Source organism: Rattus norvegicus, chromosome 4, assembly GCF_036323735.1.
Source record: "Rattus norvegicus strain BN/NHsdMcwi chromosome 4, GRCr8, whole genome shotgun sequence".
NCBI lineage: Eukaryota > Metazoa > Chordata > Mammalia > Rodentia > Muridae > Rattus > Rattus norvegicus.
In genome coordinates, this window is record NC_086022.1 from 4,678,608 (window position 1) to 4,750,696 (window position 72,089).

Below are 72,089 nucleotides of genomic sequence, written 5' to 3' on the forward strand. Positions count from 1 at the left end.
GAGGAAACATATATTCAGACATACCCATGCCATACTTTACAGAGAGGATAAAACCAAGGGCAAGAAATAGATGTATGTAAACTTATCTGTGGGTCCAATATAGTTTTTAATATCAAATATAATCTAGAAATAGATTAAAGATAGTTTTTACCTTAGGGCCAAGGAATATTTCTTAGGACCAAATTGGGATTATCTAAGGATCCAGCTTGCCACTATCCTTGGACATGAGGACAAAGGACCATGTCTCTTTCTAACATCCTACCTGTATAATTATGACAAATTACACATGAAATATCGTTTTTCCTTTGCCTGTTCTTATGCCAAAATATCTGAAAAAGACTACTTAACAAATAAATGGCTTATTTGAGATTAGAGTTCATGATACAGTGCACAGGAGAAGTAGTAATACACAGCTAGTAACCCACCCTCTATTGTCAGCAAGCAGAAAGAGGTGAATGCTGATGTTGCCTATACATAGGTGGAGTCTTTCCCCATTAATCGATGAAATTCAGAACCCACATTACAGATATTTCCTGAAGTTTCTCCATCTATGTTAATTGAGAGTTTTGCGGGATACAGTAACCTGGGCTGGCATTAGTGTTCTCTTAGGGTCTGTATGACAGCTGTCCAGGATCTTCTGGCCTTCATAGTTTCTGGCGCAAAGTCTGGTGTGATTCTGATAGGTCTGCCTTTATATGTTACTTGACCTTTTTCCCTTACTGCTTTTAATGTTCTTTCTTTATTTTGTGCGTTTGGTGTTTTGACAATTATGTGACGGGAGGTGTTTCTTTTCTGGTCCAATCTATTTGGAGTTCTGTAGGCTTCTTGTATGCCTATGGGTATCTCTTTTTTTAGGTTAGGGAAGTTTTCTTCTATGATTTTGTTGAAGATATTTACTGGTCCTTTGAGCTGCGAGTCTTCACTCTCTTCTATACCTATCATCCTTAGGTTTGATCTTCTCATTGAGTCCTGGATTTCCTGTATGTTTTGTACCAGTAGCTTTTTCTGCTTTACATTATCTTTAACAGTTGAGTCAATGATTTCTATGGAATCTTCTGCTCCCGAGATTCTCTCTTCCACCTCTTGTATTCTGTTGGTGAAGCTTGTATCTACAGCTCCTTGTCTCTTCTTTAGGTTTTCTATATCCAGGGTTGTTTCCATGTGTTCTTTCTTGATTGCTTCTATTTCCATTTTTAATTCCTTCAACTGTTTGATTGTGTTTTCCTGGAATTCTTTCAGGGATTTTTGCGATTCCTCTCTGTAGGCTTCTACCTGTTTATTAATGTTTTCCTGTGTTTCTCTAAAGGAGTTCTTCACGTCTTTCTTGAAGTCCTCCAGCATCATGATTAAATATGATTTTGAAACTAGATCTTGCTTTTCTGGTGTGTTTGGGTATTCCATGTTTATTTTGGTGGGAGAATTGGGCTCGGATGATGCCATGTAGTCTTGGTTTCTGTTGCTTGGGTTCCTGCGCTTGCCTCTCGCCATCAGATTATCTCCAGTGTTACTTTGTTCTGCTATTTCTGACAGTGGCTAGACTGTCCTATAAGCCTATGTGTCAGGAGTGCTGTAGACCTCTTTTCCTGTTTTCTTTCAGCCAGTTATGGGGACAGAGTGTTCTGCTTTTGGGCGTGTAGTTTTTCCTCTCTACAGGTCTTCAGCTGTTCCTGTGGGCCTGTGTCTTGAGTTCACCAGGCAGGTCACTTGCAGCAGAAAAGTTGGTCTTACCTGTGGTTGCGAGGCTCCAGTTTGTTCTCGGGGTGCTGCCCACGAGCTCTCTGCGGCGGCAGCAACCAGGAAGATCTGTGCTGCCCTTTCTGGGAGCTTTGGTGCACTAGGGTTCCAGATGGCGTTTGGTGTTTTCCTCTGGCGTCAGAGATGTGTGTGCAGAGTGCAGTCTCTTCTGGTTTCCCAGGCGCGTCTGCCTCTCTGAAGGTTTAGCTCTCCCTCCCACAGGATTTGGGTGCAGAGAACTGTTTATCCGGTCTGTTTCCTTCAGGTTCCGGCGGTGTCTCAGGCGCAGGGTTCCTGCCGCTCATGGGCCCTCCCCTACAGGAACCCAGAGGCCTTATACAGTTTCCTCTTGGGGCAGGGATGTGGGAGGGGTGGGCAGTGTTGGTGGTCTCTTCCGTTCTGCAGCCTCAGGAGTGCCCACCTGACCAGGTGGTGAGGTCTCTCTCCCACGGGGTTTGGGAGCAGAGAGCTGCTGCGGGCCGGGATCCGAGGGTGTGGGACTTCCCATAAACACAGGAAGTGCCCGGTCCTCGAGGAATTTTGCCTCTGTGTGTCCTGAGTTCACCAGGTAGGTTTCTTCCAGCAGAAAAGTTGGTCTTACCTGTGGTCCCGAGGCTCAAGTTTGCTTGTGGGGTACTGCCTAAGTCCTCTCCGCGGAGGCAGCAACCAGGAAGATCTGCGCCGCTCTTTCCGGGAGCCTTCGTGCACCAGGGTTCCAGATGGCATTTGGTGTTTTCCTCTGGCGTCTGGATGTGTGCAGAGTGCAGTCTCTTCTGGTTTCCCAGGCGTGACTGCCTCTCTGTAGGTTTAGCTCTCCCTCCCACGGGATTTGGGTGCAGAGAGCAGTAGCCTTCTTCTACTCAAAGGATAAACAGGCTGAGAAAAAAATTAAGGAAATAGCACCCTTCACAATATTCCCAAGTAATATAAAATATCTTGGTGTGACTTTAACCAAGCAAACGAAAGATCTGCATGACAAGACCTTCAAGTCTCTTAAGAAAAAAATTGAGGAAGAACTGAGAAGATGGAAAGGTCTTCCATGCTCATGGATTGGCAGGATTAATATAGTAAAGATGGCCATTTTGCCAAAAGCAATCTATAGATTCAACACAATCTCCATCAATATTCCTACTCAATTCTTTATAGAGATAAAAAGAGTAATTTGCCAAACCCAGGATAGCGCAAACTATACTAAACATGAAAAGAACTTCTGTGAGAATCACCATCCCTGACTTCAAGCAGTATTACAGAGGAATCGTCATAAAAAACTGTATGGGATTGGTACAGAGACAGACTGAAAGATCAGTGGAATAGAAGTGAAGACCCAGAAATAAACCCCCACACCTATAGTCACTTGATCTTTGATAAAGGAACTAAAACCATTCAATGGCAGAAATATAACATTTTCAACAAATTGGAGGTCAGCATGTAGAAGAATGCAAATTGATCCATTCTTATTACCATGTACAAAGCTTAAGTCCAAGTGGATCTAGGCCCTCCACATCAAACCAGATACACTCACACTAAGAGAAGAAAAAATGAGGAAGTGTCTCGAACACATGGGCACTGGGCAAAATTTCCTGAACAGAAAAACAATGGCTCATGCTCTAATATCAAGAATCGACAAATGGGACCTCATAAAGCTGTAAAGCTTTTGTAAAGCTAAAGACACTGTCAATAGGATGAAATGGCAACCAACAGATTGGGAAAACATCTTTACCAATCCTACATCTGATACAGGGTTAATATCTAAAACATACAAAGAACTCAAGAAGTTAGAATCCAGAGAGTGAAATAACCCTATTAAAAATGGGGTACAGAGCCAAACAAATCATTCTCAGCTGAGGATTATCGAATGGCCAAAAAACAGCTAAAGAAATGTTTAACATCCTTAGTCATCAGGGAAATGCAAATCAAAACAACTCTGAGATTCTATTTCACACCATTCAGAAAAGCTAAAATAAAAATCTCAGTTGACAGCAGATGCTGGGGAGGATGTGGAGAAGGAGGAACACTCTTCCATTGCTGGTGGGATTGCAAACTGGAACAACCACTTTGGAAATCAGTCTGGAGTTTCCTCAGAAAATTGGAGATTGCACTACCTGAGAACCCAGCTATACCTCTCTTAGGCATATACCCAAAAGATGTTCCAACATACAACAGAGACACATGCTCCACTATGTTCATATCAGCCTTATTTATAATAGCCAGAAGCTGGAATGAACCCATATGATTTCAAAAGAGGAATGGATTCAAAAAAGTGGTACATCTACTCAGTGGAGTACTACTCAGCTATCAAAAACAATGACTTCATGAAATTCATAGGCAAATGGAATGAACTAGAAAATATCATCCTGAGTGAGGTTACTCAATCACAGGAAAACACACTTGGTATGCACTCATTGATAAGTGGATATTTGCCAAAAAGCTAGAATTACCCAAGATGCAATCCATAGACCACAGGAAGCTCAAAAAGAAGGATGACCAAAATTTAGATGCTCCCACTCCTTAAAAGGGGATATATATATATATATATATATATATATATATATATATATATATGTAAATATATGTATATATATATGTATGTATGTATATATATATGTATACTAGATACGATTGATGAAGTAATAAAATGCATATTGAAAGGAACTGGATATAGATCTCTCCTGAGAGACACATCTAGAGCATGTTCAATAGAGAAGTCAATGCTAGCAGCAAACCACTGATCTGAGAACAAGACCCTTGGAGGGAATTAGATGAAATATTGAAAGAGGTGAAGGAGCATGCAACCCCATCAAAACAACAATGCCAACCAAACAGTGCTTCCAGGGCCTAAACCAGTACCGAAAGACTATACATGGAATAATCCAGGGCTCCAACCACATATATAGCAGAGAATAGACTTGTTGGGGCACCAAGGGAAGGGGAAGCCCCTGGTCTTGCCAAGGTTGGACCAACACTAGAGGGGAATATGGGGGGGGGGGGTAAAGTGGATGTAAAGGGAGAATACCTGTATGGGGGAGGGGATGGGAGGGAATGGGGACTTATATACAGGAAATTGGGAAGGGGAATAATGTTTGAAACATAAGTAAAGAAATATATCTAATAAAAATTTTTACAAATTAAAATTTAGGAACCAAGAAGATGCCAATGCCAGTTCTAGCTATAATGATTAGGTCCTGAGATGGAGAAGGGGAGTTAGCAAAAGTGAAGACAGTGACCACCTTTTGATTTTCAGGCAAGTGGCCACAAATAACTTGAGCCTTCTATATTTATACAATGACAATTGTGCTTACCCAAGCAGTGATATCATTGCTTACATTATTAAAAGAAATCATAATATCCACATTTCAAAAGCTCTATCTTTACACAAATCCCCCAATAGTTCCCCTTCCTCCTTCTCCCATTCCTTGGATCAGTCACCACCTAAACTTATTTTGCATTAAAAAGCACAATTTCAGCAAGACAAAAGAGATGTCTGGCCAGGCTTGTCCTGTAAACAGGAAGATATACCTGTCTGGTAGCAAACATGGTTACATAGTTATGCATGGTGAGAGGCCGAGTTAAACATTTGTTGGTAAACTATCTCTAGTTATTATCTCCTATCATAATTCTCTTTTAATTGCAGACAGACAAGTTCATTTTACAAAGCAGATCTTCTAGACATCTTTCTAATATATAGATCTTCGTAAGATGTAATCAGTCTACGAGCCATTTTCAATTCTCTATTAATCCAACATAATCTCTGCATTTTCCATGTCTCCACTGATCAGATATAGCTTCTTAAAAACAGTTATGTAAGCAGGACCTACCTCTCTCCACAACTGACACAGACTTGCTCAGTGTGAATGGGTACTTCTCTAAAGATATGATTATAAGTCTCAAATTCCCAGGATTTGTGGTAACATCTGGAGGATGGATAGACACAAAAAGAGGTGAAGAACATTTTATGCCTTGAAAGAGTTTTGAGAAAAATGTAGAATCATCCACAGTGACTTAGTCTGTGTGACTCCAGATGGCCTTGTCCATGACTGATGAAGTGCTACAGTTTTGATAATGACTTTTTGCAGTACAATGAAGGAATGGAGAGCTTGTAGGGCATGCAAACTTGGTACTAAATATTAAGGCCACCAAATTTACCTTGTCAACTGAGAAGTGGTTTCCATGGACTTGCCATAGTAGAATCCTGTCATTGAAGTACCCATATGTTATTCCTTGCAGCATCTACATGGCCACTGCCAGAAAGAGGTAGCACCTCTGCTAAATTATTTCTGATACATGCATGAGGATCTAAGTGCAGTCTCCAGAGAACATGTAAAAAGTCATGGGACTGTGTTCCAAGCTAATCATCCTGGTGCCTGTGAAATGGAGAAGAAAGAAACCCTGTGGCTTGACAGAGCCCCAGTCTACCTAAATTGGTAATTCCATGGTCAGCTTGAGACCACATCACAAAATCAATACAGTAGAGAGTGACTGAGAATGATACCCAGTATTGACCTTTGACCTCTTTATTCACACCTGTGGACATGCAACTGCAGACACATGTGCCCCCACACAAACATGTACACACAAAGTACTGTGACCTTATAAGCAGACTCGAGCCTCTTTAGAAAGTTTCATGTCATTTTTTACCCTGCAACATCTCTCATACAGCACACTGTTCCTTATTGTTTGCACTTTATCTTTTCTTAGTTTTAGATATATTATGCCCATTGTCTATCATAATGAATTTCATCTTTAAAAATAACATCAGTATCATTATATTCATTCAGCCTCCTTGTCTTTAGGCAACAGAAATCATTTTTTTAACTTATTTTTACAGGAGACTGGAGAGTTGACGGAGAAGTTAAGAACATGTACTACTTCTGAAGAAGACCCATGTTAGATTCAAAGAACAAGATGACTCATAATCACTGGTAATTTCAGTTTCAGCGACCCAATACCCTTCGTTTTCTAGCCTCCACAGGCAACCCTATGCAGGCAAATATTCACACATAATTTAAGAAAGAAACAACCACCCACACACACGTTTACAATTTACATTATTTTCTGGCCTTATTTTTTTTTACTAGGACAAAGAAGGTAAAATTATTCAATCTACTTCATATTTCTGAAGGGGAACAACATTTTGGCTTCTCAATAGGAGACAAACCCCTCCAGATTTAGAGGCATCTAAATCCAAGTTGACGAAAGTGTCCATCATAAACACTAATGTGGCTTTTGAATTGTCTTTTACTTTTCCATAATGGGTATTGCTTACAATTATGTTGCTGCAGATTTGGTTTTACTACAGGCTTCTTTGATGCTCTGAGCTGCTTTGATTTTAATTTCTGCTCCTCTCTCAATTAGCTTCTAACCCTACATTGTTATTCTATCTTATCATTCATTTTATAACATCCATGCTCCATGAATTTGAAGAAGATAACAACAATTGCTGCTTAAAGTGTACTTCTTTTCCTTATAGTCACTCTATTGAAAAACATAGATGTTTGCCTTTAATTGTTGTTTTGTTTTTTGACACAAGGTTTTTCCTTGAGTATAATAATTCTGTTTTACTCTTTTAAATTTATCCTTTCCAAGTAAGACAATAGAAAACTTGTGGGGGTGCTTTGTAAATGAATATGAGAATGATCCCTATTGTCTATATTTTGATGTCTTCTATATTTGAAAAATGAGTGCTGATTCAGCAACTAAATCCTGCACAGGCAACCACTGCGGAGAGTCCAGTGGAAGTATTCCAGGACTCCTGATGGATGTCAGATCCCCTTGGACTCATACACCTGACACTTTTAACTAGTATATTACCCTAAACCCAAGTTGTTGGAGTATTGTCTTTCATGCTCTACCTCATATCTCAGAAAGAATGAAGAATATCATATTGGAACAAGGTCACTTGATTCTATTTCACGATGTGAATAAGAAACCTGGAATCTCCTAGTCGTATTCCTGATTTGGTTATAAAGGAGAACATTTTGTTTTATTTCTCTAGTTACATACAGTACATTTCAGTGTAGATGCCTATTCCTCTACCATGCAAGGAAAGGTCCCTATAAATCTAAGTGATACAAATACAAGTGCTATTGTCTGGTCACCCTGGTTACAAAATACCACTGTGGAAAAGTCTCTGGAATCTACATGCCCCATATTTAAGTTTTTTGATTCATCAATCTGAGTAATACATGTTCATGAGTCTGAACTTTTTTTATCCAGGAGTTGTTTAGCTTATCTCTGCCAGACCAAGCTGCCTTCATATGAACTATGTATGTATTCTTTTTTTAATTCTCAATATTATGTTCTGTTGCTCTGTAATACTAGGCAGAAATTCCATGTATGTAATTTTTTTCTTGCTTCAGAAATGGGAGAAATGGAACACACATATGTACCGGGATACAGGATGACAGAATACAATTAATGGCATTCATTTCCTCCTTCCATTGTGTATGTCCCAAGGACCAAACCAAGGTTAACAGCCTTGGCAACAAATATCTTTACCTACTGAGCTATTTCACTCTTCCTAGTATATTTCATAATTTATTGTTGCAAGCCCAATTGCTACCCCATGCCAAAAAAAGGAATGTTTTCTTGCTGGTGTGTGCTATAATCTAAAGCATTTCTTTAGATTAAGTCATTGTCCTCTTTAATACCCTATTATGATACATATAATATCTGTGGGCATGCAGAAACACATGTACACACATAATTTCACTGACATACACTGTCGGTGCCCAATGCCCGCACTGACACGGTACCGAGAATCAGGCGAAAGCCTGCGGGATTAAAGAAACACACACACACACACACACACACACACACACACACACACACAAACACACACACACACACACGCACACAGACGCTCGCACACAGAGGTTATTATTAGCCATTCTTTTGTAAAATTTTATGATATCACTTCAATACACAAGCTTAGAGATATACATCCACAAACTCTCACCTACAAACTATATAGGAAGGTTTTTTATCAATGTGATATAAAACTAGAGATAACTTGGAAGAAGAAATCTTAACTGAGAAAAAATTCTTCATAAGATTCTCCTATGAAAAAGCCTGTGGGCACTTTCTTGATCAATAATTTTGTTGGAGGGCCCAACTCCCTGTAGGTTGTCCCACTCCTGGGTGTATTGTTCTAGCTTTTATAAAAACACAGGCTGAGCAAGTGATAAATATAGACCAATAAACAATCTTCTCTCCATGTCTCTCTAACATTTCCTGCCTGCTTAATCACTGGGATATCTTCCTACCTTACCTCATGCAACTAGGATTTGTTTTAGTGATTTTGTGTTTTGGACTGATGGCTGCTAATGTGATCATAAAATAAGACTTAAATTGAATCTTTCAACCTTCTAGAAAATGTGTAAAATAATTTTATTCTAATACCCTCATCTTTCAGACACAGGACATCATATATGAAAGGTCAGAAAAATTCTGCCATAAATATAGGCATCCTGAAAGGTTAATTCTTTACAAACAATAGGTCCAGGAAGGAACTAGGTAGATAAATATTAGCAAAATGGTTGTACATTGTAAGGTTAGTTTATATAAGGAAGTAGCCATGTTTGAAAGTGTCATATAATTGAGGCCCAGATAAAGTAGTAATTCAAAGAAAAAAGTGACAGAATGTATCACAGATAAAATGTGCCCAATTCACATGAGAACAGCTTAGGAATAAGAGAATGCACAAGAGTAGAGAAAGAGAGACAAAACTAAACAAAAGAAAGACAGAGAGAAGTAGAGCAAGAAAGAGAAGTTGTGGTGTGTGGCATGGGTTTACGGAAGTTTTCTGGACATGTTTTTACAGATTCAGGTTCTGAGAGAACAAACTATTCACTGGGGAAAACAGAAAAAGCTGGAGAATTAGAAGGATCCAGAAGATTGTAACACATTGTCCACGTTAATGTTAGTCCAAGCAGAACATCTCATGAAGATGCCAAGAGAAACCATATTGAATCAGTCAGCTTGGAAGGTTGGATTACATGGAGGTTAGAAGCTCCTAGTATTAGGTCTATAAATAGTAGAACAGAGGGAAAAAATACTCTGGCCAAAGCCTAAAGGACATATTTGAATAGCTTGGGTAAGACTCTTATCTCATCACTTTATCTAAGAAAAGAAAAGTGACATTCACTTAGAAAGACATACAGACAGACACACAGACAGACAGACAGACACACACATACACAGAGACACACAAACACACAAACATACAAACATAGAGTGGTGTGGGGAGGGAGGGAAGCAGAGAGGGAGGGAAGAAGGGAGAATGCTTGCAGTGAACCATTGAACTTAGAACAAGGTTCCAAAGAGAGGAGTTACAGAAAGAACTGAAGTAGTTGAAGGGGTTTGCCACCCCATAAGAAGAACAATATCAACCAACCAAACCCCTGCCCTCGATCTTCCATGGACTAAACAACCATCCCAAGAACACACAAGGATGAGCCTATGGCTCCATCTGCATATGAAGCAGAGGATGTCCTTTTCAGGCACCAATGGGAGCAAATGCCCTTGGTCCTGTCAAGGCTTGATGCCCCAGTGTAGGGAACTGTCAGAATGGGCAGGTTGGAAGGAGTGAGTGGGTGACTGAGGAACTGCCCTCATAGAACAGGAGGCATGAGGGGAAATAATAGCTGGTTTCTAGAGGACAAATCAGGAAAGGGGATAATATTTAAAATGTGAATTAAAACAATCCCCTCCCCTAATGAAAGAAAAAGAAAGAGAAATGGAGAAAGAAAAAGTAAAACAAATGGGGGTACATAACTAAACAGATGCTGACTGGGTTCGTGGTGGTGTTATTCCCATGATAGTCAAGCATCTTCTGAGAATCCAAAGTCTTTGGGTTCCGGTGGAGTATGGTTGCAAAGCTGAAACTTAAAGGAATTGACGGAAAGGCAGCACCAAGAGTGGAGCCTGCAGCTTAATTTGACTCAACACGGGAATCCTCACCCAGCCTGGACACAGACAGGATTGACAGATTGATAGGTCTTTCTTGCTTCCCTGGGTGGTGGTTCATGGCTGTTCTTAGTTGGTGGAGCGATATGTCTGGTTTATTCCTATAAGGAAGAAGACTCTGGCATGCTAACTACTTACGCGACCCCCTGAGCGGTCGGCGTCCCCCAACTTCTTAGAGGGACAAGTGGTGTTCAGCCACCTGAGATTGAACAATAACAGGTCTGTGATGCCCTTAGATGTCCTCGGCTGCATGTGCACCACACTGCCTAGCTTAGCATGTGCCTACCCTATGCCTGCAGGCAAGGGTAACCCATTGAACCGCATTCGTGATGGAGATCTGGGGTTACAATTATTCCCCATGAACGAGGAATTCCCAGTAAGTGCAGGTCATAAGCTTGCTTTGATTAAGTCCCTGTCCCTTGTACACACAGCCCTTCGCTACTGCCGATTGGATGGTTTAGTGAGGCCTCATCAGCCCATGGCCCTGTGGGAGGGCTGAGAAGATGGTGGAACTTGATTATCTAGAGGAAGTAAAAGTCTTAACAAGGTTTCTGTAGGTGAACCGGTGGAAGGATCATTAATGGAGAAGGCCGAGGGGGTGTCTGGTCCTTTCTTGGGCCTGTGTGAGTCCCTCCTCTCACCGGGAGGGGCGTCCCTGTGTCCTGGTCGCCATCGTGGCCCGTGCCACAGCCTGCAAGCCAAGTGAGCATTTCGGGAAAAGCAGGGATTGTTATGGAGCGGTTCGGGGAGGGTGTCAGGTCTGGTCCATTGAGGGATCTCCTCCATTCTCTCTCTCTCCCTCCCTCCTCTGCCTCCATCCACACCTCCGGGCGCCAGCCTCCGCCTCCGCCGCCGCCTCCAGCACCTCCCTTGCCCAATGCCGCTGGGTGCTGGGTTAGCGGCGTCCCATGTCCCTTGTTTCCCGCATTTCCGATCCCGACCCTGTCTTTTTTTTTCTTTTCACATGTATCCTTTAGTTTCCCGCTGGCCGGCCTGAGGTGGAACCGCCTCGCCATTGGCCCCTCTCTTCCGGTGCAGCAGGGGCGGGCGGGGGAGCTTGTGCCAGTGTTAGCACCCATACAAGTCCGCTCACACCCCACATAGCCATACAACTCTTAGCGGTGGATCACTTGGCTCGTGCATCGATGAAGAATGTAGCTAGCTGCGAGAATTAATGTGAATTGCAGGACACATTGATCATGGACACTTCGAATGCAGTTGCGGCCCCGGGTTCCTCCCTGGACTACACCTGTCTGAGAATCACTTGAGGATCAATTGCCGCCCTCTTGCGGTTTCGCTGCCGCTGCGGGGGGGGGGGGGGGTTGGGGGATGGGCGCATCGCGCGGCTTGGACTCTGCTCGCAGGGCCTCTCCTCTTGGCCGTCCGTCTCCCCAAGGACAGACGTGGGCATTGTCCAGCGTTCGTCCACGCCTGGTTGGGCTGAGCGGGCCTCATTCTCCCCATCCACTGGCACCGAGCACCGGCCAACCTCCTTGTGGCTCCTTCCTGCTTGCCCCACCGCTCCCACTCCCGTCCTCGCCCGCTCTCCCCACCATGTGGATGCGTTGGCATGGGTTGGTTGGGTGCCTGGACGCCAGAGGGGCTGCATCTCCGGGGTCGGTCATCGTGCCTCCGATCTGGTGGAAGGCAGCCCCTTCCCATGGGGTCGGTGCATCCACCACCACTGTGCACCCGCCAGTGCATGCAGAAAGAGTGACCTGCAAGCGTCGGATGGGGTGGGGGCCATACCTCACCCGCGGGGGCCTGTCTCAGGTACCTCTCCTCCCCCCTCCCTCTGCCGGGGGCCGACCGCTCGGGCGCCAGCCAGAGGGACACCATGGTGTCCATGCGCTGACACGACTTGCCCCCGGGATGTGGGAGCTGGCCGGGGTAGAGAGGTCACAGGCCCCGGCCTGGGACCCTGGCACCCTCTCGCTCTCCTCTCCGTCCGTCAGACCGCGGCAGCACGCGCACCCTCCTTTCCTCCTTCCCCTCTCGACAGTGACCTCAGATCAGACGTGACGACCCGCTGAATTTAAGCATATTAGTCAGCGGAGGAAGAGAAAGTAACCAGGATTCCCTCAGTAATGGTGAATGAACAAGGAAGAGCCCATCGCTGAATCCCTGCCGCGTGCCGTGGCGCGGGAAATGTGGCGTATGGAAGACCCACTCCCCGGCGCCGCTGGTGGGGGCCCAAGTCCTTCGGATCGAGGCCCAGCCCGTGGATGGTGTGAGGCCGGTAGCGGACCCAGGAGTGCCGGGCGCGGGTCTTCCCAGAGTCCGGTTGCCTGGGAATGCAGCCCAATGAGGGTGGTAAACTCCATTTAAGGCTAAATACTGGCAGGAGACTGATAGCCAACAAGTACAGTAAGGAAAAGTTGAAAAGAACTTTGAAGAAAGAGTTCAAGAGGGCGTGAAATCATTAAGAGGTAAACTGGTGGGGTCAGCGCAGTCCACCAGAGGATTCAAACCGGCTGCACATGTTCGGCTGGGCCAGTGAACCCAGTGGATCTTTCCCGCTCCCCGTTCCTCCTGACCTCTCCACCTGCGCGATTTTCTTCCCCCTCCACGCGTCCCGCTGTCGCCGTCCCCGCTCCTCCCAATGCGGTGGGGGGGGGGGGTCAGCGGGCACTCCCGGGGCGGGCGCGGGGTGCAGTGTGGTCGCCCAGGTGGGACCTGGGGTAGGGTTGGTGGGTAATGCCTCCCCCCCTCCCCCCCGTCGGTGACTGGCCACGCTGGGCGTCCTTCCACTGTGGTGGTGCGCCAAAACGGGCTAAGGGACCTCTGGGAAGGCCAGGCTGGGAAGGCACTGCGGGGAAGGTGACTTGGGAGGCGGTGTGTCAACACCCGTGGGCCCTGGACCACCCCGCCCCGAGTATTACAGCACATCCTCTCCATACAGAAGGCACAGACAGACAGACACACACACACACAGGCACTCACACACACAGAGACACACACACACACAAATACATATTTAAATATTTAAAATGATGTTTAAAAAAAACAGTCTTCCTGTTTAACAGAGGTTTAAAGGGAAGTTGGCTAACAGAATGTTTTTGTGGGTTTTTATTCTCTTTTTTACCAAACAGGAGGTAGATCTGTTGGCCCTTTTATTAAGAGCCAAAGTATTAAGTGGCGAGCCGATGTTTCAACTTTTACCATTTTGTTCTTTTCACGAAAACCAGGTAGTGTTGTTTCTTTGACTTTTCCTTTTTGAAACAAAATGGAAGGAGCTCTACCAGTTGGCCTAGTTTCCCTGTTCCTTTTAACTCTTCCACTGTATGCTCAATGAAATAAAGGAAATAAATGAAGTTTCTAGTCATTTATTTGTTTGGGAGACCCGAACTCTCTCTCAAGAGATATTTCCATCTCCACCCCCACCACCACACACACACACAGGAGGCATACTCCCTGTATGTGAGGGAAGGGGGAGGGGTGGACAGGAGGTAGCTAAGAGGGGGTGGGGTGGGGCTGGAGATATGCATGTCCCTGAAGGTCTGTCAGGGTAATACTGCTGCTACCCTAGCATGCTTTGCTTCAGTGCTGAGCCAGGCTGTGCCTCTTTGGGGGGGGAGGGGCAAGTTTTCTGCCTGAAATCAGTGAGTGATGATTTCAGTGTGAATGTCTGATCCCTCGCTGTCCTTTCAGTGCTCTGGCTCATGGCAAATGACTGAAGAAAACCTTAGTTAGACTCACACCCAGCTGTTTGGAAATGGTAATGGAATTGATAGCACACCCTCAGGGAAAGAGGAAGACTCCCTTTGCTCACTCTCAAATCCTAGCCTCGCCCTGCCAGCTCTGGATTTCTAAGTAAGGCTGAATCTGGACCATATTTGCAAGATTTGGCATTTCTGATTCATGTTTAATGTTTAGTTAAATAAAGCTTGTGAAGGGCTGGAGAGATGGCTCTGAGGTTAAGAGCACTCACTGCTCTGCTCTTCCAGAGGTCCTGAGTTTCATTCCACAGAAACCATATAGTGGCTCACAACCCTCTGCAAAGGGATATCCCGTGTACTATACTGCCATGTGTATTTGAAAAGTGCTTTAGTGTACTCATATAAATGAAAATAAATAAATAAACCTTTAAAAGAATGAAACAAAATTAAGCTTGCAAAGAAACTGAGCATCTTAAAATGCCAGGCACGTCTATCCACTCCTTTTATTTTATTTCGTGTGTGTAAAACATAACCACAGAGGTAGTTCCCCTTTTATTGACCTCGATAGCACAACTGGGACAGAAGTGCAAACTATCATCTACCTATCGTGGAGTGGAGTGTTTGGATACAAGGAGATGGAACATTTGCAGTTAGTAAAGTTGTGCTGTCGGTTTTTTTTTCCTTTCACTTTTGGATAGATATCGGGTGCTTTTTTTTTTTTAAAGAACAAATTTTGTTTTCTATGCAACATTCTGATCATAGTTTCACATCGCAAAGCTCTTTCCAGATCCTTCCTCCCCATCCTCCACCCCGTTGTACCCCAGGCCTGTTCTTATATGTAGTTGATGCATTCCCAGGTGAATCTACATTAGAGAAAGCACGATATTCCCATCTCCTATGACTTTCAATGGCAGATGACTTAAATGCCAGTGACTTTGGACTTAACTCCATTTTTCCCTTGGAGAACTGGGTTTGGATCTGTTGAACGAAGGCAGGCCCTGGGTTTTGAAACAAACAAACAAACAAACACACACACCAAAAAATATTTTAAGCAGGCAACAACTGCCTGCACGCCAAGAGACTGTTGACTCCTCTTTGGAGCTAGTATGATGTGAAACTTGTTTAATAAAGTAGAATCCACACAGCACAAAGGGAACACTTTAAAAAATTATGAGGAAGAGAGAGAAAGAGAGAGAGAGAGAGAGAGAGAGAGAGAGAGAGAGAGAGAGAGAGAGAGATCTGTTCATCTTCCTCCTCTAGTTTTTCAGACTAGAGATTTCATCTTCCTCTGTCTCTGGTGCTGGTGGCTTTACTGATGGTTGGGGGGATTGGGATAGAGATAGGAAGAAAAAAGTCTTAAGTGCTGATTTTAAAGCTCCCCCCCTCTCTCTCTAGAACGCTCTCTCTCTCTCTCCCTCTGCTCCTCTCCCTCTCCCTCTCTCTCTCGCTCTCTCTACACACACACACACACACACACACACACACACACACACACACACTTCCTAGGATGAAAGAAAAAAATGAAAAGGAAGGCACGCATAGTGATGCATGACTTTGATCTCACTTTGGTCTCAGTACTGGAGAGGAAGGTAGGAAGGCCTATCTAGATGCAATGTGAAGAAGGCCTATGTCAGATTAGTTAATGGCTAGGTAACTGTTACCTAGCTAGTCTGCCATTTTGTTGCAGTTACTAATATTATAAGGACACTTTCTCATTGGTTGTTTCTGCTGTTACTGCCGGAATTCATGACATATTCTGGTAGGTTCTTCTGTGTGATAACACACTCAGAAACCAAACACTGTAGAAGTTAGTCTACTGCTTTCTTTGTTGTCTAGTTACCTGCAATTATCTTGGACCTGAACCGAACACCCAGCAGCATTTCCCAAAACCATCCATGTATAAGCTTTTATAAGCTGGACCACCAACACTAGAGCTACAGTGCAGACAGAGACTATTTGGCACCAGACTTCCATTTTGAGTTTTTGTTTGTGTTCTTGTTTTCTTCTATTGTCCTGTCCTGTTCTGTCCCGTCCTATTCTGTCTTGTCTGTCCTGTCTGTCTGTCTGTCAGTCTCTCTGTCTTTCTGTCTGTAAATCCACACGTGTAGTTCTTTCCATGTCTTATATTTCAAAACAAATAATGCTTGTTGTGCTTCTCATTTCATTCAAGGGTACTACTCTCTAGATCAGAGGAGCCTCCTTACAATTCTCTACAGGTAGTGATGACTGGGGTGTTCAGTGCGACTAAGCAGGAATTATATGGTTGTTACCATTATGCTTGATCTTACCCAAGGTAGGGTTTCAGGGCATGGTTGCCAAGATGGCAAACAACAGACAGTGATTGAAGAGAAGGAACAATAACCTAAAATTTTCCCTCTCTGTCACTGTTTCTCTGTCACTCTCTGTCTCTCTTCCCTCCTTCCCTCCCTCCTCTCTCAGACCTGAATGAACCTTGCAACTAAAGTAAATGTGCAGTGAAAAGAAGCCAGGTGCGGTGCTGCATGTCTTTAATTGCATCACTTGAGTGGTGGAGGTGGTTAGAACCCTGTGAGCAGGCTGCAGACCTGATCCAGGTACTGATTTCCAGGGCTTATGTGCAAAGACCCCTGACTCAACTAAAGAAATGAAGAGGAAATTAAAGAAACAGATACAATTAAGTTGGAATAAACCAAACAAACTAAGGAAAGGGGAAGGCAGTATTGGGGTGGACTGGCTTACAGAGGAGGGGCAAACATTTATTTGCCAGTGCCTCCTCAGTTGAACACACACACACACACACACACACACACACACAGAGAGAGAGAGAGAGAGAGAGAGAGAGAGAGAGAGAGAGAGAGAGAGAGCAATCAATCTGTTAATCTGTTTGTCTCCCTCCCCTAGTTTTTCAGACAGGGTTTCTCTATGAATTCCTCTGTAGACTGATGGCTCAGAGGGCAAAGCTGCTGGCTGTTAAAGGTCTAGGGAAAACATGAAGGCCTAGATGCAATGTGTAGGCCTGAGGGAACTGTTAAGGCCTAGATGCCCTGTGAAGGAGGCCTACATCATGTATACATATATACACACATATTCATATATATGAATATGTATGTGAATGTGTATACACTCATTTATCCTTTATTTTATTAGCTTATTTTGAATATAATTTCCATGCTAATCAAAAAGAGGAAATTTTCTTTGGCATCGGATTCTTCTTGAACAAAAAATGGATATAAATAATCACATATTCAGATGTTATATCTAATATTGAGGAGATATTCCCAGATATGGTGTTAATCCATCATAGTCCATATGTAAACACAAAACAGACGTAGTAAGAATTTTGTCAAGTGGATTTTAACAACTTATATAGGGTTATTAAGAGCAGTGGTAACATTTTTTAACTTGATATTTTATATATTTACATTGCAAATGTTATTCCCTTGCCGAGTTACCCACTCTCCCACAACCCACCCCCTGCTTCCATGAGGATGCTTTTCCTCCCATCCACTCACTTGCACCTCAATAGCATACCATTCCCCTGCACTGGAGAAAGGAACATTCACAGGACCAAGGGCTTCCCCTCCTATTGATGCCAGACAATGCCATCCTCTGCTCCATATGCAACTGAAGCAATAGGCTTTTACATGAGTACTATTTGGTTAGTAGTTTAATCCCTGGGAGCACTGGTAAGTCTAGTTGGTTGATATTGTTGTTCTTCCTATGGGTTTGCAAACCATTTCAGCTCTTCCTTCACTCCTTCATTGGAGTACCCATGGAGTCCGATGGTTGGCTTAAAGCATGCTTGTCTATATCAGTGAGGTTCTGGCAGAGTCTCTCAGGAGACATCCACATCAAGCTTCCATCAATAAGGACTTCTTGGCATCAGCAATACTGACTAGGTTTGGTGGCTGCAGATGTGATAGATCCCCAGATGGGGCAGCATCTAGATGGCCTTTCCTTAAGTCTCTGCTCCACTGTGTCCCTATATTCCCCTCCCTCTTGAGTGTTTTTTCCCCCTTCTAGAAAGGACTGAAGTGTACACATTTTGTTCTTCCTACTTCTTGAGCATCATATGGTCTATAAATTGTATCTTGGGTATTCCAAGCTTTGGACTAGTATATACTAACTGTGTTAATTCACTCAGGATGATAATTCCTAGTTCTATCCATTTGCCTAGGAATTTCATGAAGTCATTGTTTTTAATAGCTGAGTAGTACTTCATTGTGTAAATATGCCACATTTTCTGTATCCATTCCTCTGTTGAAGGGCATCTGGATTCCAGCTTCTGGCTGGAGGGCATTTGCACTATAACTCTTCCAGTCTGATGTCTCTCTCTCTCAGTCATGCTCAAAAGTTTTTGTCCTGGGTGATTCTAGAATCCCATAAAATTACAAAAGCATTTTAATTAAATTAAAATATAGCAAAAGGTAAAACGATGAATAAACTCTGTTCAGCTTAATTTTTTCTTGATTATTATCAGTATATAAGATACATACTGGGTGACAACAGCAAATTAAGAATTACCCTGCAGTCCCTTAACCATTTTCTATGTATCTGTGGTGTTGTGTGTTGTAAGAATGTAGGTGGATGTGAGTGTGTGGTGCATGCCTGTAACTGTGTGGCTTTACCCATCTGTGCATGTGTTTTTGGAGATCTGAGAAGGATTTCAAGTGTATTCTTTAGTGCTGTTCACTGTTCTTGACATAAGTTCTCTTGTTGAACTAGAAATTCAGTGTGGAATTGGAGAACTACTCAGTGAGCCCTCAGGATTCAGAGGTAATAGTTATGTGTAGCTATCCCCTATGCCTGGCATTATGTATACATGCTGAATATTCACACCCAGGTCCATATGTTTCTACCCTCTGAGCAATTTCCCAGTCCTAGATTGATGAATGTTTGCTTAAGATTTGATAACAGACTTTAATTGTTTTTTGTTTTTGCTTTTGTTTGTAATTTTCCATAGGCAACAAGCAGGTGGATATTATAAAAGACACCTGAATAGACCAGAAAATAAAAATAGGAGTAGATGCATTACAAGCAATTCTAAAACACTGCATTTTGCATACTTACCTTGTGAAGCATACTTGATATTTCTGGGTTTGCCTGTTATATAAACAGCATAGTTTGATATAAGGACAGTTTAGACTCTTTAAAGAGAAAAGAGTAAGAGAGATACATCTCTTGAAATAGTATAGAGAATGTGATACTTTTCACATGAGAATTAAAACAGAGCCACATACCATTCAGCAGAGGAAATGAGGGAGAAGTGTGTATATACCTTTAGCAGCACCGTCTCTGGAATAAAACAAACAGGGACATTTAAATAAATATATAGCAGTATATAAGGCTTCATTTGTCTTCCAATATTTGCAATTACATAGTCAAACATTATATGTTGGAGTCATAGATCACTGTGCTATCTAGGATTGCACGATGAGGATGGCATAGTGGCAGTATAGCAAAATAACTGATAGGAAAAGCAGAGCAGTCACCCCATTAGGATTCCTATGAATTGCATTTCCTCCCTGCTGGGAACTAAGAAACAATGGGTGAAACAGTACAAGTACCTCTGTAGTAATTTGGTGTCTTGGGGTTATGTCCAGAGGATATACAGCTGGAGCACGTGGTGTTCAATTTATTTTTAGTTTGTCTGATTTAAAATGTGACTGCTGTTAGTAAACATTTTTGTTATGGTTGCTTGAAATTTATTTGCACTTTATTAGAAATTGTAGAATCATATTTATAATTTGCAGTCCTGGGGGTACTGGTGGTTGTACATGGGGAACAACTAAGTCAGCAAATGATTACGTCAGACAATGCTGACGAACAGAACATGGGATACCACAGTTACAGCTGCCTAAGAACTGATAACCACAACCTAAGGGAAGAGTCTCTTCCCTCAACCTTGACTCCTTTAAGACATTGGCTTCAGCATCAGACAGGCCTTGACAAGTTTGATCCTGGGTAAGGGCATAGAACAAGTGTTCCAGTTATTGTTTTGTCCAGGTCTTTCACACAGCCTAGGGCAGTCCTGCTTCCACATTAATAGGTACTTCATAGTATTCATAAGACTTTCCAGCTGGATGTGACTTTTGAATTTTCTTTCATAAGCAGGGAAGTGTTAGATCACAGTCCTGTCTAACTGGCTGCTTTCCTCAAACCTGCCATTCCCTTTGTAACCTCTCAATATAATTGATAAGCAACATATTCTGTGGCCTTGTATTCTCTCTGTCCCTTGCAATTATGTGACGGGAGGTGTTTCTTTTCTGTTCCAATCTATTTGGAGTTCTGTAGGCTTCTTGTATGCCTATGGGTATCTCTTTTTTTAGGTTAGGGAAGTTTTCTTCTATGATTTTGTTGAAGATATTTACTGGTCCTTTGAGCTGCGAGTCTTCACTCTCTTCTATACCTATTATCCTTAGGTTTGATCTTCTCATTGAGTCCTGGATTTCCTGTATGTTTTGTACCAGTAGCTTTTTCTGCTTTACATTATCTTTGACAGTTGAGTCAATGATTTCTATGGAATCTTCTGCTCCCGAGATTCTCTCTTCCATCTCTTGTATTCTGTTGGTGAAGCTTGTATCTACAGCTCCTTGTCTCTTCTTTAGGTTTTCTATATCCAGGGTTGTTTCCATGTGTTCTTTCTTGATTGATTCTATTTCCATTTTTAATTCCTTCAACTGTTTGATTGTGTTTTCCTGGAATTCTTTCAGGGATTTTTGTGTCTCCTCTCTATGGGCTTCTACTTGTTTATTTATGTTTTCCTGGAATTCTTTCAGGGATTTTTGCGATTCTTTCAGGCATTTTTGCGATTCCTCTCTGTAGGCTTCTACTTGTTCTCTAAGGAAGTTCTTCATGTCTTTCTTGAAGTCCTCCAGCATCATGATCAAAAATGATTTTGAAACTAGATATTGCTTTTCTGGTGTGTTTGGATATTCCATGTTTGTTTTGATGGGAGAATTGGGCTCCAATGGTGCCATGTAGTCTTGGTTTCTGTTGCTTGGGTTCGTGTGCTTGCCTCTCACCATCAGATTATCTCTAGTTTTACTTTGTTCTGCTATTTCTGACAGTGGCTAGACTGTCCTATAAGCCTGTGTGTCAGGAGTGCTGTAGACCTGTTTTCCTCTCTTTCAGTCAGTTATGGGGACAGAGTGTTCTGCTTTCCGGCGTGTAGTTTTTCCTCTCTACAGGTCTTCAGCTGTTCCTGTGGGCCTGTGTCTTGAGTTCACCAGGCACCTTTCTTGCAGCAGAAAAGTTGGTCTTACCTGTGGTCCCGAGGCTCAAGTTCTCTCGTGGGGTGCTGCCCAGGGGCTCTCTGCAGCGGCAGCAACCAGGAAGACCTGTGCCGCCCCTTCCGGGAGCTTCAGTGCACCAGGGTTCCAGATGGTCTTTGGCTTTTTCCTCTGGCGTCCGAGATGTGTGTGCAGAGGGCAGTCTCTTCTGGTTTCCCAGGCTTGTCTGCCTCTCTGAAGGTTCAGCTCTCCCTCCCACGGGATTTGGGTGCAGAGAACTGTTTATCCAGTCTGTTTCTTTCAGGTTCAGGCGGTGTCTCAGGCAGGGGTCCTGCCGCTCCTGGGCCCTCCCCCACGGGAGCCCAGAGGCCTTATACAGTTTCCTCTTGGGCCAGGGATGTGGGCAGGGGTGAGCAGTGTTGGTGGTCTCTTCCGCTCTGCAGCCTCAGGAGTGCCCACCTGACCAGGCGGTTGGGTCTCTCTCTCACAGGGTCTGGGGGCAGAGAGCTGCTGCGGGCCAGGATCCGCGGGTCGGAATTTTTTTTTTTAATGTTGTGTTTTTGTGTGTACTGGTGAACTGTCTGTTACAGAAAAGAGGAAAATGGTTTGTCCAATGGGAACATTCCCTTGGCCTATAGGCCTTGGGGGATTCCACAGGAGTCCAAAAGGTTAAGCCTTCCTGCAGATTAAAGAACAAGCATGTGCCCTGTGGCTTTAAGTGTCTGCTGCTTTACCAGGTTAGATAGGGAGTCTGCCAAAACTGATTGCAGGCTGTTTTGCAGGCTGTCAGGATTTAGACAGGGGATAAAGGGACCTTCAGCCAATTCCAGAGAGTATCTCTGGCCAGGAGCCTTCAGTTCCCCCTACAGCTTGACCTAAGCTTGAGATGGTGCTGAATGAAAACTCAGCAGGAAAAGACAGGTTGCTAGTCTCCAGAGTTGGGGGAGATGACTCACCTTCCCACACTGCAGTTTTGTTGATCATTGTTTCGAGCACTACATTGTAGGACTCTGGTGCCAGAGTGCTCTCTGCTTTGATCTCTGACCAGGCTGGATAGTTGTGTGGGTACAGGTAAAGGGAGAAAGATCTCAGGCAGGGAGGGGGAACCTTTTCTTGCCACCCCATGTGCTGGTCCTTCTCCTTATCCCCACTGCCTGCCACTTTGGTTACCTGGGCTGGGCTGAACCAGCAGGGGACTGACTAGCCAGTGAGGAGTGCAAGGGAGATTCTGGCAGTGATGATTTCCAGAGAGCAGATCTCATCTCCAAGTGGCAGAGTAACAGCTCTTATAACAGAAGCTCATAGACAATGGAATAATTTCTGAACGCCTTCATTGTACTTAAATAGTTTTGTGAATGGGTCAGTGTCTGACAGAAGGTACTTCCTATTGGTTTGTCCTGAGAGCTTGGGAAGACCTCCTCATATACTTATTTGTAGGTGTGGTCCTGCTTCCACCTCTGATCTGTCTTGAGCCTACATGACCTGTGCTGAAGGGGCTTGCAGCATTGCCCTACATGACTAGTCTGTCTCAAACCTCTGAAAGGGGTCTTTGGGGGGACCTGTTATCCTGGGAAATTGGGAAGGCACCAGCAGTCCCCTTTAAGTGTCCTGGGGATTCAACCTATCTCCAGCAGGAATCAGGGTACCTTTCACTGCCTGCCCCTCTAGTGAATTACATTGATGGATTTCCATATATTGAACCATCTCTGCATCTTTGGGATGAAATCTACTTAACCATGATGGATTATCATTTTGATGGTTGCTTGGATTTGGTTTGTAAGAATTTTATTGAGTATTTTTGCTTTGATATTCATAAGGGAAATTGCTCTGAACTTCTCTTTCTTTCTTGTTTTTTTGTGTGGTTTAGGTATAAGCATTGTTGGTATCAAGTGTTGCCTTTAGCATTAACACCGTACAGTCCCACAAGTCGTTTTGGCTCAAGTCTCACCTCCACCTGGGCATCTTTACCTCACAGTACAAATAAAAGCAGACTCCCTCCACCCTCACTCTCTTTTCTGTTCTTTCTCTGGCACCTTCCCCTTGTATTCAATAAGGGAATTATTAAATCTCACCACAAGAAACCGTGTTGGTATTGGTTTCGTGTGCTCTTTCTGGACGGGCGCAGCCAATATTTAACAGCAACAAGCATAATTATGGTTTCATAGAAGGAAATGGGTAGTGTTCCTTCTTTTTCTATTTTGTGGAATAGTTTGCACCATATTGGTATGATATCTTCTATGAAGGTCTGATAGAATTCTGCACTAAACAGACCTGGTCCTGGGCTTTATTTGATGGGGAGACTTTTAATAACTGCTTCTATTTCCTTAGTAGTTATGGGACTGTTTAGATGCTTTGTGTGATCCTGACTTAACTTTTGTACCTGGTATCTGTCTAGAAAATTATCCATTCAATACAGATTTTCCAGTATTGTTGAATATAAGCTTTTGTAGTAGGATCTTATCATTTTCTGAATTTCCTCAGATTCTCTGGTTATGTCTTACTTTTCATTTCTGATTTGTTAATTTGGATACTCTGTGCCCTCTGGTTAGCCAGGCTAAGGGTTTATTATCTATCTTGTTGATTTTCTCAAAAAACCAGATCCCACTTTTGTTGATTCTTTGTATATTCCTTTTTTTTGTTTCTACTTGGTTGATTTCAGCCCTGAGTTTAATACAATTTCCTGCCTTCTGCTCTTCTTGGGTGCATTTGCTTCTTTTAGTTCTAGAGGTTTTAGGTGTTCTGTCAAGGTGCTAATGTATGCTCTCTCCAATTTCTTTTTGAGCTGTGAGTTTTCCTCTTAGCACTGTTTTCATTCTGTTCCATAAGTTTGGGTACGTTGTACCTTTATTTTCATTAAATCCTAAAAAGTCTTTAATTTATTTCTTTATTTCTTCCATGACCAATTATCATTGAGTAGAGTGTTATTCAGCTTCCATGTATATGTAAGCTTTCTGTCACTATTGTTGTTCTTGAAAACAAGCCTTAGTCCATGGTAATCTGATAGGATGCATGCAATTATTTCAATCTTATATTTGTTGAGGTCTGTCAGTCCTGGAGAAGGTACCATGAGGTTGTAAGAAGAAGGTATATTCTTTTGTTTTAGGATGAAATGTTCTATTAATATCTGTTAAGTCTGTTTGGCTCATAACTTACGTTAGTTTCTCTATGTCTCTGTTTAATTTCTGTTTCTATGAGCTGTCCATTGATGAAAGTGGGGTGTTGAAATCTCCCACTGCTATTGTTTGACATGCAATATGTGCTTTGAGCTTTAGTAAGGTTTCTTTTATGAATGCAAGTGCCCTGGCATTTGGAGCATAGATATTCAGGACTGAGAGTTCATCTTGTTGGACTTTTCCTTCGATGAATATGAAGTGTCCTTCCTTATCTTTTCTAAAAACTTTTAGTTGAAAGTTGATTTTATTAGATATGAGAATGGCTACTCCAGCTTTTTTGTTTGGACCATTTGCTTGGGAAATTATTTTCCAGCAATTTACTCTGAGGTAATGTCTGTCATTGTCACTTATGCAGGTTTCCTGTTTGCAGCAAATACTTAGTCCTCTTTAAGTATCCACTCTGTTTGTCTATGTGTTTTTATTAGAGAAGTGAGTCCATTGATATTAAGAGATATTAAAGATTAGGATTGTTGTTTCCTGTTATTTTTTGTTGTTAGAGGTGGAATTATATTTGTGTATTTCTCTTCCTTTGGTTTTGTTGCAAGAAGATTACTTTTGTGCTTTTTCTAGGGTTAGTTTTTCTCCTTGTGTTTGAGTTTTCGGTCTATTATTCTTTGTAGGACATAAACACCTATCTTAAAGAAATACAGCACAGCACAGGTAAGGAATAGAAGCCCTTAAAAAGGAAACACAGAAATCTCCTGAAGAACTACAGGAAAGCACAAACTAACAGGTAAAGGAATTGAACAAAGTCATCCAGTAATTAAAAATGGAAATAGAGACAATAAAGAAAGCACAAAGGGTGACAACCCTGGAGATGGAAAACGAAGGAAGAAGATCAGGTGTCAGAAACACAAGTATTTTCAATCAGAAATCAAGAGATAGAGGAGAGAATCTCATCGGCAGAAGATAACAGAAAACACTGACACAACCATCAAAGATAATGTAAAATGCAAAAAGCTCCTAACCCAAAATATTGAGGAAATCCAAGACACAATGGAAAGATCAACCCTAAGGATAGTAGGTATAGAAGAGAGCTAATATTTCCAACATAAATGTCCAGTAAATATCTTCAACAAAATTGTAGAAGGAAACTTCCCTAAAGAAAAGAAAGACATGCCCATAAACATACAAGAAGTTTACAGAACTCCAAATAAGATTGACCAGAAAGGAAATCTGTCCCATCACATAATAGTCAAAACACCAAATGCACAAAACAAAGAAAGAATATTAAAAGCAGTAAGGGAAAATATCAAGTAACATACAAAGGCAGACCTATCAGAATTACACCAGACTTCTCACCAGAGACTATTAAAGCCAGAAGATCCTTGGCAGATGTCATACAGACCCTAAGAGAACACAAATCCAGGCTACTCTATCCAGCAAAACTGTCAATTAACAAAGATGGAGAAACCAATATACTCCATGACAAAACTAAATATACAAAGAACCTATGCATTTATTATGTGTATCTAACTGTGTGTCAGACAGACATCTCTATACACATGTAAATAAGTTACATATTTACTAAATTACTCAAAAACATTTTACAATATTCAAGTATTCATATGTACACACATGCCTACATATATACACATATACAATTGTGGCTGGTATATACCCACGGTATAGGTGTCTCTTTTGCACATGTGTCTTCATAACTGTGTGTGGGCTGGGTATGTGTATGTGTGTGTGTGTGTGTGTGTGTGTGTGTGTGTGTGTGTGTGTGTCTGTGTGATGTGTATATATTTATGTGTGAATGCACACCCTTTTGTATGGAAACACATGTGAAAGTCAGAGAAAAAGGTCATGTGTAGGTTCTCACCCCTTGTCCTATGCAGGCTCTATTGCTACTACCACTGAGTAGTCAAGGCTATCTTGATCAGAAGCATCCAAGACTTATCTTCTTTTCTCTTTCCACCTTACCATGTGACCTGTTGTATCTACATCAACCATGACCATACTTATTTCATAAGGATTAATTTTTGATATGCTGGCTGTTTGTGGCAAGGTCTTTTCCTTAATGAATAAAGGTTTCAGGGCACCAATCACTGGACATATACTTCCAGGTTAGACTTCCAGGTTGGAGGGAGAAAGAGAGGATGAGAAAAGGGACTTGGGATTGTTAGATTGTGGGAGAACTTGGGGTAGGTGATATAATGAACTGGAGCCTCCCACTTAGATTTCTGATCACTCAGGATCAGCCACTGAAGGATTTCATTTACTATGGCTTACTAATAAGGATGTTAGTAGTTGTACCCAGTGATTGAATTACCTGTTGATTCTAAACTAAGTTTGTGTGGTGTTTGCCATTACACAGCTTCTCAACTGATTTCCAGAGATAGGTACAGCCCCACTCCCACCCACCCCACCCCCCAGCCAGCCGATAAATTTGGATGCTCAAGTCTGAGGATTGTCATGGTAGTGACTTTCTAAGGTAACTTAGCAAATTGGGTGAAGAGATTTCAGGAGCTACAGACCAGAAAGTCTCTCAAGATGAGAACAGCCCACCAGGGCCAAATGACCCATTGGTGCCATGTGACCTGCTGGTATATGGGGTAATATGGGATGGTGCCCTCTTTGGTATTTCACGCTGCAGGTGTTCAAATTCAGTTTGAACCAAAATGCGTACTTTGGTATTAAAGCCTAAGTTTAACCAATAACAATATTCCAGCACTGACATTATATTTCTTAGCATAAAGCATCCTATGGGATCTGTACGGTTCAGAATGAGTTCTCTGTATTTGATCTTTTCACAAGATTCAACCCAACTCCCAGCTCCTTTGGAGGTCACCAACTATACTATAGGCTGTTCTCCTATGGCACCAAACCTGGGCATAAAATGTAAAATGTTATCAGGTTGATTAAACTCCCATGAATCCATTTCCTTTCAATTTCCTCTTTGTTCAGCCACTGATGGCTTTTGGTTCTCTTTTTAAGTAGCCATACACATACCACCTTTTACATTGTCTTTTACAGCGAGGCTCTATGGCTCACGTCTGGACAAACCACACCAGGCCAACAGGCTCCACGTGGAGAGGTTTATTGGAATGGTAGAGACAAAGGCCAAGGGGTGAAGAGAGGTAGGAGAGAAAGAGAGGAAAAGAAGGGAAGAGAGGAGAGAGAAGTTGAAGAGGGCAGAAAGGATCTGCCTTTTATGTGAAATGTGGTGTAACTGTAACATGAAATGTGGTGTAACCGTAACATGAAATATATGCTGGAAATAGATGACAGTTGCCTTGACAACAGATGCTCAGGTGACCAGATGACATCATTGCTGGAGGTAAAAGCAGTTCCTGATACCAACATTTGGAAATGTAGGTCACCAACTGGGGCCCTCCTTTGTACCTGTAGCATACCTGTCAAAAAAACTAGATCTAACCATGCAGGGATGGCACCTTGTGTTTGTACCTTAGCAGCTGCTGAACCCCTTATTCAAGAATAAGAAAAACTAACATTTGGGTTGCCTATAATTGTCTTCTCCTTTTATAACATGTCACAGCTCCTACCTTTCAAAGGTTTACAGAATCTACCTCCCTCCAAGGTTCTTTCTCTTCAGGTAGCTCTAATAGAAGACTCCACACTACCCTTTCAATCACACCTGCCTTTCCAATCTTCTTTTTCCACCAAATACTAACCACTCCTTATCTCACCCCTGCACTAAAACCTTAGAGGAATTATTACCTCACCCTTCACACATACAGGAGGGCAATTTGCCTCAGACCATCTATACCTGGTATACAGATGGAAGCTCCTTTCTACATGAAGGAGCCATAAGAGCCAGCTGCCCCATAGTGTCAGACACTGAGGCACAGGCCCTTCCTGCTCATACCACCAATCAACAGGCTGAAGTAGTAGTCCTTATCCATGCCTTTCAACTGGCACAGGGACAATCCCTCAACATCTACACAGATTCTAAACATGCTTTCCATATCATCCTGACCCATGCCCCTAACTGGAAGGAGCATGGGGTACTTATGACTAAAGGAGGATCAGTAACTAATGCAAACAAAATTATGGCCATGCTAAAGGCCTCCCATCTCCACACAGCTATTGGGTTTGTCCACTGCAGATCCCACCTGACGAATGACTCTATTGTCTCCAAGGGAAACAACGGAGCTGAAGAGGCAGCCAGAGCTGCAGCTCTTAGGGGCCTACACATGTTTTACCCTCCCCAGGACATTCTTACACTGCAACCCACATTCCCACTCTCACTTCCTAACACTCATGAAATTCTGTCCCATCTTGGCCACAACTTTCATCCTAACAGCAAGGCATTGTCTTATTTTGTTAAAACCCACCAGAAGCCTACTCCTAAGGACTTAAGTTTCTTAAATCCATCACTGCCTCTTCCAAAGTCTGTCAAGTGTCAGACTTCAACCTCTGGTATTGTAGCACCCCTTTTTCTACCCATCAGGCCAGAGGTTCCCTTCCTGGAACTGACTGGCAACTTGTCTTTACCCACATGCCAAATGAGCCAGTTACCTCCTAGTTTTGATTGACACATTCTCAGGGTGGGTGGAGGCTTATCCCACAACTAACAAAAGGGTTCAGACAGTTTCTGAGCTCCTCTTCCAAGAGATCATCCCAATTTGGTGTCTCAGTCTCACTTCAGTGAGACAATGGTCCCTAATTTACTTCCCAAATTTCTAAAATTCTGTCTAAGGCCCTAGACATCACCTGGCATTTTCATATTCTATACCACCCTCAATCTTCAGGTGAGGTAGAAAGAAATAACTGCTCCCTACAAGCCACTCTTGTCAAACTGTCACAGGAACTTTGATTGGGCAAAACTCCTACCTCTGGCTCATTTTATGTACAAGCTCTCCCCAAGTGACTTCTCTTTGTCTCACCTTTCAAACTCATGTATGGATGTCAGTAATAACTCCTGGTCTTTCAACTAAATGCACTCCCCTCCTAGACCACTTTCTTGCCCCATTACTTTGTCTCTCCCTTTCTCTCCTATGGAACTTTACTGACCACCACTGACTAAGGCCACACGCTGTCTACTGTCCACTACCTATCAACATTTGAGACCAAGTTCTTCTGTCCCCTTCAGATCAGCAGCTCTTAGCTGTCTCTCCTAAATGGTAGGGCCCTTCATGGACCCTGCTCTCTTAAGCTCCACAAGATGTTGAGACCACCCACCTTGTGCCCAATCCCAGAAGAATTAGACAACACTCTAGCATCTGTGCTCCACTCCACTGGTTTAGACCTGGGCTTCTCATCTGATTGTTTCCATCCATGCTATCACTTACATTTAGAGATTTGAGGTTCAAGGAATCACCACTGATAACAAACAGACTTTCCCAATAGGATCAGAAAACCACTCTATGCTGGGAGCAAATCCAAATTGCTGTCATCCCTATATCTGTCATTCCTTCTACATATTATGTTCTCTTTGTCTGTTTTCTCTTTGACCAGATGATTGCAAAAAATGGCCAGACAAATATGGGGGCTGCCCATATTGGTCGTTCCAGATACATATGTTAGGATCAAGGACCAATCACTTCTGTCAGCAATGCAAGACCCTGTTCTTCTATATACAAGACCCATGGAATCCCAGGTAGAAAACAGGAGTTGTTGGTAAGCTCTAATTTAAAAACCAAGCAGGGCCTCCACATCCAGAGTACTATCCACATCCAGAGAAATTTTGTCCAATTTCCCAAATTCTAGGTATCGGAAAAATAGGAGAAATAATCAAACAGTCCTCCAAAGTCCTTACGTCCTTGACATCCCCCCCCCACAAATGGTACTAACTTGTCATTTAGCCTTTTGATTCAGACCCTGACCTTGGTGTACGAACTCCTTATGGCACCCAACCTGGTCACTTTAAAGACTGCTAGCTACGCAGTACCCCCCATGAAACTAATTCACAATTGCCAATTACAGCCTCTCTAGTGATACTGCCCAATAACCTTACCTCAGCTTTTATCAACTGCCCTGACTCCGATGCTGCCATCGCCCCATACTTTTTTATATACCTCTTATTGGTGTGACAGTTTTAGGACATCCAGGACATGTTCTGTAGGAAAACTCAGTTCCCTAGACTGCAATAGCACCACAATCCTTGATACCCTATCTCTGCCGCAGGGCCCTGCAGCTCAAAACACGTCAATTCTGTGTGGCACTGGTATATATCATCACCTACCTGCCAGCTGGTCAGGAAGAGTTTACACACTGGTGTTCCTTCCCTGAACTAGGAGTAATACATGGCAAAGAATCTCTACCAATTCCAGTTTTTGACATATACCTGTCCAGCATAAGAGGGCACTGCAGGTTGTGCCATTCCTGGTTGCTGCAGGAGTAGCTACAGGTGCTGGCACTGGAACTGCAGGGCCGACGACTTCCCTAACCCTATACAAGAAGTTCTTATCCGAGCTTGACAACGGTTTCCAAGGAATGTATGAAACCATGCTCATCATCCAGAAAAAGATCGATTCTTTGGCAGCAGTTGTGCTTCAGAATAGACAGGGACTAGATGTCCTGACAGCTAAAGAAGGTGATCCTTGTCTGTTTCTCCAGGAAGAATGCTGTTTCTATGTCAACATATCTGGGGCAGTAAGAAATACATTCCATCAGCTGCAATCAGACATCCAGAAATGCAGGGAACAGCATGAGGCCTCCAATTCCTGGGTTTTTCAAAACCCTACATAGAAATAGGATACTGCCCTTCTTAATGCCTCTTCTTCCCATTTTCCTGGAGATACTATTTCCTCCCTGCCTCATTAATCTTGTTTCCATATTCCTTCAAAGACAAATTCAAAATTTTCTAACCAAAAAGTCAAACAGTTCCTTTTACACAACTATCAAGTGGGCCCGGATGTTGAAAGTCAGCTACATCCCAAAACTGATAATGCAGGAAGCAGTTTAAGAGGTCTAAAGCCCCTATTTCCCTTTTAGCATCGGCTTCCCCTTTTTCCCTTTTTTCTTCTCTCTATGATAAGAAAAGAGGAGGTATGTTATCATCAGAAGTGGTTTACAGCTAGCCTCTGAATCCAACAATGACATCATCCTTAGGTAACAAAGACCTGCTTGCTTCTGTTGCCATGGCAACCACCACACTCTCAAGGCACATGCCTCACTCACATTAAAAGTACAAACACACACACACACACATTCACACACACACACAAATGAGTATTTACAAACAGATAAGTAAGATAGAGTACACTATTCTTTGTATTATTTTATAGTATCATGTGTGTTTATAACTATGCTCACATAAAGAAAAACTATTATAAGTAACTAAACATCATTTACAAGGTGGTAAGAAGTAATAAGTATTTATATAAACAATGGAAATGGAGAAAAGTACACACAGTGAGAAATTATCTCTTTTTAAATAGTTTTTAATGAGTTTTTAAATAACCATACCACTAACTTTCAATTTAAGTCCCCAGGAATTAAATTCCTAAAGCATATTGTACCATAACTGACATGGATAAATCCTACCTCATATTAACTAGTACTTTTTTAAATAGGCAAAGACATATTTGTATCCATGAAAACGCATTGTTTCAGGTAGCACAATTTAAATTTTCAATCTCCTCCTTCCCCTCCAGCCTGTCAACAGCCTTATTTTCAAATGTTTTCCTATTTCCCATCCTTTCCTTTTCACTTCCTCAGTCAGGTTCTTCCAATGAAATTTAGGTCTTATACGCAGTATTCCTGCTTAGCATAATCTTCTGTGAATATGTAAGAGATAAACTCCTTTCCATGGTCCTTCCTCTTATGTTCATTAATATACCTGGTGAAATTCAATAAAAACACACTAAGAAGTGAAATAAATGGTATAGTGACTTGTTTTCATATAAATCAAGGATGTAATTACAAATTATTAATTTTAAATTAAAAGGCTAAATAACAGTTTTGTGCTACAACAAATAAAAGCACTTTTTCAAAAAACAAAACAAAACAAACAAACAAAAACAAAAACAGGGTTATGTTGCAAAACAAAGCAGGTGAGCCCTAAACTATGATTTTAGGAAGCAGATTTCGTTCTGAAAATATTTCCGCCTATAGTAATGGAACCAAGATCGTACATGGTTTAGAACCAAGAAGTATATCTTCTGAGTGTGCACAGTATTGTAATCTGTATTGACAATAGGTCAATATTACTTCCTGAATCCTATTTGAGTCAACATAAAGGTAGGGGAAGAAAAGTATGAAAATGGCGGCCACCACATTCTCAAAGTTGAAAAGGTAAGATATTCCCAAAACAGTTAGAAAACATTTACTAGGAGTCTAAACTTGATGCTGAAACCAAACAACTGGAAAGGAAAGTCATACACCAACATCTCTGATGACCATAGGTGCACAAGGCATTAATAAAATACGTGTAAACCAAATGCAGTAACACAAACAGATTTCCCATTAGGCTTAAGGCCACTTCATCCCAGAGATGGAGGAAAGCGTCAATACATGAGAATTAACATAATCTACCACATAAGTACAAGTACCACCCTATTGCATACATAAAAGACCTTTGATAAAATACAGCCTCCATTTCTGAGGAAAGTCTTGCAGAGAATAGGGATACAAGGGATTTATCTCAACTTGATAAAGGCAATATACAGCAAAAGTCATCCAAAAGAGAGAGAGAATAATTCAAAGTACTTGTGTTGGAATCAAGACCAAGACAAGGATGTTCTCTCTTCTCACTTCTCAATATACTTCTTACAGTGTTAGGTCAAGCAATTAAACAAGTCAAGGTAATGAAGCAAATACAAATGAGAAGGGAAGAAATCAATATATGTTTATTTTCAGGTTTTAAGATTCTATACATTAAAAACTAAATCTTAAAAAAACTCCTAGAGCTGATAAATATTAATAAAAGTTGAAAAACACAAAGTTAAAGCACAGGAATCAGTATCCTTTTTATATACAAAAGACAAACACAGAAAGCAAGTGGACAATACTACTCTCAATAAACTAAATCAAAACTAAACAACAAGAAAATACTTGAAATTAATATGACAAAGGAATGTGTGCCATGAAAACTGTAGAACAATAGAGAAATTCACTGAACATATTCCTTTCTTGCCCTCTTGCTAAGAGCAGAAGAATAATTAATACTCTGTTAGTACTCAGTGGCTTCTGGGATTTTCCTAACATTCACATCACCACAGAGAACTACAAACAACTAAGAAACCTCTTAAGTTATTGAGAAGCAAATCCCAAGCTTCATGCATTTTTGATGTAAATAAAATAAACCATTTAAGTATCAAGTTTAAAATGGAGATAGGATCTAGTATGAACCCCCCCCCCCGATTACCACAGTCCCGTGGGTGCGACCTCAGTGTGACAGCTCCAAGGACTATGTGTCCTGAGAGCTGTGTGTCCTGAGGACTTGATGCTGTTATGCTGTTATGGAGTTCTGCTCTGTTCACTTCCAGCATATTCCTCATAATCTAAGAATTATGGGAAAATTCTAAGGGGCCTCAAATCACTCACTGGCCAACATCTCTGGCACTAACAATTGATTTCTTATACACATTTTGGCCCTCAGCTTCCTGATGAGATTTATTAAGAATTGCTCTTGAGTAGATACTCATTCTGAGGATTTAAAGTAGATATGACTGATTTTTAGATAAGTGGTTAGATCTGTGAGTCTTTTAAGAATACTTTTTAAGCAGCAGCTCTCTGCTCCCAGACCCGGTGAGAGAGAGACCCAACCGCCTGGTCAGGTGGGCACTCCTGAGGCTGCAGAGCGGAAGAGACCACCAACACTGCTCACCCCTGCCCACATCCCTGGCCCAAGAGGAAACTGTATAAGGCCTCTGGGCTCCCATGGGGGAGGGCCCAGGAGCGGCAGGACACCAGCCTGAGACACAGCCGGAACCTGAAAGAAACAGACCTGATAAACAGTTCTCTGCACCCAAATCCCGTGGGAGGGAGAGCTAAACCTTCAGAGAGGCAGACAAGCCTGGGAAACCAGAAGAGACTGCTCTCTGCACACACATCTCGGACACCAGAGGAAAAAGCCAAAGGCCATCTGGAACCCTGGTGCACTGAAGCTCCCGGAAGGGGCGGCACAGGTCTTCCTGGTTGCTGCCGCTGCAGAGAGCCCCTGGGCAGCACCCCACGAGCGAACCTGAGCCTCGGGACCACAGGTAAGACCAAATTTTCTGCTGCAAGAAAGGTGCCTGGTGAACTCAAGACACAGGCCCACAGGAACAGCTGAAGACCTGTAGAGAGGAAAAACTACACGCCTGAAAGCGGAACACACTGTCCCCATAACTGACTGAGAGAGAGGAGAACAGGTCTACAGCACTCCTGACACACAGGCTTATAGGACAGTCTAGCCACTGTCAGAAATAGCAGAACAAAGTAACACTAGAGATAATCTGATGGCGAGAGGCAAGCGCAGGAACCCAAGCAACAGAAACCAAGACTACATGGCACCATCGGAGCCCAATTCTCCCACCAAAACAAACATGGAATATCCAAACACACCAGAAAAGCAAGATCTAGTTTTAAAATCATATTTGATCATGATGCTGGAGGACTTCAAGAAAGACTTGAACACACTTAGGGAAACACAGGAAAACATTAATAAACAAGTAGAAGCCTACAGAGAGGAATCGCGAAAATCCCTGAGAGAATTCCAGGAAAACACAATCAAACAGTTGAAGGAATTAAAAATGGAAATAGAAGCAATCAAGAAAGAACACATGGAAACAACCCTGGATATAGAAAACCAAAAGAAGAGACAAGGAGCTGTAGATACAAGCTTCACCAACAGAATACAAGAGATGGAAGAGAGAATCTCAGGAGCAGAAGATTCCATAGAAATCATTGACTCAACTGTCAAAGATAATGTAAAGCGGAAAAAGCTACTGGTCCAAAACATACAGGAAATCCAGGACTCAATGAGAAGATCAAACCTAAGGATAATAGGTATAGAAGAGAGTGAAGACTCCCAGCTCAAAGGACCAGTAAATATCTTCAACAAAATCATAGAAGAAAACTTCCCTAACCTAAAAAAAGAGATACCCATAGACATACAAGAAGCCTACAGAACTCCAAATAGATTGGACCAGAAAAGAAACACCTCCCGTCACATAATTGTCAAAACACCAAATGCACAAAATAAAGAAAGAATATTAAAAGCAGTAAGGGAAAAAGGTCAAGTAACATATAAAGGCAGACCTATCAGAATCACACCAGACTTCTCGCCAGAAACTATGAAGGCCAGAAGATCCTGGACTGATGTCATACAGACCCTAAGAGAACACAAATGCCAGCCCAGGTTACTGTATCCAGCAAAACTCTCAATTAACATTGATGGAGAAACCAAGATATTCCATGACAAAACCAAATTTACACAATATCTTTCTACAAATCCAGCACTACAAAGGATAATAAATGGTAAAGCCCAACATAAGGAGGCAAGCTATACCCTAGAAGAAGCAAGAAACTAATCGTCTTGGCAACAAAACAAAGAGAATGAAAGCACACAAACATAACCTCACATCCAAATATGAATATAAAGGGAAACAATAATCACTATTGCTTAATATCTCTCAATATCAATGGCCTCAACTCCCCAATAAAAAGACATAGATTAACAAACTGGATACGCAATGAGGACCCTGCATTCTGCTGCCTACACGAAACACACCTCAGAGACAAAGACAGACACTACCTCAGAGTGAAAGGGTGGAAAACAACTTTCCAAGCAAATGGTCAGAAGAAGCAAGCTGGAGTAGCCATTCTAATATCAAATAAAATCAATTTCCAACTAAAAGTCATCAAAAAAGATAAGGAAGGACACTTCATATTCATCAAAGGAAAAATCCACCAAGATGAACTCTCAATCCTAAATATCTATGCCCCAAATACAAGGGCACCTACATACGTAAAAGAAACCTTACTAAAGCTCAAAACACACATTGCACCTCACACAATAATAGTGGGAGATTTCAACACCCCACTCTCATCAATGGACAGATCATGGAAACAGAAATTAAACAGTGATGTCGACAGACTAAGAGAAGTCATGAGCCAAATGGACTTAACGGATATTTATAGAACATTCTATCCTAAAGCAAAAGGATATACCTTCTTCTCAGCTCCTCATGGTACTTTCTCCAAAATTGACCATATAATTGGTCAAAAAACGGGCCTCAACAGGTACAGAAAGATAGAAATAATCCCATGCGTGCTATCAGACCACCACGGCCTAAAACTGGTCTTCAATAACAATAAGGGAAGAATGCCCACATATACGTGGAAATTGAACAATGCTCTACTCAATGATAACCTGGTCAAGGAAGAAATAAAGAAAGAAATTAAAAACTTTTTAGAATTTAATGAAAATGAAGATACAACATACTCAAACTTATGGGACACAATGAAAGCTGTGCTAAGAGGAAAACTCATAGCGCTGAGTGCCTGCAGAAAGAAACAGGAAAGAGCATATGTCAGCAGCTTGACAGCACACCTAAAAGCTCTAGAACAAAAAGAAGCAAATACACCCAGGAGGAGTAGAAGGCAGGAATTAATCAAACTCAGAGCTGAAATCAACCAAGTAGAAACAAAAAGGACCATAGAAAGAATCAACAGAACCAAAAGTTGGTTCTTTGAGAAAATCAACAAGATAGATAAACCCTTAGCCAGACTAACGAGAGGACACAGAGAGTGCGTCCAAATTAACAAAATCAGAAATGAAAAGGGAGACATAACTACAGATTCAGAGGAAATTCAAAAAATCATCAGATCTTACTATAAAAACCTATATTCAACAAAATTTGAAAATCTTCAGGAAATGGACAATTTCCTAGACAGATACCAGGTATCGAAGTTAAATCAGGAACAGATAAACCAGTTAAACAACCCCATAACTCCTAAGGAAATAGAAGCAGTCATTAAAGGTCTCCCAACCAAAAAGAGCCCAGGTCCAGACGGGTTTAGTGCAGAATTCTATCAAACCTTCATAGAAGACCTCATACCAATATTATCCAAACTATTCCACAAAATTGAAACAGATGGAGCACTACCGAATTCCTTCTACGAAGCCACAATTACTCTTATACCTAAACCACACAAAGACACAACAAAGAAAGAGAACTTCAAACCAATTTCCCTTATGAATATCGACGCAAAAATACTCAATAAAATTCTGGCAAACCGAATCCAAGAGCACATCAAAACAATCATCTACCATGACCAAGTAGGCTTCATCCCAGGCATGCAGGGATGGTTTAATATACGGAAAACCATCAACGTGATCCATTATATAAACAAACTGAAAGAACAAAACCACATGATCATTTCCTTAGACGCTGAGAAAGCATTTGACAAAATTCAACACCCCTTCATGATAAAAGTCCTGGAAAGAATAGGAATTCAAGGCCCATACCTAAACATAGTAAAAGCCATATACAGCAAACCAGTTGCTAACATTAAACTAAATGGAGAGAAACTTGAAGCAATCCCACTAAAATCAGGGACTAGACAAGGCTGCCCACTCTCTCCCTACTTATTCAATATAGTTCTTGAAGTTCTAGCCAGAGCAATCAGACAACAAAAGGAGATAAAGGGGATACAGATCAAAAAAGAAGAGGTCAAAATATCACTATTTGCAGATGACATGATAGTATATTTAACTGATCCCAAAAGTTCCACCAGAGAACTACTAAAGCTGATAAACAACTTCAGCAAAGTGGCTGGGTATAAAATTAACTCAAATAAATCAGTTGCCTTCCTCTATACAAAAGAGAAACAAGCCGAGAAAGAAATTAGGGAAACGACACCCTTCATAATAGACCCAAATAATATAAAGTACCTCGGTGTGACTTTAACCAAGCAAGTAAAAGATCTGTACAATAAGAACTTCAAGACACTGATGAAAGAAATTGAAGAAGACCTCAGAAGATGGAAAGATCTCCCATGCTCATGGATTGGCAGGATTAATATAGTAAAAATGGCCATTTTACCAAAAGCAATCTACAGATTCAAAGCAATCCCCATCAAAATACCAATCCAATTCTTCAAAGAGTTAGACAGAACAATTTGCAAATTCATCTGGAATAACAAAAAACCCAGGATAGCTAAAGCTATCCTCAACAATAAAAGGACTTCAGGGGGAATCACTATCCCTGAACTCAAGCAGTATTACAGAGCAATAGTGATAAAAACTGCATGGTATTGGTACAGAGACAGACAGATAGACCAATGGAATAGAATTGAAGACCCAGAAATGAACCCACACACCTATGGTCACTTGATTTTTGACAAAGGAGCCAAAACCATCCAATGGAAAAAAGATAGCATTTTCAGCAAATGGTGCTGGTTCAACTGGAGGGCAACATGTAGAAGAATGCAGATCGATCCAGCCTTATCACCCTGTACAAAGCTTAAGTCCAAGTGGATCAAGGACCTCCACATCAAACCAGACACACTCAAACTAATAGAAGAAAAACTAGGGAAGCATCTGGAACACATGGGCACTGGAAAAAATTTCCTGAACAAAACACCAATGGCTTATGCTCTAAGATCAAGAATCGACAAATGGGATCTCATAAAACTGCAAAGCTTCTGTAAGGCAAAGGACACTGTGGTTAGGACAAAACGGCAACCAATAGATTGGGAAAAGATCTTTACCAATCCTACAACAGATAGAGGCCTTATATCCAAAATATACAAAGAACTCAAGAAGTTAGACCGCAGGGAAACAAATAACCCTATTAAAAAATGGGGTTCAAAGCTAAACAAAGAATTCACAGCTGAGGAATGCCGAATGGCTGAGAAACACCTAAAGAAATGTTCAACATCTTTAGTCATAAGGGAAATGCAAATCAAAACAACCCTGAGATTTCACCTCACACCAGTGCGATTGGCTAAGATCAAAAACTCAGGTGACAGCAGATGCTGGCGAGGATGTGGAGAAAGAGGAACACTCCTCCATTGTTGGTGGGATTGCAGACTGGTAAAACCATTCTGGAAATCAGTCTGGAGGTTCCTCAGAAAATTGGACATTGAACTGCCTGAGGATCCAGCTATACCTCTTTTGGGCATATACCCAAAAGATGCCTCAACATATAAAAGAGACACGTGCTCCACTATGTTCATCGCTGCCTTATTTATAATAGCCAGAAAATGGAAAGAACCCAGATGCCCTTCAACAGAGGAATGGATACAGAAAATGTGGTACATCTACACAATGGAATATTACTCAGCTATCAAAAACAATGAGTTTATGAAATTCATAGGCAAATGGTTGGAACTGGAAAATATCATCCTGAGTGAGCTAACCCAATCACAGAAAGACATACATGGTATGCACTCATTGATAAGTGGCTATTAGCCCAAATGCTTGAATTACCCTAGATACCTAGAACAAACGAAACTCAAGACGGATGATCAAAATGTGAATGCTTCACTCCTTCTTTAAATGAGGAAAAAGAATACCCTTGGCAGGGAAGGGAGAGGCAAAGATTAAAACAGAGACTGAAGGAACACACATTCAGAGCCTGCCCCACATTTGGCCCATACATATACAGCCACCCTATTAGACAAGATGGATGAAGCAAAGAAGTGCAGACCGACAGGAGCCGGATGTAGATCGCTCCTGAGAGACACAGCCAGAATACAGCAAATACAGAGGCGAATACCAGCAGCAAACCACTGAACTGAGAATAGAACCCCCGTTGAAGGAATCAGAGAAAGAACTGGAAGAGCTTGAAGGGGCTCGAGACCCCAAAAGTACAACAATGCCAAGCAACCAGAGCTTCCAGGGACTAAGCCACTACCTAAAGACTATACATGGACTGACCCTGGACTCTGACCCCATAGGTAGCAATGAATATCCTAGTAAGAGCACCAGTGGAAAGGGAAGCCCTGGGTCGTGCTAAGACTGAACCCCCAGTGAACTAGACTATGGGGGGAGGGCGGCAATGGGGGAAGGGTTGGGAGGGGAACACCCATAAGGAAGGGGAGGGGGGAGGGGGATGTTTGCCCGGAAACCGGGAAAGGGAATAACACTCGAAATGTATATAAGAAATACTTAAGTTAATAAAAAAAAAAAGAATAGTTTTTAAGGATAAATAATGAAATAATTGCTCCTGTCTTTGTCTAGAAGAAAACTAAAACAATTACATTGTATTTTAATGCTGCTTGAAAGATTTGGCTGGGACATATAAGTGATGGAACAAAGAATAAAGCACAAGGGTTAGGGCATCCATCAACTATGTGTATCTGTTAAGGCTTGTGTATGATGGGCTGGAACACTGTTCCTTCTACCATCAACTCTGTGTGTGTGTGTGTGTGTGTGTGTGTGTGTGTGTGTGTGTGGCTGTGTGTGTGTGAATTTTCTCTCTTCCCTGGTCTTTCTCACTGACCCAAGGAGTTAAGAGTTCATAGGTTTTTCGCTGATCATAGAGAGTGCCAACCCCCCAGTAACTTAAGCTTTGTTCCCTCAGAAAACTGTCTGTTGAGTAACATCTCTAGTCGCTGGCTGCCTGTGGCAGCATCCCCATAGGTATGTGGATCCACCCTCATCAATAGCTTTAAGCACTGACCCCCAAAGGCTGCCTGCCTCATTTTACTCACCACATAGATGCCAATATTGGTCATCATCAATGGTAGAAAATAGTTTACTTTTAATTTAGAAGGAAATCAAGTTTCAGCTTAATTTTCTGTGTGTTTTCCTGAATGTATGTGACTGTGTCTGTGAAGAGACAGACTGCCCAGAACTGCAGTTATGAGCAGTTGTGAGGCGAGTTTTTCTTATTTGTAAAAAACTGACAAATAAAGCCCCACCAATGCCATTCAAATAAAAAAAGAAAAAGAAAAAGAAAAATGTAGCTTTCAATTTCTTACCATTTTATACCTGAAGGAAGATAAACATGACAATGCCTATTATTATTAATATTATTATAATTATTATTATTATTATTATTATTTTGGTTTTCACTGGAGGATCACTAGGGACTAATATGTTATTTAAAATTCTTTACATGGTAGTATAGATGAAAGACTCAGACTAAAATATTTCCTTTTGTAATATATATTTCATATGTGGAAATTGTAGAACTGACTTGCGAGGATTAATCTTTCTAAAAATATATAAAAGAAATCAACCCATTAAGAAATAGAACTCACTTAGCTTCTCCATACCTGCCTTCATAACCACAAGAAGCAATTTCGTCTCTTGAAAAAAACCGAACCAGTTCAATTTCTTTGCGTAGAATCGGGATTCTTACTCACTGATAATCTGATATTAGGTCTGCATTAAAATAAGATTTAATCATTATGCTAAAATATGTTTTCCTTAAATTTTATTAAAGAAATATGGTTTCTATTATTTTCAGGTGCAAATATTTAGGTTCCAAACACCTGCATGAATGGCCATTATTTCTATACTTAGTACAAAAACTAGTAAAATTCTTTTTTTATTCTTCAGCAGTGTTCAGACAAAAACGCGTCACAATAAACTCACGGTATCATGTTTTAATAAATGTAAACCATTCTGTTACCTTGTCAGATAGTCCCTGGGGTAGGCAAGGGTGAAAGTGGTAAGGAGGATGAAGTCCACCTCCTTGCTTAGGAGAACTATGCAGCTCACTATAATAGGAAAAACAGAAAAGAAGTTTCTTGGAATGGTTACTTTTTCTTTCCTTAAAGAACTTTCTATAGAACTTAAAACTAATATGTTAAAGAAATTTCAAGTTTCGGCGAGCCATTTGATTAAACAAAAACTTACTAATCATTTTTTGAAAGTTTGGATTCCTGTTTCCCATATCTAGAAACTAAGTCAGTGTAACAGGATGATCTGTATACACTACATCCATCCATACATGCACGCCTGCATGAACACACGCACACACACCACACACACACACACACACACACACACACACACAAATATATGCACATTATATAAATAGTTTTATATACTATAATGACACTTTATCTTAAACATTAAAGTTTTTCTTTTACGCACAGGTAAAAACAGTCTAACAGCATTATTTTCTACTTGTCATGAAACAAGTGCACCTTCAACTAAAAAACCTGAGATCAATTTTAGTCAGTAGTAGGTGCTTTGCAGAACATAATTCCAGTTTCGATAGAAAAACAGCTTACCAGCATTTGTAATATCCAAATCAAATTTGCAATCTCACCCAGATGTATAAATGTGCCCGGCACCTAAACCATAAAGAAGTCCATTAATAATGGATAAGTATATTAAAGAAATTGGTATTTATCTCTGGATAATACTATTAGGTTAAGCATGATGTGTGCTTTTATAGAACTTTTTCTGCTACAAACAACACTGTTAGTAAAGCAAGACCCAAACCTATTACTTTAGCTAATTTCAAACATGGCTATTCTGTGTACACTGCAGTAGCACATAGTTTAAAAAACTACTCACTGCCTCTTTTTCAAACATATTGAAACACCTCAATGCTCTATGAAAACAACAAAGTTATTGTATCACCAGAAATACACAGTTCAATATCTAACTTCATTTCAGTAGACCATGAGACTTAATCTCTGGGTCAAGGGCACCAATTATAAAAGGAATTAAACACTCTAACTAGTCCAAGTAAAAGACACACAATCCAGGTACTTTATTTACAAGTCATAAGCCTAATTGGGCAGGTTTACAGCTATACTAACCTATTTCCATGCCATAATGTCCCTTGTTACTTGGTGTTTTTCCAGGCCACATGCTCAGGGTCCGTCTCCTCACATGGTGGCTTCCTCCTCCCTTGGTCTCCTCACTTGTTCCCCCTTCTCCTCCCTCTTGAGACCCTCCACTCCATCCTCAAGTCCCACCTTTCTTCTTCTATTGCCTAATCACAGACTCTATCCATTTTTGATGAGTTAAACTAAGAAGCAAAGTTTACAAAGCATCACTTGGGGTACCTGAGGATCTCCTCCTCACGGCTTCCAGATCTTGGGAGCCAATATGTAGGGAGCATTTAAATACAAGCAGCACCACACCAACTCCACCAATAACTTTTCCTTATCTGACCAATAACCATCAACATCTTTACCTAATACACAGCCCATACAGATATTTTCAGATCCTAGCACCCATAGCTATGGCTTCTGGTAAAATGTAAGTACATGTCACATTCTTACAAACTCAAGACAAAGTGAGCAGATTATCTAGTGTTTCCACAACAGTACAGTATTTAATCTGCAAGAATTTAAGGGTCATCAATAACAATCCAACAGAAAATGCCACTAAACAAAGACAACAGCCATGATACATTATATTCCAAAGTTACAACCATGAATTAAGCTTTAAGGGAAGTTACATAACCTTTATATTTTAAGGACTTTTAAAATAAGAGTCACACTTGGAAATTATGCAAAGTTCATTTTTGACCACTGAGTGTGGGCCATGCACCCCGACTGCCCTGGCCTGAAAGGCAACACCATAGTATTCTTCTTCACTTGGCTAGCTGACCTGTTCCACAGTGCAGCAGAGTACATGGGGCTCTTCACAAGCAGAGTGAGCTACTCTATGTGAGATTCATGGAAATGCAAGGATACACGGTCCTCACTGGAGGGCAAACTAGACAAGCACATGGAGAAAGGATGTGGAGGAATAGTTGGAGAAATCAGAGACCAGGACACAATATAGTGAAAGAGAAATCGCTGAGAGTCAGTCTGTGACTAATATAATTTTTTAATTGTTGCTCCTGTAGAATGAAAAGGAAAGTTGCTAACAGGGTAGAAAACATCTGCATCCTAGGAATCCAGGAAGGGTTTGTAAAAGGCCCCAAACATGTGCAGAGATTAAATAGCTCTAAACGGAATCCTCAAAGAGATAATTCAGGAAACAGCACACAAAGGAAGTCACAGATGGATCAAATGCTCTGGTTACATTGACCTAATTTCTTAATATAAGGAACCGAAATCAGTTTCCAAAAAACACGAATATGCTTCATCTAATAATACAAGTCAATATTAGACCTAATTTTTATAGAGCTAATGTGTAGAAGTCAAAGATACTAACTTCTAAAATGGCTCTTAGTACATTTAATTTTTGTGCGATGTCCAATAATGACTCAGAGAATGTGATATTGGAAAAAAGTAGAAGAAAGGCATTGGAAAAGGAGTTTTAGGCACAGGTTTGGCTGTAAATTTAATACAAGACAATCTAGTCCTTCTATATCTAGCAAATACTTTTACAGGCTCCAAATGGGTCACAGACCTTAAGATACAAAAATCAATGTCATAAAGTTAAAACAAGAATATAGTATCAAGGTATTATGACCACTTTTTTAAAGGAAAGGAATATTTCATTTTGTCACTTTTCAATAGCAAGTGGAACTTAAACATTTCCTCTAATATTTGACTTCTGGTGGCCCATCCAAAAGAAATGAAGATGTGGATTATAAAAGGATGTTAAATATTTTAAAAATCCAGTGGCTAGTAAGATGCAGCTAATTAAGTAAGCAAAGAAAATATTCTGCTGCAAAACCATACTTGGCCAGCCAGTGATGGAAAGCAAGACAAAAGAAGATTAGTATCCTGCTACTTTCAAAGAACAAGCACCTACCCAGGTCAAAATCTAGATGCAGACTACTAAAACAAGCAGCTGACACTGAGTCTACCCACCGGACTGAGCAACAAAGGAACTTAGAAACACCACCAAACATGCACAACTGTTTTTTTTTCCCTCATTTTGACAGATATTCACTCAGTATTTTCTTAGTTTTCAGCATGGGACACGTACTGTGTACTTCCTTCAGTTACACATCCCTTACTTTCTAGAACTTAAATTTTTATCTGTTTAATAATACGAATTAGGAAATTCAGAAAGAAAAAGCAACCTGGTACACAAGTATGAGGTAGAAACTGACCAGAGACAATGAAACAAAGACTCAACAAGCTCAGGAAGTTATCCCAAGATCTACTGACACAAATCACTAATCTCAAAATTTTCTGAAAACATTTAACAGCTAATAAGAACGCTAGAAAACTTGAAAAACTGATACACATATAAAATATAAATTTGTGTACAATCACCCTTCATGGTGCACCGTGTAAGCAGATGATGGCAACCAAGAAAGACTAATTCCAGAAAAGAAATCCATTGGCCAGATTCTGCTTTGCCTCCTCAGGGTCGTTTCTAAAATAACCGTTTTTTTTTTTTTTTACTTTATCTGCATTTATTTATGCTGAATTTTTTCCCGTGCCATGAGTTTTTGTTTCCTCAGTTTCTTCTGGGATATCTTTTTCTTCTGTGCAACCTCCTCTTCTGGCTTTGGAACAATCTGTTCCTTCTCAGTGAGCATCATCTTGATGTCCCAGATGGAGCTCATGTATGGGTTAATCTGGCCGTGAGTTCTGTAGGTTCGTCTGCGCATCTTAGGAGCCTTGTTCACCTGGATGTGTTCAATGACCAGAGAATCTACATCCAAACCCTTAAGTTCAGCATTACTCTCTGCATTTTTAAGCATGTGCAGCAAAAAATCAGCACTCTTTTTTGGCCACCGTCCCTGTGTCCAGCCCCACTGTTTGGCCTGGGCACACCTACCAACTCCACCATTATACCGCCGGAATGGCACACACTGCTTCTTTAAAGTGACATCCTTCAGATACTTGGTGGCTTTGCAGATATGCATACCCTTGATGGCCTGGGCAGTTTCCCGGGTGTTCTTAAAGTGAACACGAAGGTTTGAGCCTCTTGACTTGCGTGATTTCGTGGGGTTTTCTGGGTCAAGGGAGTAGAGAACCATCTTCACAGGTCACCTCTGGCTGCTTACAGGAAGAGCAACCATTGTTTATTTAAATCTGGCAAAATAGGGAACAGAAGCAACTGGGATAAAACCAAAATCTAAATCCTTTCTACTGTGCTATATGTCTTTCTTCTCATTAATGTGTTCCTAAAACAATGATTTTTTTTAATATTTGTGGTTTTACAATTTATTCTACAAGGAAACCAATGGGAAAGACTTGCCAATTTCTTTGGAACTGTAATGCAGGGTAGTAAAACAAATGAAGATCTTGTGATTGTAAAGAGACTAATTTTCCAAGACAGTTAAGGAAATATTTCTTTTAAGAAACCAGCTCACTCAAATGAGGCATTTCGACTCTGGTTACAATAGTCATTGTGCCCTTCCTTGAGTCAGGGTTCCCTGCTCTGTAGCCTTCCCTTGAAAGTTCTGTTCTCTTGGTGTCATCTCCTGAAAGCCGAGGTTAGGTACCATGCTGTCTGCTTTTAAGTTCTAAAAAATATTGAAGAACATAAATATTCAGTGTCTGCACGGTGATATAAGCCACATCGCTAATAGCTCATCTAGTTAATATGAAATAAATCATCCTTTCACTCCCAACCTATGTTGGGATTGAGTTCCAGGTGAATATCATCATCCTGTTCCAAAAATCAAAACTATACACTGGTCATTGCTCAGGTTTAGATTTTGTTTCGATTCATGTTGTCACTTGTAGAAGTTTGGACCTGGTTCTTCCTCCCAGCCCCATGATCCCAGGAATAAGACAGAGACTCAAAATATATTAACAAATACCTTGGCCATAGACCTAGACTATTCTCTGACAAATTCTAACCCACTTACTCAAATCTACATTCTGCCATGTGGCTCATTACCTGTGCTCAGGAACCACGAGTCTGTCTGGTCACATTTTCCAGGGCAAATCTCTCCCACCTGGCTCTATCCCAGAATTCTCTCTACCTCCTAGTTGTCCCACCCTCTATTCTACCCTTTCCTATAGGCCATAATTTTTTTTAACTGAAAGGTGATATATCCATACAAATACACAAGATACTCTCTCTACAGTCACTAGCATTCTTAAAGCCTTCAAAGAGCTAATTATTCCAATTCTACTTTTACTTCTAATGCACCAACACCAACACCAACATTCAAAGACCATCCATGGGAGGACTATTGCTTTAAAGAACTTATGTGCACCTGCTTTTCCTTTCAGTTTACTCTGGTAATAATGCCACTCCAGCTGGGTGTTAACATCAGGATGAAAAGATGTTCTATGTAGACCAGGCTGGCCGGGAACTCATAGAGATTCACCTGCTAGGATTAAAAGCTTGCTCCACCAAACATGGCTCTGATGAACTGACTCAATCTAACAGCAGCAGAGTCAGTTTTCTGTGGCCTTTGATTTCTTACAAGGAAAAACAGGCAACTCAGATATCAGGTTCAGATTGTAGGAGAAGAAAATGAGACATAAAACTACAATCAGACTTTTGTAATTCTGGTATAAGTAGGTATAAATAGGTTAGAGAGCAGGGGGCTCAGAACAAAGAAACACAGAATACATAAAGCTCGCCTGCCTCACTACATAAGCCAGACAAAAGAACAATAGACCAGAAGGTAAGTGTCCCTAGCCTAAAATCAATTCCTTTACATTCAAAAAAATCCCTTTCAGAGCTGAGTCAAAACTATCCAGAACAAAATAAAGCCTTGTTGGGAATCTAGAATTTTCTAGTATTTTCACATAAGAGAAAAACGGACTTTCAAACGAAACTGCAAATGTAGCTATCTTGTCCAGAAAGAACTAAAGAAAAATGCTAAATAAATGCTTGTAATACTAGTAAGTAGTACACACATAAACCTGAAATTTCATTTGCAAAACAGACTGCCCAGTTGACTCAACTCAATGATACAGAATTATCCAAAACACAAAAGTTAGTATGTTTACCTACATTAAGGGAGGAGAGATATTTGAACAGAAGAGAAAGTCTGAAGACACAGTATAGCAGAAATTTCCCCTTAATGAGCAATAAAATGATATAGAAAATATCCAGAAACTCTCATCTATGTGACATAACAGAGTCCTCAATTTAAGATACTCTTCTCTATATTTCAACGTACACTAGAGCAGTAGGATTCTAATTTCCCTATACCTGTGATAATAAAGGGTAGCCAATTTGAACAAATGAATAAATTTAATTGAGAAAGAACAAAATACTTTCCAAAAAATATATTGCTATCATTTTAGATACACACACACAGAGACACACACACACAGGCACAAACACACACAGACACATACACACACACAACACACACTCTCTTATGTTTCAGTTTTTTTTAAACAAACAAGAATGCAGCTCTTTAAGATCTGTTATACTTCTCACACCCAGGAGACAAAGAAAAACACAGTATCAACATGCCTTCCAGAGCTCTCATGTCTGGGTGCCCTCAAAACTGACATATTGCCTAAACGGAAAAAAAGATCATTCAAACCCAAACTAATTCTTCTCATTAAAAACATATTTAGTCCATTTTAAAAAATCACATTTAAGAATAATGTTAACATAATATAGAATGTATTTTGGACTGTATGCCACCTTAATAGATGAATTTCCATTTCTTCAGTTTTGTGATAGAATGTTAAATCACTTCTAACAATAGCATAGCATTCTAACCTTCTTCCTTTAAGATTATAATTTTATAAGATAAATCTGATTATACAGTTTAGTTATGTGTAGTTATGTGTAGTTGAGCTTTGATAAACTCCATTCTCCACAACTCTACAAACTTTATTTCATGAAACAATTAAAATGGCTAATACTACCCAATGTTCCTGATAAGTAATAAAACACAAGAGGTTTACAAGGAGTTAGATTTATTCTCACAACACCTTAGGGAAAAATTACTATCACCCACAACTTTTATATTAGTAATATAAGTTCAACATCTGGTGAGTGCCCATATTGGAATTTATTTCCAGTCAGTCTGATTTCCAAGCTCTTAAATTATCATACTTGTTGTTATTAAAATCTCGTTGTAATAAAATACCCACCACACCCATCCAAATACAGCACACAAAACTAACACAGTTCTACTTGGTGAGATTTAATGGGAGAACAAGACAAGGGAAAGGGGCGAGAGAAAGAAGAGAAAAGAATGAAGAGAAGAGAGAGCATGAGGGCAGAAGTCTGCCTTTCATTTGGAATATGACATAACTACTCCCACGTGGAGTTGGGATTTGGACCAAAGGAATACTGGGAATGTAGGGCTGTTTCCATGTCAACAGTTACCAAATGGTGTCACTGCTCAAGGGAATTCCTAATACCAACAATACTGCAGTTATAATTCGACATATTTCAAAAAGAAGTTCACAAAAAAACCAAAGTCTATATACACAGGGAATCTTTCTTTCATCATTAGCTGTTACTAGTTTTGACGCATGACTATTATATTTATGGAGGTGAAAGTAAATATTATCTCATAAGGAAAATTACTGGTTTAGAATAACCAGAGATTGTTAATAAGGATTATTATAACCCAACTATTAGGATAACACTACGTTATAATAATATTACTTCTAATATTCCCCCTGGTGTTCCAAAATATGATAGTACAGGTCCTAAAACTGGCACAACCAAAATAAACTCTTCCATAAACTGACTTGGTCATGTTATTTCATTATAGTAACAGAAAAGCAAATAAGTCAGACTATAAGTAATTGAAGATTAAAACAAAATTTTCTTAATCTTAAAAAGTTCATGATAAATTTGGGCACAAAACCAGTAAAAAGCACTCAACATCTCTAACCATTAATATAGATAGCACTTCCTCTGAACATTGCAGTGTTCCATCCTCCTGCTTAACAGAACAAACGGTTCCTCCAGCTTCTAGAACAAGGCAGCCAGGTGCTCATTCTACCAAGAAAAGACATTTTAATAAACAGTAGGTACAAATCCCTGCCACAAAAATAACTTTAAAATCGCAGCACACTTACAAATAAAATTTCATGTTTTTTTACACTATTTTGATTAGTTTGCTTTTTTTTCTCCATCTTTATTAACTTGGGTATTTCTTATTTACATTTCATTTGTTATTCCCTTTCCTGGTTTCCAGGACAAAATCCGCCTAACCCCTTCCCCTCACCTTTTATATGGGTGTTCCCCTCCCCATCCTCCCCTCATTATGACCCTCCCCCCCTACAATCACATTCACTGGGGATTCAGGCTTGGCAGGACCAAGGGCTTCCCCTTCCACTGGTGCTCTTACTAGGCTATTCATTGCTACCTATGCAGTTGGAGCACAGGGTCAGTCCATGTATACTCTTTGGGTACAAGCTTAGTCCCTGGAAGCTCTGGTTGGTTGGCATTGTTTTTCATATGGGATCTCAAGCCCCTTCAAGCTTTTTAAATCTTTTCTAATATTCCTGCAATGGGGGTCCCATTCTCAGTTCAGTGGTTTGCTGCTGGCATTCGCCTATGTATTTGCTGTATTCTGGGTGTGTCTCTCAGCAGAGATCTACATCCACTTCCTGTCAGCCTGCATTTCTTTGCTTCATCCATCTTATCTAGTTTGGTGGCTGTATGTATGGGCCACATGTGGGGCAGGCTCTGAATGGGTGTTTCTTCAGTTTCTATTCTAAACTTTGCCTCCCTTATTCCCTCCCAAGGGTTATCTTGTTCCCCTTTTAAGAAGGAGTGAAGCATTCGTATTTTGGTCATCCTTCTTGGGTGTCATGTGTTCTGTGCATCTAGGGTAATTCAAGCATATCAATTCACTTATCAATGAGTACATACCATGTTGTTTTTCTGTGATTGGCTTACCTCACTCAGGATGATATTTTCCAGTTCCATCCATTTGTCTATGAATTTCATAAAGTCATTGTTTTTGATAGCTGAGTAGTATTCCATTGTGTAGATGCACCAAAATTTTTTTTTATCCATTCCTCTATTGAAGGGCATCTGGGTTCATTGCAGCTTCTGGTTATTATAAACAAGGCTGCTTTAAACAGAGTGGAGCATGTGTCTTTGTTATATGTTAGGGTATCTTTTGGGTATCTGCCCAAGAGAGGTATACCTGGGTCCTCAGGTAGTTCAATATCCAATTTTCTGAGGAACCTCCAGACTGATTTCCAGAATGGTTGTACCAGTCTGTAATCCCACCACAATGGAGGAGTGTTCCTTCTTCTCCATATCCTCACCAGCATCTGCTGTCACCTGAGTTTTTGATCTTAGCCAGTCACTGGTGTGAGGTGGAATCTCAGGGTTGTTTTGATTTGCATTTCCCATATGACTAAAGATGTTGAACATTTCTTTAGGTGTTTCTCAGCCATTCAGCATTCCTCAGCTGTGAATTCTTTGTTTACCTCTGAACCCTATTTTTTAATAAGGTTATTTGCCGCCCTGCAGTCTAATTTCATGAGTTCTTTGTATATTTTGGATACAAGCCCTCTGTTGGTCTTAGGATTAGTAAAGATCTTTTCCTAATCTGTTGGTTGTCATTTTGTCCTTACAAATGTGTCCTTTGCCTTACAGAAGCTTTGCAGATTTATGAGATCCCATTAGTCGATTCTTGATCTTAGAGCATAAGCTATTGGTGTTTTGTTTAGGAAATTTTCTTCAGTGCCTATGTGTTCGAGGTTTTCCCCACTTCCTCTTCTATAAGTTTGGGTGTATCTGGTTTAATGTGGAGGTCCTTGATCCACTTGGACTTAACCTTTGTACCGGCTTATAAGTATGGATCTTTCTGCATTCTTCTACATGCTTACCTCCATTTGAACCAGCACCATTTTCTGAAAATGTTATCTTTTTTCCTTGGCTCCTTTGTCAAAAACTAAGTGACCATAGGTGTATGGGTTCACTTCTGGGTCTTCAATTCTATTCCACTGGTCTATCTGTCTGTCTCTATACCAATACCATACAGTTTTTATCACTATTGCTCTGTGATACTGCTTGCGTTCAGGGATAGTGATTTCCCCGGAAGTCTTTTTATTGTTGAGGATAGTTTTAGCTCCCCTGGGCTTTTTTGTTATTCCGCATGAATTTGAAAGTTGTTCTAACTACATGAAGAATTGGCTTGGAATTTTGATGGGGATTGCAATGAATCTGAAGCAGTCATTAAAAGCCTCCCAATCAAAAAGAGCCCAGGTCCAGATTGGTTCAGTGTAGAATTCTATCAGACCTTCATAAAAGACCTCATACAAATACTATCCAAACTAGTCCATGAAATTGAAACAGGTGGAGGACTACCGAATTCCTTCTATGAAGCCACAATTACTCTTATACCTATACCATACAAAGACCCAACAAAGGAAGAGAACTTCAGACCAATTTCCCTCATGAATATCAACACAAAATACTCAGTAAAATTCTTGCAAACCGAATCCAGGAGCATATCAAAACAATCATCCATCATGATCAAGTAGGCTTCATTCCAGGGATGCAGGGATGATTTTACACACGAAAAAGCATCAACGTAATCCACTATATAAACAAATTGAAAGATAAAACCACATCATCATTTCATTAGAGACTGAGAAAGCATTTGACAAAATACAACACCCCTTCATGATAAAGTTCCTGGAAAGAACAGGAATTCAAGGCCCATACCTAAAGATAGTAAAAGCCATATACAGAAAACCATTCTCTAACTGGAGAGAAACGTGAAGCAATCCCACTAAAATCGGGGACTAGACAAGGCTGCCCACTCTCTCCCTACTTATTCAATATAGTTCTTGAAGTTCTAGCCAGAGCAATCAAACTACAAAAGGAGATCAAGGGGATACAGATTGGAAAGGAAGAACTCAAAATCTCATGATTTGCAGACAATATGATTGTATACTTCAGTGATCCCAAAAGTTGCACCAGAGAACTACTAAACCTGATAAACACCTTCAGCAAAGTGGCTGGGTATAAAATTAATTCAAACAAATCAGTAGCCTTTCTCTACACAAAAGAGAAACAAGCAGAGATAGAAATTAGGGAAATGACACCCTTCACAATAGTCCCAAATAATATAAAATACCTTGGTGTGACTCTAACCAAGCAAGAGAAAGACCTGTATGATAAGAACTTCAAGCCTCTGAAGAAAGAAATTGAAGAAGATCTCAGAAGATGGAAAGATCTCCCAAACTCATGGATTGGCAGGATTAATATAGTAAAGATTAGTTTGCCTTTAAAGTAAAGCTATAGGTGACAACTAGTGGTATACTTTGTCCAAACTGCAAACAACTTACTATTACTGATTAGTAAATTTTATCTGTTCTTTGTATTTTTCAAAAACTAGAAACATAAAAAGAATATGTTTTGCTATGTACAGAAGATTAACTAATAACACTATGTACTAGATACTTATATGTTTTTCCTTATACTCAGAATTACTAGCACTGCTGAGATAAACAAAAATATATTGAGTTGTTCTGTGCAAGAATATCTACTTCCTCTGAACAAAATTTTTGAGAGTAAAATTAACTTTAAAGGTTAGAATTTTTGAACAGTGAAAATATATTCTACCTGAAATCATATTGTAAACTAAAATGAACAAAAATTATCTGGATATGTAAATATCTTTATTCATTAAAACACAGCCTTTTTCCCAGCCATGATTTTCAGATTTCGTCCTCCAACAACACTGCCTCATGGTAGGCAGAGATTCTGTATGGAGAGAGAAAAAAAAAAAGTCAGTTTTATACCATAACGTACACTTCATTGATATTTTATCAAAGGAAATGAAAATTTGAAAACTCAAGTTTCCAATTAATGAAAGACAAAAGTATAATCCCAAGTAAGCCTTATCAAAATGTGTTATTTTCAGGTTGCTTTATCAGTCCAGTCTGTCCAGAGAACATCCTTCCTACACTTTTAGTCTCATATTTAAACACTTTCCAACTTTTTACTTGTAATCGGGGTCAATGGAGAATCTATGCCCTCCTGAATAACACTTAACATCCACATTGCATAAAACATCAATAAATCCAACTGTCACTTACTTGTTACCATTAATTAGTTAAACAATCTACTAAAATATTCCCTTTGTCATCTGACCTAAAATGACTCTTAAACTGTGTCATTCAAGCCACTCTAGAAAACACACATAGTATAACACATCTGCTAAACAAAATGCACCCCCAAGAAGTTCATTAAAAGATCTACATAAAGGACTTGTTAGTGTGATAACAAATTTAATACATGAGGTTGAAACAAAATACATTAAGGGAGTATTACTTACTGCAGAACCATGCCAAGATGTGCTCTTGAGAAATGATTATATGCAAGTGATCAGGGGTAGGAAGGATTGGGGTGGGGTGAGAACCTGGAGACTGGGCAGAAGCAGGCAGACAAGAGCAGAGCCATGAGGGCAGAGAAGGGAAGACAAGGTCAGAGGACAGAAAACACTGGCATTCTTAATGCAACACTTAACTCTACTATACACACCAAGATTACCAGATCCTGGCATGTCTCAAGCTTCCAGCTTAGGGACTAACTAGTCAGCTAGTTAAGTCATTGTTGGATCAATGGAGGCACAATTAAATTTTTCTAGGTACAAGTTAGGCCACCACTGCATTAACTTTCATAAATTAATGCACCATTTACATTGCTTTCTGTAATTCTTTAAGATTATATCAGAGACTATTATATGAAGCCTTCACTATCAAAGTCAAACTAGCTTTGGTAAGATTTATAAGAATCTTTAATCTTAAAACATATTTTATCCACACACATGACTCCTAGTTTTGAAATGCCTTTTGATTTGGTTTCTCTTTCAGACATTTGTATTAACAACATATTATACACATGAAAAATGGCTAAAGACACATGGACGTTGTCACCTACATCCTAGGAGTAGAAAGACAATTTAAATGTTTTAGGGGCATATGTAAAAGGCCCTGAGAATAAATTACTATTTCTGTGGACTTTGCTCTTAAATTTGCTCTAGGCGGGTACCAGGGTGTTCCATGGTGTGTTCCTTATCAAGCCCAGAATTGCCAGATGTATCTCATAAATTCTCCTTAAGAGGTTTATGTGCTAGTCTTCATCCCTTAAGAGCCAAAGAAATTCCTATTGCATAATGACTGGTTCAAAGAAACTCTGAATCTATACACGTACTTTTAACAGCAAATGATTTGAACATTCTGCTAATGTGTATGTGGCAGTCATTAAATGTAACAACATGTAGTCATATGCATGAGAATGTCCTCACAGACTCTGATATTTAGACACCTAGCTGGTGGTGCTATTTGGAAGGGATTAAGAGGAATGGCCTTGGTGGAAGAAGCATGTCCCAGGAGGGAAGCTTTGAGAGGTAAAGAATGTTGTTTACCCAGTCTGCTATCTCTGCTTCTGCTCACCACCATGCTTCCCATCAAGATGTCTATTAAACTATAAACAAATTTACTTTCTCATGGGAAAAGCAACAAGAAGGTCTCTTCCTCAGGTTTGCAGCTTACTTGGCAGAGCACCAGGATTCTCTGCTTGAGAAAGTCTGCTTCCTTTGTCTCAGTTTGCTTAGAATGACAAAGACCCTAGGTTGCCTGCAAGCTGGCAAGCTGGGAACAGTGTCCTCCTGCCATTTCTCTACAAATAATAGAATATATCTTCAAACTTAAAGTCAGGTATGGTGTATTACACCTTTAATTTCAGTGTCTGGGAGGTACAATGAGGAGAATCAGAAGTTCAAGGCCAGCCCCATCTATATAATGAACTCAGGAACAGCCTCAACTACAGAACCCTAGTCTCATTTCTTTAAAAAAAATGAACAAATAAAAGAAAAATAAGTGAGAAATAAAAAATAATAACAATTCATTTGATTATTCATTTAAGAACATGGTATGCTCACCAAAGTTTCTGCTGTGAAAAGCCAGTGAGAAAATCATTATTGATGGTGTAATAAGGAGGCTATCAAGTCTGACACTGAGAGAGATGCTAAGGCTATGGATATGCATCAGGTGTGCAGCACTCGCCTATCATTGAAGAGGCTGTGGGTATGGTGTCAATAATTAAGGAAAAATACAAAACCAAGCAAGCCCCACAAGAAACTAAAACCATGTTTTCTATAAAAAATTGTCCCAAGGCATAGTCACTTCCCAAGTAGTGGAAATTAGTGAAATAAATATCTGAAGAGAACAAAATTTACAAATACCTGCTACTTCCCCCAATGGGATTCTTTCCTTTCTGAGAATAATCTGTGAACTCCAGAGGAGTGGCTGAAGAACAGCCATAATTTTAACAAACACCACACGAAAGGAATGAGAACTGGAGTTGAAGAATCTTCCAAATATACTGATCTCTATATTACCAATAAGAACTGAGGCTGGAGAGATGTCTCAGTGAGTAAGAGCCCTGACTGCTCTTCCAGAGGTCCTGAGATCAATTCCCAGCAACCACATGGTAGCTCAGATCAGATCTGTAATGAGATCTGATGCCCTCTTCTGGTGTGTCTGAAGAGAGTGACAGTATACTCACATACATAAGATAAATAAATTTTAAAAAAGAAATAACAAACTAGAAGTAAACAAATCATGTTTTCTGGAAATTAAACCCCCGAAAACTTCTACTAAAAGGCCAAATACAAGGCAAGTGATACATTTCTCCAAACTTGCATTGATACTCATTGCCCTAGTTAGGGTTATTATCACTGTGATGAAACACTGAAGCAAGTTGAAGAGGAAAGAGTGTATTTGCCTTACACTTCCACTAGGTAATCCATCACTGAAGGAACTTAGGAAAAGAACCCAAACATGGTAGCAACCTAGAAGCAGGAACTGGTACAGTGGTCAACCAGTGGTGCTGTTTACTGCCTTCCTCATCTTGCTTTCTTATACAGCCCAGGACCACCAGGCCAGGGGTGGCCACACCCACAAAAGCCTGGGCCCTCCTGTATAAATCACTGAAATAACACCCTATAAGCTTGATTACAACCTGATCTTATGGGGAGTCATTTTCTTAATCGAGGTTCCCTCCTTTATGATGACTATAGCCTAGATTGAGCTGACATAAACATGGAGAGCATATTCATATGTACACGTTCATATTTCATTGAAACCAACAAGAGTCTTGTTTCACATACTCAAATATTATCATGAAAATATATTAAATTGCCATTAACTGTACATGTGATTGGGTAGCAAAGACTGTTTCAGGCCAGCCAGGACTACATAATATTGGGGTAGAAATCTCATTTCACATCCAGACAAACCACAACGGGACAAGGTTCCCTGTAGAAATGTTTAATGAGAGAAGAGTAGAAGAGGAGAGGAGTAAAGACTGGCCATGAGCATGTGGAGGGAAGGGGGAAGGAGAATGGGGAGAGAAGGGACAAAGGAGAAGAGGGGAAGCAGGACAAGAACAAGAAGCGAGAAAGGAAGAGAGTAAGAGAATGAGGAGGGGACAAGCAGCTCCTTTTATAGTGCCAGGCATACCTGGCTGTTTCCAAGTAACTGTGGGGGTGGAACTTAGACAGAAAATAACACATAGTGAGAACCTGTTTCCAAGAAAAAAAACAAACAAACAAACAAAAAAAACACCCAACAAACAAACAAACAAAATGAACAAAAGAGTTTTTTCCAGGACTGGAGAAATGCTTCAGTAGAGAAGAGAACACAATAAGCTTGCAGAGGATCAGAGTTTGGCCAAAGCAAACACATCTAGCAGCTAACAACCAATTGACTCAGCTCCAAGAGCTCAGACACTCTCTGGATGCCAGCAACTTCATTCACATGTGTGCATACCCACCATCACCACCAAGCAGCTACTACATACACATGCATATTATTAAAATAAAATAAAACATTTTTAATAGAAGTTCCCCATTAGCAGTCTATAGTTAGAAGTGTACTTTTAAAGATTTATCAAATTTTCACTAGCCGAATCTCATTTGCTTGGTGAATTCAGTTAGTTCCCAATAGGCCGCGAAAATAAATAGTGGTCTTTTCGGAATTAGAAAAATTTTCACTAATGGAATCAAAAAATCTAGGCGAATTCAGTGACTTTCCAATGGGCCATGCTTGTATAAGTGTACTTTTCAAGATATAGCATCATTTTCACGAACTGAATCTAAGTATCATGGTGAATTCTGTAGGTTCCCAATAGGATGCGCTTGTAATAAGGGTACTATTTAGATATAGAAAAATTTGAAGGAACGGAAACACAGTTTCTTTGTGAATTAAGGTAGTTCCCAATAGCAGGCTCTAGTAATTAGTGTACTTTTAAAGATTTATCAAAATTTTCACGAGCTGAATCTCAGTTATTTGGCGAACTCAGTTAGTTCCCAATAGGCCACGATAGAAATAAGTGACTTTTCAGGGTATAGGAAAATTTTCACAAATGGAATCAAAATTTTATGCGAATTTACTCAGTTCCCAATAGGACATGCTTGTATAAGTGTACTTTTCAAGATATAGCATCATTTTCATGAACCGAATCTAAGTATGATGGTGAATTCAGTAGTTCCCAATAGGATGTGCTTGTAAAAATGGTACCATTCAAGATACAGCAACATTTTAACGAACTGAAACACAGTGTCTCTGTGAATTCAGGTAGTTCCCATTAGCAGCCTCTCGTAAGAAGTGTACTTCAAAAGATTGATCAAATTTTCACTAGCCAAATCTCATTTGCTTGGTGAATTCAGTTAGTTCACAATAGGCCATGATAGTAAAAAGTGGTCTTTTCGGAATATAGAAAACTTTTCGCAATTGGAATCAAATTTGTAGGCGAAATCAGTGAGTTACAAATGGGACATGCTTGTATAAGTGTACTTTTCAAGATATAGCATCATTTTCACGAAACGAATCTAAGCATCACGGTGAATTCAGTGGTTCCCTATAAGATGCGCTTAATTCCATTCATGTAAATTTTTCTATATCCCGAACAGTACACTTGTTACTATTACGGCCTATTGGGAACTAACGGAATTCACCAAGTATTTAGATTCGGTTCACGAAATTTTGATAAATCTTAAAGTAAACATATTACTAGACCTGCTAAAGGAAACTACCTGAATTCACAAAGAAACATTGTTTCAGTTCGTTAAAATGTTGTTGTATCGTGAAAAGTAAACTCATACAAGCAAGTCCCATTGGGAACTCACTGAATTCACCTAGAAATTTTGATTCCATTCGTGAAAATTTTTCTATATCCCGAACAGTCCACTTGTTTCTATTGCGGCCTATTGGGAACTAACTGAATTCACCAAGTTACTTAGATTCGACTCACGAAATTTTAATAATCTTTAAAGGTACGCATAATACTAGAGCCTGCTAATGGGAACTACCTGAATTCAAAATGACACAGTGTTTCATTTCGTTAAAATGTTGCTGTATCTTGAATAGCACCCTTATTGCGTGCGAATCCTATTGGGAACCTAATGAATTCACAATGATACTTAGATTCTGTTCCTTAAAAAGTTGCTAAATCTTGAAAAGTACACACATACAAGCATGTCCCAATAGGAACTCACTGAATTCGCCTAGAATTTTTTATTCCATTCGTGTAAATTTTTATATATCCCGAACAATGCACTTCTTACTATTGCGGCCTATTGGGAACAAACTGAATTCACCAAGTTACTTAGATTCGGCTCACGAAATTTTGATAAATCTTTAAAAGAACAAATATTACTAGAGGCTACTAATGGAAACTACCTGACTTCACAAAGAACCAGTGTTTCAGTTCGTTAAAATGTTGCTGTATCTTGAATAGTACCCTTATTACATGCGAATCCTATTGGGAACCTACTAAATTCACCATGATGCTTAGATTCCGTTCGTTAAACTGTTGCTATATCTTGAAAAGTACACTCATACAAGAATGTCCCATTGGGAACTCCTTAAATTCGCTAAGAAATTTTGATTCCATTCGTGAAAATTTTTCTATATCCTCAATAGTCGACTTATTACTATTGCAAACTATTGGGAACTAACTGAATTCACCAAGTTACTTAGAATTGGTAAACGTAATTATGATAAATCTTTATGATACTTAGATTCCGTTCATTAAAATGTTGCAATATTTTGAAAAGCACACTCATAAAAGCATGTCCATTGGGAACTCACTGAATTCCCGTAGAAATTTTGACTCCATTCCTGAAAATTTTTCTATATCCCGAACAGTCCACTTATTACTATTGCAGCCTATTGGGAACTAACAGAATTCACCAAGTTACTTACATTCGGCTCAAGAAATTGAGATAAATCTTTAAAAGTACACATATTACTAGAGCCTGCTAATGGGAACTACCTGAATTTACAAAGAAACAGTGTTACAGTTCGTTACAATGTTGCTGAATCATGAATAGTACCCTTATTACATGCGAATCCTTTTGGGAACCTACTGAATTCACCAAGATACTTAGATTCCGTTCGTTAAAATGATGCTATATCGTGAAAAGCACACTCATACAAGCATGTCCCATTGGAAACTCACTGAATGCGCCTAGAAATTTTGATTCAATTCGTGAAAATTTTTCTATGTCCCGAACGGTCTACTTGTTACTATTGCGGCCTATTGGGAACTAACTGAATTCACCAAGTTACTTAGATACGGCTCACGAAATTTTGATGAATCTTAAAAGTACACATCTTACTAGAGCCTGCTAATGGGAACTACCTGAATTCACAAAGAAACAGTGTTTCAGTTCTTTAAAATGTTGCTGCATCTTGAAAAGTACCCTTATTACATGCGAGTCAATTGGGAACCTACTGTAATCAAAATGATACTTAGATTCCGTTCATTAAAATGTTGCTATATCTTGAAAAGCACACTCATAAAAGCATGTCCATTGGGAACTCACTGAATTCCCGTAGAAATTTTGACTCCATTCCTGAAAATTTTTCTATATCCCGAACAGTCCACTTATTACTATTGCAGCCTATTGGGAACTAACAGAATTCACCAAGTTACTTACATTCGGCTCAAGAAATTGAGATAAATCTTTAAAAGTACACATATTACTAGAGCCTGCTAATGGGAACTACCTGAATTTACAAAGAAACAGTGTTACAGTTCGTTACAATGTTGCTGAATCATGAATAGTACCCTTATTACATGCGAATCCTTTTGGGAACCTACTGAATTCACCATGATACTTAGATTCCGTTCGTTAACATGATGCTATATCGTGAAAAGCACACTCATACAAGCATGTCCCATTGGAAACTCACTGAATTCGCCTAGAAATTTTGATTCAATTCGTGAAAATTTTTCTATGTCCCGAACAGTCTACTTGTTACTATTGCGGCCTATTGGGAACTAACTGAATTCACCAAGTTACTTAGATTCGGCTCACGAAATTTTGATAAATGTTTAAAAGTACACATCTTACTAGAGCCTGCTAATGGGAACTACCTGAATTCACAAAGAAACAATGTTTCAGTTCATTAAAATGTTGCCGTATCTTGAATAGTACACTTAATACACGCGAAACCTATTGGGAACCCACTGAATTCACCATGATACTTAGATTCCGTTCGTTAAAATGTTGATATATCTTGAAAAGTACACTCATACAAGCATGTCCCATTAGGAAGTCACTGAATTCGCCTAGAAATTTTGATTCCATTCGTGAAAATTTTTCTATATACGGAACAGTCCACTTATTACTATTGTGGCCTACGGCAACTAACCGAATTGACCAAGTTACTTATTTTCGGCTACAGAAATTTGGATAAATCTTTAAAAGTACACATATTTCTAGAGGCTGCTAATGGGAACTAAATGAATTCACAAAGAAACAGTGTTTCAGTTCATTAAAAAGTTGCTGTATCTTGAATAGTAACCTTAATACATGCGAATCCAATTGGGAACCCACTGAATTCACCATGATACTTAGATTCTGTTCGTTTAAATGTTGCTCTATCTTGAAAAGTACACACATACAAGCATGTCCCATTGGGAACTCACTGAATTCGCCTAGTAATTTTGATTCCATTCGTGAAAATGTTTCCATATCTCGAACAATCCACTTGTTACTATTGCAGCCTATTGGGAACTAACTAAATTCACCAAGTTACTTAGATTCGGCTCAATAAATTTTGAAAAATCTTTAAAAGTACACATATTACTAGAGCCTGCTATAGGAAACTACCTGAATTCACACAGAAACAGCGTTTCAGTTCATTAAAATGTTGCTCTATCCTGAATAGCACCCTTATGACATGCGAATCCTACTGGGAAACTAATGAATTCACCGTGATACTTAGATTCCGTTTGATAAAATGTTGCTATATCTAGAAAAGTACACTCATACAATCATCTCCTATTGGGAACTCACCGAATTTGCCATGAAATTAGGTTTCTATTTGTGAAAATTTTTCTATATCCCGAACTGTCCTCTTGTTACTATTGCGGCCTAATGGGAACTAACTGAATTCACCAAGTTACTTAGATTCGGGTAAAGAAATTTTGATAAATCTTTAAAAGTACACATATTACTAGAGCCTGCTAATGGGAACTACCTGAATTCACAAAGAAACAGTGTTTCAGTTCCTAAATATATTGCTGTTTCTTGAATAGTACCCTTATTACATGCGAATCCTATTGGGAACCTACTGAATTCACCATGATACTTAGATTCCGTTCGTTAAAATGTTGCTATATCTTGAAAAGTACACTCATACAAGCATGTGCCATTGGGGACTCACTGAAATCGCCTAGAAATTTTTTTTCCATTCCTGAAAATTTTTCTATATCCCGAACAGTCCACTTGTTACTATTGCGGCCTATTGGGAACTAAGTGAATTCACCAAGTTACTTGGATTCGGCTCATGGAATATGATAAATCTTTAAAAGTACACATACTACTAGAGCCAGTTAATGTGAACTACCTGAATTCACAAAGAAAAAGTGTTTCAGTTCTTTAAAATGTTGCTGTATCTTGCATAGCACCCTTATTACATGCGAATCCTATTGGGAACCTTCTGAATTCACCATGATACTTAGATTCCGTTCGTTCAAATGTTGCTATATCTTGAAAAGTACACTCATACAAGCATGTGCCATTGGGGACTCACTGAAATCGCCTAGAAATTTTTATTCCATTCCTGAAAAATTTTCTATATCCCGAAAGTCCACTTATTACTATTGAGGCCTATTGGAAAGTAACTGAATTCACCAATTTACATAGATTCAGCTCACGAAATTTGATAAATCTGTAAAAGTACACATATTTCTAGAGCCTGTTAATGGGAACTACCTGAATTCACAAAGAAACAGTGTTTCAGTTCATTAAAATGTTGCTGTATCTTGAATAGTACCCTTAATACATGCGAATCCTATTGGGAACCCACTGAATTCACCAATACTTAGATTCCGTTTGTTAAAATGTTGCTATATCTTGAAAAGTACACTCATACAAGCATCTCCCATTGGGAACTCACTGAATTTGCCTAAAACTTTGATTCCATTCGTTAAAATTTTTCTATATCCCGAACAGTCCACTTGTTACTATTGCCGCCTATAGGGAACTAACTGAATTGGTCAAGTTACTAAAATTCGGCTCACGAAATTTTGAAAAATCTTTAAAAGCACACATATCACTAGAGCCTGCTATAGGGAACTACCTGAATTCACAAAAAAACAGTGTTTCAGTTCCTTTAAATGTTGCTGTATCTTGAATAGCACCCTTATTACATGCGAATCCTATTGGGAACCTTCTGAATTTTCCATGATTCTTAGATTCCGTTCGTTACAATGTTGCTATATCTTGAAAAGTACACTCATACAAGCATGTGCCATTGGGGACTCACTGAAATGGCCTAGAAATTTTATTCCATTCCTGAAAATTTTTTTATATCCTGAACAGTCCACCTGTTACTATTGCGGCCTATTGGGAACGAACTGAATTCACCAAGTTACTTATATTCGGCTCAATAAATTTTGAAAAATCTTTAAAAGTACACGTATTACTAGAGCCTGCTATAGCGAACTACCTGAATTCACACAGAAACAGGGTTTCAGTTCATTAAAATGTTGCTCTATTCTGAATAGCACCCTTATGACATGCGAATCCTACTGGGAAACTAATGAATCCACCATGATATTTAGATTCCGTTCTTTAAAATGTTGCTATATTGAAAAGTGCACTCATACAAGCATCTCCCATTGGGAACTCATTGAATTCGCCTAGAAATTATGATTCCATAAATGAAAATTTTTCTATATCCTCAACTGTCCTCTTGTTACTAATGCCGCCTATTTGGAACTAACTGAATTCACCAAGTTACTTAGAATCAGGTAAAGAAATTTTGATAAATATTTAAAAGGACAGATATTACTAGAGCCTGCTATAGGGAACTATGAATTCACAAAGAAACAGTGTTTCACTTCATTAAAATGTTGCTGTATGTTGAATAGCACCCTTATTACATGCGAATCCTACTGGGAACCTACAGAATTCACCATGATACTTAGATTCCGTTTGTTAAAATGTTGCTATATCTAGAAAAGTACACTCATACAATCATCTCCTATTGGGAACTCACTGAATTTGCCATGAAATTAGGTTTCTATTTGTGAAAATTTTTCTATATCCCGAACTGTCCTCTTGTTACTATTGCGGCCTAATGGGAACTAACTGAATTCACCAAGTTACTTAGATTCAGGTAAAGAAATGTTGATAAATCTTTAAAAGTACACATATTACTAGAGCCTGCTAATGGGAACTACCTGAATTCACAAAGAAACAGTGTTTCAGTTCCTAAATATATTGCTGTTTCTTGAATAGTACCCTTATTACATGAGAATCCTATTGGGAACCTATTGAATTCACAAAACACAATAAACACATGAGTTGTTTATGATGGAGATCATACTTCTGTGTTATAAAGCAAAATTCCTAAATCACTGCTTATTATATGACAATCTCTGATCCTTGCCAATACCTCTCCTTTAGGAATGTCTTCTGCTCTATCTCCACACAGGAAAGGCAAAAGTATGTGATGTAGATGTGAAAAAATAAATCAAATCTGTCTCTGTGACTTGGCTGCTCTCTAATTCTCAACATGGTATAGAACAGCTCTTCTCATTTCATAATGTATTTAATTCATGTTGAAATTATGCTAGTAAAATTTGAGATATACAAATACTGAGGGATGAGGTATTCATTATTATTAATTGCCATGTATGAGAGGATCTAGATTCACTTAGGAAACAAATCCCAGACAATGACTCTAAGGGAGAATTATGACTGTCCTAACTAAGGTGAAAATACTCTGAATGTGGACTGCAACATTCAATGGGCTGCAGTCATGAATAGAATAAAAAGGAGAAAGTTGAGCCGAGCACAGCATTCATTTCTCTGCTTGTAATGCAATGTTAAGATGAGTTTCACAAAGTTTGTAGTCATGTCCTCCCTGTTAAATAGATAATGTCTTCAAAGTGAGAGGCAAAATAAACCTTTTATTCATCAAGTTTTATAAGAGGCTATGATTTGGGAAGAATACCCCAGACTCAAATAATATGCAACAGGAGAGAGTGTTAATTTTGTAGATAACCTGCCAGCAGGGAGGGGGGTCTACCATTCATCAGAATGGAAGACAAAGGTATGGAAATTTCAGGATCAATTTTAAGTCTGTTAAGGTAGGAATGGGTGACTTTGATCTTTCATTCCTATTACTGATTAGCTCTATCACCAGGAGTATGGCTGCCTTTGTGATTGGTTAAAGCACTGAGGGATTTGGGGACTTTTGCTACTTAATTATACTTGTCTCAGGCTAGCTTTTGGGTCAGATTTTACAGCTTCTGATTGGTTGCCCATGAGGTAGGCTCAGACGAGGTGGTAAGGCATCTTCCTGACTGGCTGCCAGCAAGTGGTATTTTTTCCTTGAATTGACTGTTTTCAGTCTTTTCCAGTTCTTGGAAACATAAATTTGGATTATTCTCCAAAACTGTTGGTTTTCAGCCTGTCATGGAGTCAGCCTGAGTCTGGCTCACTCAGTCCTCTCAGCTTCTTTCATCGGATATTTTCTTACATCAATAAAAAAATAACTAATATTCGTAGTAATTAGGTTTACTCATTTCTACATTGAGAATGTCTTAAAGGTTAACATGAAGATGGACAAGAGTTCAACTACTAATGCTGGGCTGGAATGAGGGAAGAGAAAAGGTGATAATAACAATGATCCAAGAAATGTTGATAAAGACAATTCATTTTATATTCCTGGGTTTTGCCTTTTTATCTGCCGCTTTAGATGTCTCCTACTAGAGAACATATAGACTTCAGCCTAGTATTCCTATAGATCTAATATTTCACTATAGAAGAAACTTGTTTAAAAACTGAGAGATGACTTGGTAAAGTGTACTGTGAAAATGTAAGAAACTGAGTTCTTATCTTTATCACCCATATGAAAAATCTAAACTTGTAGTGTTGTTTTTCTATTTTACGAGAGACAGAGTTGAGAAGACACACAAACGGGATTTCTGAATCTTGCTGGTTAGCCAGTATAGCAGATTTAGTTAAGCTCCAGAATCTCCCCCGAGAGACAAATTCAAAACAATAAGGTAGACAGCTGGAAAGATTACCCAGGTGAAAGGTCAATTGTTAGACAGAGAGATGACAGAAGAGAACCAACTCATGCTAGTTGTTTCCAGACTTCCACATGTGCTTTGTAGAATTTGCACACGCGAGAACAAGCACACACACACACACACACACACACACACACACACACACACACTTACTCACAAAAGTCTACACAGACAATGTATAAACAGAATTTCAAAATTAATAGAACCTACAAAGTATTGAAAAACATAAGCTGGAGAAATAAGTGAAGAAGAAAACTGACATGAACCTTTGTCCTCTGCAAGTACAAATTTGGTAGATTGAACCTGCATACAGAAGTGTGTATGCCTGTACACAATATACATACACACAAACACTCTCAAACACACCACAATCCATTTTTGACTATACTAGTGTCACTATGCATCTATTATCCCATTGGCTCTCCTCCTGCTTACTCTTCTGTGTCATAGCTGGCAAGGACTAAACCTACCTACCTCCTCTGCATTTCTTTCCTTACCAATCCTTTTTACTCTCAATTTCCATTTGTCTTCTCTTTTCTCCTTTTGTTCTGTCATTTGTAGAAACGTACTGAATGTTTTCTTATAGAAACTTAAAGGAAAACTCTTATTACTCTATTGAGCTTTCTTCCACATTTCAAATTATAGCAATGAGATTCTTTGAGGATTTCTAAACTTTTTATTGTCATATTAATATTTGCAGGATACATTATTACTTATTTCTTAATGTGTCACTTCTTTGCTGGATGAATTTGAAGTAGGATGAAAAAAAAGTCATATATAATTAAGCTAATGCAACTAGAATGTATTTTAAAATTTCAGAATCAGATATATCTAATGACAAATAAAGAATGTCTAGGAATCCACATATAGTTACCAGTGCTCCCCGGCACTCACATGTTGTTACATTCAAGTTTCCCATCATAGAAAATACAGCAGTCAATCAAGCAAAAATGATTCCATTCCAGTCTGGAAGTGTATTGAATATAAGTTTGTTGTATAAAAACACTGATAGGGAGTATTGCAGATGATAATAACACAATGATAACCTATTTTTTACTTAATGTGTAATTGGTTTCCAGCTATTGAAATTTTAGTGCTTAAAGTTTTTCAAAAATATATTCTGGTTAAGTCACTGAAAATATGTCTGTCAATATCAAGATATATTGCCCATATCTTATAGTGGATTTTCAGATCTTGAGGATGAAAAACACACGCTTTTGATATGAAACTTGAAACATAGTCACCATGAAAAGCTTAGTCAGAGAAAGTTGGAACATGCCTATAATCTCAGGAGAGTGAGGAAATCAGATCTCTGATCAAGGTCAGCCTGAGACAGATCAAATTTCAAGTAAAGAACACCATAGATCCAGATGTTGTGGTACACATTTTAATCTGGGAAAGATTTTCTGCTGGAGGCATACATAAGGTCAGTGAAAGAAGGAAAGTTTCCTTTTTCTATGCAACTGCTTGCAGTTACTTGCTAGCATGCTTTCCAAACTTCTTGCCCAGCAGAATTTAGGGTTGCAGAGACAACATTTAGTGGGCTACTAGGAGTGGTAGTGAATGTGCTTTTCCACCTCTTGATTCCTGGACCCATAGATCCTGTCTGTGGGAGAAACTGCACCATATATAATATGCTGATTCAAAGCATACACTCCCTTGTGAAGAGACTTGCCCCAGATTTCCATGCTGTTTCCATCTAATTGGAGTACAAAGAAGCTGTGTTCCAGAGATGTTCAAGGTTGTATCTCCTGCTGCAGCTGGACTTGTAATGTGTAAGAATCACCAAGGTAGTATTGGCTTTAAAGGTATAAAGGGGTCATGAGATCACCTGAGGCTTGGCACTGTGAGAGTGTAGGGATGGCCATTGTTGAAGGAACAGCCTGAGTAACAGTTGAGGTCTCAGGAATGAAGGGACCATGAAAAGAAGTTGAGGCTTAGCATCATGAAGAGAGTCTATGAGAGACTACTGGTGAAACCTGATTGTAGGTGAAGACCCCAGCATATTGGAGATTCCAGAACCATGGGATGATCACCAAGAAAAGCATCAGGGAATTAGAGTCAATTAGAGCTTAGAGTGCTACAGAGTACAGTGCTAGAAAAGTGGCAAAACCCTTTTGAGGAGCCCAGAAAATCATGTGTGGATCCTAGACATTCGAACAAGGTGCTGTAAAGGTTACTTGTCTTGGATGCCACAAGATGTTAGAGATACCAGAGTCGTAGGCAATCTGCTGACGAAAGTTTGCAACAGGGAATGGAAGAACAGAGAAAGAAGAAGTTTCTTGCTGTTAAATGCAGGATCTGGCAATAGAAGTGAACAAGGATGGAAAGATTCAGAAATCTGATGATTGCTTTGGCTTTGACACCAGACATGGAGATGCACAGTTTGGAGTTTGCTCAGGTTGATTTTCATCTTGTTTCATCCAGTGTTTTCTTACGATGACATTTTGGAATGATAATGTTTATCCTGCATGATATTGGGGGTATGTGGTCTTCTTTTTGTTTTTGATTTTTAAGGGATTACAGTTTAGAGATTACCTAATCTCAGAAGAAACATTGAACTTTGAACTCCTAGCATTGGAGAAACTCTTATAGACTATGGGGACTGTAAAGTTGGAATAATGTATTTTGCATTGTGCTGTGCCTAGGTATGACCTCTATAGAGTCATGTATTTGAACTGTCCTATTGTAACCAGGGAGTAGAATGTGGTTTGAATATATTTGGCAAATTGGAAGTGGTACTATCATGAGATGTGGCCTTGTTGGAGGAAATGTGTCACTGTGGGCATGGGCTTTGAGACCCTCTTTCTAGCCAGGTAGGAACCAGTCATCTCCTGCTTGCCTTTGAAATAAGATATCACAATTTCAACTCCTCCAGGACCATGCTTTCTGCTTTGATGATAATGGATTGAACCCCTGAACCTGTAAAGCAAGCCCCAATTAAATGCTGTCCTTTAAAATATTCACCTAGGTCATGGAGTCTCTTCACAGTAATGAAAACCCTAACTAAGACAATGGTGTTGTAAGTGCTGCTTTCACAAAGATTAGTTCTCAAAATGGAGCAACATGTCCCATTGGAGGCCTTCAGAGGTTTGTAGTTCAAGACATTGGAACTACTCATGGGTTTGTTGAGCAGAAACGGATAGGAAAAAAAAAAAAAAAACATGACGCATACTGCTATCCCTGGAATTTCAAAACTCTCTCACACATGTGACTTCACATGATTGAAGCTAAGATGGATATTGGCATTTCACTAACTTCAGTACTAATTATAGGGTCTGAAGCAGACCTGCAGAAGACCCTTTAATATCTTGCTTTTTAGGGAATAATTACAAAATATTAAAAAGTACCCAAGAATAAAGTATGGAGAAAGTCTGGTAACAACAGATCCAGGAGACTAAGGCTAAATGTTTCTTTATCTCTTTAACTCTTCATAAAAACAGTTCACTATGAGCTGTTGGCTCCTGGAGAAAACTGGCAAGGATAGTCAGCAAAACTGACTCTATTCGATGCTTTACCATAGAACATGGGGACTTCAGTTCAATAAATGATTTATGCCATTGATGTACTTCTCTGTGTTTTCCTTTACACAAAAGACATATTAATAAAATAGCATGATTAAGCATGGAAAAGTAGTTCAGTATCGAAAAGTTCCTGTTGTGTCAGCAAAAAGATCTGATTTAATCCCTAGCAACAATATAAAAAGCCAAGCATGAGAGTTGGGGCACAGACAAAAGAGGATCACTGGCATTGCTAACTGCCAGCTTAGCTCCAAGTTTAATGAGTGAGATTGTCTCAAGGAAACAAGGTGGCAAGTAACACAGCTGGATGCATGATTTCAACATCTGTGTTCCATGTAAACCCCTGTCAAAAGGCATAGTATATGCAGATTCTGAAAAAAGGCAAAATGGGAAAATTTGTTATTTCTACAAAACTACCACTTGAGGCACTCTGAGGAAAAAAATTCATCATGGAAAATAGTTGTTAATGAATAAAATGAATCTCTGGGCTCATATTTCCAATTACAGCAGTAGAATGATTGAGGGGACAAAGCTCCAGAAAGAGACATTTTGGAGGACTCCCCAATCAAATAGGAGCCTGAGAAACAAGGCTACAGATCTGCTCTAGACAGACATTTATCCCTATTAACTCAGACTATTAATATTAATATATTCTGGAAGAGATAGCCAGGAGCCCACTCTTTTATCTTGCTGGGCAGAAACTGAATATTGAATGACCTTGAATAAATGGAGTGTTATTGATGCCATTTTTGTCTCAAAAGAAGGAAAACCAGGGAGCCATCCCTAATCTCTCTCTTTTGTTTGGTTTGAGTTTTAGTCTCAAAGAAACCTAAGCAAAAACTCAAAGTAGCAGGCTATAAAGACAAGTGTAATTTTAGATAGTGTGGCCTGTGAAGAGCTCATCTTTTCTCTATCTGTTAGCAAGACTAGACTCTCTGAACTCAACAGAGAAGGAGCATATTCCCTTTCACTGCCAATTGAAGATGATTTAACAATGAGAAGACCCGTTGTGCTCTCTAAGGAAAATTAGGCACATAATGAGAAGAGACTGCCAGGATTCATTAGTGGTGCAGTTCCACATTTTATTAAGTGCTGTGAGCCTGGTTTATTTCATGAAAAGGTCTGAGTGCATGAAGGACAAGATATTAAAGACAATAAAGAAAAACAGTTTCACTACGTAAAGGTGCGGTGTGTCTAAAGCATACAAACTCCCCAGCAATCACAATCATGAGGTTAGAAAATGGCTAACACCATCTTTAGTATTTGTTGTTTGATATTTTGTTTTAATGATTTTTTCCTTCATTTGGAGATGTTTTCAAGCATCTTATTATTAAGCTTATTCTTTGACAATTATTTACATAAACATAATGCTGTTTGATTACCCTCTCTCTTCCTGTGAGACTAAAAACAGGAACAATATACATTACAAGTTAATGAGAAAACAAAACAATAAAAATATACCTTCCAGGCTGAAGGTTTTGTTTGTAGTGAAGATTAAGTTCCAGTTTTTACAACGTTAAATCTGTGAAATACTTACAGAATAAGTTTGTTTGTCCTGTATTAAGTCCTTGCAAGTTAAGATTTCTATTTGTAATGAAGAATACATTTATTTCTAC

At 39.8% G+C, this 72,089-nt stretch overlaps 1 protein-coding gene and 1 non-coding gene across 2 annotated transcripts; one reads left to right on the plus strand and one right to left on the minus strand.

The window, feature by feature from the left end:
* Positions 1–11,808: 11,808 nt before the first annotated feature.
* On the plus strand, positions 11,809–11,961 carry LOC134486898 (5.8S ribosomal RNA). Its single transcript, XR_010066326.1, has one exon. It is a non-coding gene; the product is annotated as a 5.8S ribosomal RNA (ribosomal RNA).
* Positions 11,962–45,856: 33,895 nt separating this feature from the next.
* LOC134486536 (large ribosomal subunit protein uL22-like) lies at positions 45,857–46,732 on the minus strand. Its single transcript, XM_063286796.1, has one exon. The coding sequence runs from the start codon at positions 46,446–46,448 to the stop codon at positions 45,879–45,881; it is 570 nt and encodes a 189-aa protein (XP_063142866.1). The 5' UTR covers positions 46,449–46,732; the 3' UTR covers positions 45,857–45,878.
* Positions 46,733–72,089: the final 25,357 nt, after the last annotated feature.

Excerpts from the sequence above, each read along its gene's own strand:
- LOC134486536 (XM_063286796.1), bottom strand. The coding sequence starts at position 46,448 with ATGGTTCTCTACTCCCTTGACCCAGAAAACCCCACGAAATCACGCAAG.